Source organism: Gigantopelta aegis, chromosome 7 (assembly GCF_016097555.1).
Source record: "Gigantopelta aegis isolate Gae_Host chromosome 7, Gae_host_genome, whole genome shotgun sequence".
Lineage (NCBI taxonomy): Eukaryota > Metazoa > Mollusca > Gastropoda > Neomphalida > Peltospiridae > Gigantopelta > Gigantopelta aegis.
Window position 1 is genome coordinate 46,467,643 of NC_054705.1, and position 60,948 is coordinate 46,528,590.

The following is a 60,948-nucleotide window of genomic DNA, read 5'->3' on the forward strand; positions in this document are numbered from 1 at the left end:
ATTGTATCTGTGTGGTTGCTACAAATAACCCTAACCCTAGTATACAATGTTTGGTTCATTTATTGTCTACCAGAATACATTCAATTATACAAAATCAGTGAAATATATATAGTATTCTTTTTACAACTAGCGTACAGATGTGACTAATGCGTTTTCAATGAAAGTCAGTGTATACATTGTCATGAAACAAACTAAATGACGTCGACGGCCGAAAGCGGGTCGCGATAATACTAACACAGTGTTGTTTTTCTTGTCTTGTGTAAATGAAGTTACAAGTTGGTGATATAGTTTCTTATCTTCCTTTCCAACATGAAACATTGTTTATGTGTGTACGTATGTATGTATGTACGTATGTACGTATGTATGTATGTACGTATGTACGTATGTACGTATGTACGTATGTATGTACGTACGTACGTACGTACGTACGTACGTACGTACGTACGTATGTATACAAAAAGAAAAGAAAGAAATGTTTTATTTAACGACGCACTCAACACATTTTATTTACGGTTATATGGCGTCAGACATATGGTTTTGAGAGGAAACCCGCTGTCACCATTACATGGGCTACTCTTTCCGATTAGCAGCAAGGGATCTTTTATTTGCGCTTCCCACAGGCAGGATAGCATAAACCATGGCCTTTGTTGAACCAGTTATGGATCACTGGTTGGTGCAAGTGGTTTACACCTACCCATTGAACCTTGTGGAGCACTCATTCAGGGTTTGGAGTCGGTATCTGGATTAAAATTCTCATGCCTCGACTGGGATCCGAACCCAGTACCTACCAGCCTGTAGATCGATGGCCTAACCACGACGCCACCGAGGCCGGTACACGTATGTATACATGCATGCATGTATGTATGTATGTATGTATGTGTATGTATGTATGTATGTATGTATGTATTGATGTATGAATATCTATATATTGTATGTATGTCGAGGTTGACTATTACATACATAGATATTAACGCACTGGCGCAGGGGATAATTAAATCCTTTCTGGCCTCAAAAATTGTCCCATGCCGTTGCTGGGACTCGAACCTGTGGCACCGATTCGCCCGCAAATTGCAAGACTAACCACGATACGCTCTGAGCTATCGAAGCTTCCATAAAAAGGAAGCTCTTTAACTCAACCATATGCATGGGGCCTACAATCTACGCGGTCGATCCCGCTTACGTGCATGAAACAGTGGGCAGACCTGGCACTGGCTAGTATGTATTGATGTATGAATATCTATATATCTATATATTGTATGTACGTCGAGGTTGACTGTTACATACATAAATATTAACGTATTAATGTATGTATGTATGTATGTATTATGTAATGTATGTAATGTAAGTAATGTATGTAATGCATGTATGCATGCAATGTATGTATGTATGTATGTATGTATGTATGTATGTGACGTATGTATGAATGTATCTAATGTATGTGTGTAATGTGTGTGTGTAATGTGTGTAATGTATGTATGTATGTGTGTATGTATGTATGTATGTAATGTATGTATGTATGTTCATAGCCTCGACCAATACAGACTAGCATAGACTCGGTTGATATTTTCCATATAAAAAACCACTCGTGACGAAACCTCTACTTCTACGAGGACGTCCATGTGTGTATGTGTGTGCAGTGATTCAGAGCTCCCATTGCTGACGTTGGTATGTTTGTGATCTTCGACAATTAAAAAACAGTCTGTAGACAAATCACTAATATATATTTCTAAAAGGTTACTATTGTGGACCACAGAAGAAGGCACAAGAGGCTCCACTGTACCCTGCTAATACGGGCATATATTGTTTTTTACATATTGATGCTACTAAGAATACATTCTCTTCACCATATTGCTTTAGTCTTATTTCTTTCTATTTCACTCTACCTCTGCCTCTGCTCTGCCTCTGCCTCTCTCTCTCTCTCTCTCTCTCTCTCTCTCTCTCTCTCTCTCTCTCTCTCTCTCTCTCTCTCTCTCTCTCTCTCTCTCTCTCTCTCTCTCTCTCTCTCTCTCTCTCTCTCTCTCTCTCTCTCTCTCTCTCACACACACACACATACAAACACACACATAATTTCTTTGTTTTCTATTTTACAGCTGGACTTGGCGGGATTCTTTTGGTAGGAATTATTCTGATTCTCATTTACACGAATTCTGAACCTCAGTGCTGTGTGGGGATGCCGACACGAAACGAAGAACAAAGTACCCGGATTACTAAGCCACAAACCTCACGAACGGCAAAAGCTCGCAAGCCACCGAAATCACCGACAGTAAACGTTACCAAGGAGCTAACAAGACGAATAGCAGACGTTACTATGCAAGCAACAACCCGAAAAGTAGAAGTTACTAAGGCACCAACAACACGAATCGCAGACGTTACTAAGGCACCAAAGTGTAAACATCTACTTTTGCCCAGATTTATTTGTGAAGAAAGGTCAGGAAGGTTTGGAAATCAGATGTTCTCCTTTGCCTCAGCTTATGGAATAGCCGCCCATCTTAATCGGACTGTGCTGGTGGATCGTTCAACACGTCTTAATAAGGTCTTCACCCTCGATGCCATGATGGTGGACAAGTGTGTCTGCGGTGAAGCTAAGCCGAAACATTCCAAGAAGTGTTGCTCGTTTGACAAGGATCTTTTAAATCTTAAATCAAGTGAAAATTACAGAGTTGGACGTTTTCTTCAGTCTTGGAAATATTTCGAGTCCGTTGTGCCACAGATCAAGAAACAGTTCACATTCAAGCGAGAAGTGTTCGATAAAGCGAGAAAAATAATTATGAAAATCAAAACTGATTTCTTAAAGAAGCATTCTGGAATCAACGTTAAACCTCTTGATGGAAATTTCACATTCGTTGGAGTTCACGTTAGGCGGGGTGATATTATAAAGAAGAAAAAAGCTAATTCCAGTTACTTAGTCGCTCCCAAAGAGTACATAGAAGAGGCTATGATGTATTTTAATAAAAACTTTACAGATGTTCTGTTTTTGGTCTGTTCTGACAATATGACCTGGACAACGGCCAACGTTAACCACTCAAATGTTGTATACGTGCGAGGTAATTCGCCGGAAGTGGACATGAGCGTGCTTAGCCAATGTAATCACACGATCATTACCGTCGGCACGTTTGGTTGGTGGGCGGGATTTCTGGCAGGGGGAATAACTCTGTATTACAAACGCCCTATCAAAGAAGGTTCCCGATTAAGAAAACAATTCTCGGACGACTATTCTGATTATTTTTATTCAGGCTGGATTGGAATCGAATAGCATTACATGCCCATTCAGCATGTTTCACCAGTGGTAGCAAAGAAAGAAATGTTTTAATCAACAACGCACTCAACACGTTTTATTTACGGTTATATGGCGTCAGACATATGGTTAAGGACCACACAGATTTTGAGAGGAAACCCGCTGTCGCCACTACATGGGCTACTCTTTCCGATTAGCAGCAAGGGATCTTTTATTTGCGCTTCCCACAGGCAGGATAGCACAAACCATGGCCTTTGTTGAACCAGTTATGGATCACTGGTCGGTGCAAGTGGTTTACACCTACCCATTGAGCCTTGCGGAGCACTCACTCAGGGTTTGGAGTCGGTATCTGGATTAAAAATCCCATGCCTCGACTGGGATCCGAACCCAGTACCCACCAGCCTGGAGACCGATGACCTAACCACGATGCCACCGAGGCCGGTCAATGAGTTATAATGCTTATAATAAAAAGTATCAGATAGATTAGTAACAGAACTACACCAATTGTGTTGAAGCTTATCAAACAATCGTTGTCTAAACATAACTATACACAATTTTACATCTGCAACATCCTGTGTTATCCAAACAGCCAAATTCTGATCTAAAAAATAATATTTTTAATATGAGTAATATGAGTGTCCGTAACATTTTATAACATTGACAGGTAAGCCGGTTTTCATTCAGTTGTTGTGATACTTCATACTTAACAGCTCTAGTAGTGTAAATAGGCTGTAAAGGAGCTCTATCACATTCACCTAAAGCCATAACACTACTGGTGTTTTTCCCTAATTTTAAAAACCATTACACATTTTAATCTGAACATGTTCAGTAATTTTACAGTAACAAGTACACCATCCTTCTAGACCATAACATAAAATTGGGGTTACTATAGCATCACATATCTTAAATAGATATTTACAAGAAATTATTTTTTATATCTATATATAACCATCGGGGCTTTTTTAACCTTGTGCTGCAAGACAAGTTTGGGTTTTAGTCCATATTAGTTTTGGTGTAAACATAATACCTAAATATTTATAATATGAGACAACCTCAATACTATTTCCATTAAACACATTTTCCATGCTTCTTTAGAGGACCTCCATTTATAAAAACAATGACCTTGATTTTTCTTAAATTCACGGCCATACCTGTAGTATTACAGAACATTTCTAATACACTAGTTTTCTTTTGTAGCTGTAAGGGAGTGTTCGAAACAGATGATACATCATAAGCAACTATAAGAACATATAATGATTTAAAATCATTTGAAACAAAAACACCTTGTCCACCACACTCTTCCATACTTTTTACAAGCCTATTCAGCAAGACTTTTCTCCGGTGATATGAAAAACATATGATCAAAAGTAGAATAATCTCGTCTGAAGCCAGCTTGAGATTCGTCAATAATATTATTATTGTTATCACACCATTGCTGAAGTCGCGTATTTCCTTTTTCTTTCCCGCCACAACGAGTATCTCCGCGACTCGCAATAATCACGGACTCGACAATGCGATAAGATTTGTTAGGTACCGATAACTCTTGCTATCCTAATTCGTAAGGTTTGCAGGGTTGTTTTTCTTGTAAAAATTATCAGTTGTTATTGAGATCACCGGCCTCGCTGGTGTCGTGGTTAAGCCATCGGACATAAGGCTGGTAGGTACTGGGTTCGCAGCCCGGTACCGGCTCTCACCCAGAGGGAACTTTAACGACTCAATGGATAGGTGTAAGACCACTACAGCCTCTTCTCTCTCACTAACCACTAACAACTAACAATTAACCCACTGTCCTGGACAGACAGCCCAGAGAGCTGATGTGTGTACCCAGGATAGCGTGCTTGAACCTAAATTGGATATAAGCACGAAAATAAGAAATCAGTTGAAATGAAACGAAACTGTTATTAACATCATTGGATTATATTTCATTTTGTATTTATTTTTTTAATTATATTTTTTAATTTATTCGAAATGCATGTTACTTGAAAAAAAAGAAATGTTTTATTTAACGACGCACTCAACACATTTTATTTACGGTTATATGGTGTCAGTCATATGGTTAAGGACCACACAGATTTTGAGAGCAAACCCGCTGTCGCCACTACATGGGCTACTCTTTCCGATTAGCAGCAAGGGATCTTTTATTTGCGCTTCTTACAGGCAGGATAGCACAAACCATGGCCTTTGTTGAACCAGTTATGGATCACTAGTCGGTGCAAGTGGTTTACACCTACCCATTGAGCCTTGCGGAGCGCATGTTACTTGAATGCAAAAAACCCAAAAACATTATGTGAACGTAACTTAAAACATTTCGCTTTCCACTGGGGCACCACCGGTGCGTCAATTGATTTTAGATCATTGTTCTTATTTATGTAGTGTTCTTTAAATGTTTTAGGGGCGGGGCATAACTCAGTGTTACAGCGATCGCTTGATGCGCGGTCGGTCTGGGATCGATCCCCGTTGGTGGGCTCATTGGGATATTTCTCGTCCCAGCCAGTGCACCACGAATGGTATATCAAATACCGTGGTATGTGATCTCGTGCTGCTAATCAAAACGAGTAACCCATGAAGTTGTGACAGCGGGTTTCCTTTCCCAATAACTATGTGGTCCTTAACCATATGTCCGATGCCATGTGTCGAGTGCGTCGTTAAATAAAACATTTCCTTCCTTACGTGTTTTGGTACTGATACTTGTGGTTATATGGGATATACAGTATCAGTAAAGTTCGCATCGGCCTTGGTGGTGTCGTGTTTAAGCAATCGGACATACGGCTGATAGGCACTGGGTTCACAGCCCAGTACCGGCTCCCACCCATAGAGAGTTTAACGATTCAATGGGTACACCGACTTCTCTATCACTAAGTACTAACAGGTAACAACTAAGCCTCTGTCCTTGACAGACAGCCCAGATAGCTGATGTGTGTGCCCAGGACAGCGTGCTTGAACCTTAATTGGATATAAGAACACCATCAAAAGGTTTTACGGTATTCCCCCCTCCCCCCCCCCCATCCAACAAATTACGATAATCATGTGCGTTATAAAATCTAAAATTATAAAAGTGTGTGGCCTAATATATATTAGAAACTGTGACGTAATATGTATGACGATCACGAATCTTTTCATCAGCATGTTCAAAACCGCATATCTGCAAGACTGATTCCAAAAGAAGTTATGATACAGTCATGAGATGCAACTCTGTATATCTCTGTCCTATGCTTTGTCCCCAGAGCTGAGCCGGTCTTGGCGCGATATATCGTACAACTTCGCCTGTCTCATTTTATTTAATCTTATTTACGTGCCTCTATCCAATTAAGGGTTCAAACACGCTGTCCTGGGCACACACATCAGCTGTCATGGTTGTCTGTCTAGGACAGTGGGTTAGTTGTTATTGAGAGAGAAGCCGTATGTCAGATTTTATCCAATTAAGGTTCAAGCACGCTGTCCTGGGCACACACACACACACACACACACACACGCACACACACCTCAGCTATCTAGGTTGTCTGTCTAGGGTGTGGGTTAGTGGTTAGTGAGAGAGAAGTCGGTGTAGTTCACCTACCCACTGAGTCGTTAAAACTCGCTATGGGTAGGGGCTAGTACCGGGCTGCGATCCCTATGCCTACCAGCCTTAAGTCCGATTGCTTAACCACGACATCACCGAAGCCGGTACTCCGTCTGTGATAGGTAGGGTTTAAAGTGCACATTCAGAATAAGCTGTTGTAGCACACGCCGCCCCCTGTGTGAGGACTGCCACGTTTATAACGCGCAAATAGTCTACAACCCCACTTTAACTGACATAGGTTGTTTAGTTAGCTGTATGTCGAACAAAACGGAAGTGAAAAAAAATAAGAATTAGGTTGTGACGTCATAAAGTAAGAAAATGTTATTGTGCAGGTGCTTTTATTTTTTGCGTGAATAACAGAAGATTTTCAAGTGCAGAATTGGCGAAGAATAGGTATTGAAAGGATTATATGTTCACATTTTTATTTTGTTTTACGCGATTTTGACTTAAATGTGTTATTTAAAGGGTACACTGATGTGTTGTTGTTTTTTTGTCCCGACGAAAATCAGCTGTTTTTGACAATCGTCACAATGCCATGGGTATAATATCCGCCCGGTCCCCTCCATTATTATTTTTAGTTAGGGTTGAGGGTTAGGGTTAGGGTTAAGGTTGGGATTAGGGTTGGGGTTATGGCTGTGGTTAGGGCTAGGGTTGGGGTTAGGGTTGGAGTTAAGGTTAGGGTTAGGGTTAGGGTCAGGTGAAGGGGGGACCGGGCGGATATTTTTTCCACCACTGCACCAGTGCATTAAATTATTAATTTTTTGACGTTTAATATTATATAGTAGTTGTTATATTTTACACTGACAATGTTGTGCATGTTGCCATTGTTGGGTAAAGCAGGCATGTGTGCAGAAAGTTGTGGCCCCTGGCAAAGGAGGGCGTTTTTAGTGGGGTCGGGTCATTCTCCCCCTGGAAAATGTAAAAAAAAAAAAAAATCTGGCAAAAGTACCGTATTTTCCCTACCTCTATTTTAAAGAAATATTTCTTGGAATTAGTTTAAGGTTAGGGTTAGCGATAGTTATATACAATATATTTTAAAACAATTTGTTCTGTAAAACCAACATGAAGTTTATATTTCGTAATCCAGTATCGCTATGTTTTGCCTTTGAAAAATTAGACATTTTGACTATTCTGTATAAAATTTCTTCCACACGGGTGCTTTTGATGGTGCTTTTGGAACAAATATAGCACAGAAGACAGAATGAGGCATCATGGGACTAAATCTTCGTTTCATTCCGTACACGTTCGGTTCATTCCGTCAAAATACACCCTATGAGATTTATAAGTATTAAAATGCAGTTTCACTTGTTGATCCACTGCATGGTCGAGTGGATACAGTGGTCGGCTACAGTCCCGATGGTCTGGAGTTCGAATTCTGGCCTAGCACTACATCGTTTGTAGTGTTTAATGCAATACTCAGTTCATATGTTAATTCAATACCCCAATAGTGGGAAAAATACGGTACTCTTTTCGTAGATGCATTCTGAGCCTTTTCTGAGGCATTTTTTTCTTCTTTTTTTCAAGTTAATTTTAAGAGGATATTTTATAGCACAATTACAGACAGCCTCGACCTATTCCTGTATTTGTTTGCATTATGAATCGGTGGCAGCGTGGTAGGCCATCGGTCTACAGACTGGTAGGTAATGGGTTCGGATCCCAGTTGAGGTATGGGATTTTTAATACGCCATATAACCGTAAATAAAATGTGTTGAGTGCATTGTTAAATAAAACATTTCTTCTTCTTTTTTTTCATTCCTTTGTTAGGTTTTTCTTCACAAAGTTCAAACGAGTAAATACAAATCATTACAAACCCATAAAACATTAATTTTACTAAGTCATTTTTATTTATGAATTCCTTAAAATTCACGATATCGAGTCTGCTTGAATTGTTAAAATGGTGGAGGATGAATTAACAATCGGTGCATGTGACACAATCTCATGCCAGATCAATGAGGCCAAATCATTAAATTTTTACGATTTCCACACACACCCCTCCGATTGTTAGGTTTATTTTTTGAATTACATATTTGTTTACAGAGTGTATCAGGGTATGACAATTCTTTTTAAAAAATTACTAGCCACAGGGCTAGTGATTTTGTAAATCCCACTAAACCACCAAAATAAAGCACTAGCCCAAATTTCTGATCAATAGACCTCTTTCACATTCCACTGTGCATGTGCCCGTTGCGGTGTAACTCGAGGACGCAAACTGCGAGATCTCGCAAAAATAGACATGTGGACAAGTTGGGGGGCATAGACAATGGGAGGCCACACAGTAGGAATGTGAATATCTCCATGATTAATTATTCTATCAGTAGGGAACCTGAAAATTCTGTCAACATCCAACAAGACTCATTGGAGACATTGTGAATTATTGCTTATCACGAAATAAAAAATTATTTTGTTGTTAATCCCCGACAAACCATCGGTTCGGATTCGTACGCAGTAAATATCGGATATGGGCTGAAATAATATTAATGTGTGCGCGTGTGTATGTATGCAGATATTTATTGTATTTAACATAATTTAAATATTTATAAAACATTATACAGATTCATTCAGGATTCTTGTCGGGATTTCTTGTCACCAAGTTATTTAAAATTTTGTTCGGTATTTGGAATAAAATTAAATGATACATATGAAAGTTGAGCTATGGTATATAAAACATTAGAATCAGGCCCGTAGGAATGATATCTGGATTTTGGGGAGGGGAGGGGGCACAATCTGTAGTGGAGGGACACAGTCTAGTTGGTGGGGGGGAGGGTGCAAAAGCCATATTTAAAAGCGGGTTTATAAAAGTGGGTCTATAGTCCCCCCCTCCCACCCCCCTCCGACTTCTTGGTTGCTACCGACCTGAGAATGGTCAGAAATGTAACTGTATTGCATATACAGCTATTTAACTTCGAAGCAAGATTATTTAAAGTAAGAAAGATGTAAGTTTTATTTACAACAGATTAGACTAGCCGACAGCTTGATAATACAGCTACAAACTCAGAATGGTCTCTTTATTATAAACTCATGAGGGTTTATTATGTGCAGTCGTTCATTTGAATGTTTGAAGCAAAATATTAAGTACCATGTCAGGCCCATAGCCAGGGGGGTCGGATGAATAACATTTATCAAATGTATGTCAGTGGAGAAAAAACATCGTGAGCTAGCAGGTTTTTATTTTATTTAGTTTTTTTAAAGCCACTGGCCCATCTGGCTACGTGTTTTGCATTTGTCATTAGCCACCAGCCTCGGTGGCATCGTGGTTAGGCCATCGGTCTACAGGCTGGTAGGTACTGGGTTCAGATCCCAGTCGAGGCATGGGTTTTTTAATCCAGATACCAACTCCAAACCCTGAGTGAGTGCTCCGCAAGGCTCAATGGGTAGGTGTAAACCACTTACACCAAACAGTGATCCATAACTGTTTCAACAAAGGCCATGGTTTGTGCTATTCTGCCTGTGGGAAGTGCAAATAAAAGACCCTTGCTGCCTGTCGTAAAAGAGTAGCCTATATGGCAACAGTGGGTTTCCTCTAAAAAAACAGTGTCAGAATGACCATATGTTTGACGTCCAATAGCCGATGATAAGATAAAAAGTCAATGTGCTCTAGTGGCGTCGTTAAATAAAACAAACTTAACTTTACTTTTTGTCATTAGCAAGCACTAGCCCTGGGCGTTGGGCTAGCGGATTTGTCGAACTCTGAGTGTATGATGTATTTTTCTGAGACTACTGTACATAGTGAATTGTATATTCAAAGGCTCGAAATTCATTTTTTTGATTGGGAGACAATCTTTGCTTTTCAAATTTTAATTGGGAGGCAAATGTTTGAATTTGAGAAGCAGTTCTAGAGCACAGGTATTGCTGTTATTTTACACTTATTTTATTAAATCTATACAAAATAAAGAGTCCAAACAAATTATGTACCTGGTTTATATGTTTATTACCCTGAGACAGTGACAGATTTTTTGTCGCATTCAAATTCTAACCAATTTGCGTATGTACTTGCCCATTTCTCGACAGTAGCTTTTTTGGACACCGCGGCCATGATTGTAATAAGTTCTAAAGTAGCTTGGTCGATGGTAGTCTCTAAAATTGTAGTCGTTTTTGAAAGTCGCGACACTCGGGAACTTCTCGGCTGATTCCATCGATAAATAAGCGTACGTTCAACCAGTAGTTGTTTCCTAACATTGGCTAGACTAGTTTTTACGCTACATGTTAAACCGAATGACCAGTCCGAGAACCAATCCAAATAGCTCAGGACGTTTGCATTACTCGCTGTCGCTGAACTCGGATTTGAAAAACCGTAATCGGCCGATGTGATCCGAATGAGTTTCGAGAATGTTGTTGGTAGATAATTCTGCCATTATTGGTGTGTGCACCAATGTGGCCACGTCTATGATGTCGATACAAATATAGCACTGTTTTAAATATTTTAAGTTCTTCATTTGAAATGCGGAAAACGTGCAACAAATGCGAATTCTGGGATATACCGGAAACAAATTTTAGAAACCAGATGGAAAGCAAAACCTGCTTGTTAAACGGTTTTTTGGAAAGCATTTTGTGTGCTTTGAACGGCAATTGCCGCCTGCCGCCTGCCAAATTCGAGCCTTGTATTCAGAACGATTATAGGTGAAATCTGAGTATCATTTGTGTTAATTAAGACTAAGATGATTAAAAACTTGATATAAATGTACAAACTAAATGCATTTACTGGTTTGAACATGTTGCCTATTTGTATTAACATCAAGGAAGGAAGGAAGGAAGGAAATGGTTTATTTAACGGTGCACTCAGCACATTTTATTTACGGTTATATGTAGTCGGACATATGGTTAAGGACCACACAGATATTGAGGGGGAAACCCGCTGTCGCCACTTCATGGGCTACGCTTTTCAGTTAGCAGCAAGGGATCTTTTATGTGAACAATCCCAGACAGGATAGCACATACCACGGCCTTTGATGTACCAGTCGTGGTGCACTGGCTGAAGCGAGAAATAGCCCACTGACGGGGATCGATCCCAAACCGAATGCGCATCAAGCGACTGCTTTACCTCTAGGCTACGTCTCGCCCGTATTAACATCAAATGTTGCCAGTGAGCATGGGTAAGGGAGGACAACTGACTGTAGTGTAAGTTCAGATTAAAAAAAAAATATAAATCAGACTGTTCATCTACAAAGATTTCTGCCAGAAGGTAGGAAAGAATAAAATTACCTAACGTAAAATGTTAAAAATGAACATTTCTATAACTGTTAAAAAGTATATCTATATCGGAAGAGAACTGCTGCTTCAGATCTGTCATTTGGAGTACGTCAAATACAGTGACCAGTTTCACCTACAGAGGCAGATCTAGGGGGAGGGCCTGCACCCCCCTAAATTTTGCGATAGTTATAATTTTATCATATATTAATTTTAATTTTTTTTACAATCCCCCTCCAAACCTCCCCCAAAGTTTCCTTGGCATTCCAACTCATGTCACTGGGGCCTCCCCTAAATGGATTTCTGGATCCGCCACTGACCTATAAGTTATAACCATATAGAAGAGGCACCGATGATCTGTTTTGTTAAATTATCATGTATTCTGGGCTCAAATTAGTTTCTGGCAGAAAGATCGTAGTAAACTACTGTAAATGTTTCAGAAACATTTAGTTTTTCGTGTAGTGACAGTAAAAAGCTGAAATATAGAACCATGCATGCCAAAACAATTTTGTTCTTCCCTGAAGCATGATACTGTAGCTAGTATAACCTAATTTGAAACCTGAGATGTCTTCCTGTTGACTGAACAGCACTTGTTTACCACAATGAATTTGTTTCACTTCAGATTTGTTATTTTTCATCTGAATTAATTGGAATATATTCAGTCTTTCGTAGCTTAATGGCACAATGTAAATAATTTCTTTTGCATGCACAGTACTCAGTGATTTGGGACAGTGATGGTACGTACATTAAGCTGTAAATTGTGTTGGTTGATAGAAAAGTACAATTAGTTAGACCTTTAAGACTATGGTCTTCATCATGCTTGTTTTTAAATACGTGTAGGAGGTTACAAATGTAGTTTTAAATACATGTATGAGGAGGTTACAAATGTAGTTTTAAATACATGTATGAGGAGGTTACAAATGTAGTTTTAAATACATGTATGAGGAGGTTACAAATGTAGTTTTAAATACATGTATGAGGTTACAAATGTAGTTTTTAAATACATGTATGTGGAGGTTACAAATGTAGTTTTAAATACATGTATGAGGAGGTTACAAATGTAGTTTTAAATACATTTATGAGGAGGTTACAAATGTAGTTTTAAATACATGTATGAGGAGGTTACAAATGTAGTTTTTAAATACATGTATGAGGAGGTTACAAATGTTTTTAAATACATGTATGAGGAGGTTACAAATGTTTTTAAATACATGTATGAGGAGGTTACAAATGTAGTTTTAAATACATGTATGAGGTTACAAATGTAGTTTTAAATACATGTATGAGGTTACAAATGTAGTTTTAAATACATGTATGAGGAGGTTATAAATGTAGTTTTAAATACATGTATGAGGAGGTTACAAATGTAGTTTTAAATACATGTATGAGGAGGTTATAAATGTAGCTTTAAATACATGTATGAGGAGGTTACAAATGTAGTTTAAATTTGTTTTTTAATAGTACAGTGAAACCTCTCAAAACCGGACCCTGTGTAAACCAGAATTCCCTCAAAACTGGACCCTGTGTAAACAGGAATTCACTCAAAACTGGAATTCACTCAAAACTGGACCCTGTGTAAACTGGAATTCCCTCAAAACTGGACCCTGTGTAAACCGGAATTCCCTCAAAACCGGACCCTCTGTAAACTGGAATTCCCTCAAAACTGGACCCTGTGTAAACAGGAATTCACTCAAAACTGGAATTCACTCAAAACTGGACCCTGTGTAAACTGGAATTCCCTCAAAACTGGACCCTGTGTAAACCGGAATTCCCTCAAAACCGGACCCTCTGTAAACTGGAATTCCCTCAAAACTGGACCCTGTGTAAACAGGAATTTCCTCAAAACTGGACCCTGTGTAAACAGGAATTCCCTCAAAACCGGACCCTCTGCAAACTGGAATTCCCTCAAAAATGGACCCTGTGTAAACAGGAATTCCCTCAAAACCGGACATTTTTCTTGGTCTCTTTTTAAATTTATTGCAGAAGAGAACCTCTCTAAACCAGATACCTCTAAAAACCAGACTTTTTACTTGGTCTTGAGGGTGTCCGTTTTAGGGGAGTTTCACTGTATGTTATATATTCGAACAAACATATACACTACATATATAGCTAACATACACACTACATCTATAGCTAACATACACACTACATCTATAGCTAAGTTCATGTGCTGCAAATTTTAACAACTGTCAATTTTTGTATTTTTATCTTAAGTGATTTAGCAAAATTTTCTACTCGCCCAAAGCTAGCCATGAAAAATAAAAATAAAGTGCATGGTTGTATTTAGTTTTTTGGGTTTTAATGTACATTTAGCTTTATTTAAGGCAGAGATTTTAAATTTCAGATTTTAGCAGTGTTGCTCTTCATGACTTCATGTATTATCGGTTCTGCATACATTCGTTGTGGAATTTTAATTTGTTGACAGCACGAAAGAGATCGTAAACAATATTCGCCTGATTTTAAAAGTATACTGAGGTAGCTGGTGCTGCTGTTACCAGGGAGGAAATCACCCAACAACAAGCTGTATAGCGTGAGCGGTTGCTATAACTACTGGACTGGCCGGTGGGCCAGGAATGGACAAAGTCCACAATGCTGTCGCCTGGTATCAGAAAAAAGTAAGTACATGCATTGTGTTTAGTAGTCAGGACTTCTGGATGATGGTAGTCAGGGCTTCTAGATGATGGTAGTCAGGGCTTCTAGATGATGGTAGTCTCTCATCTAATTCCATCTTTAGTGATATTCAGTGTTGAGCTAGTACATGACTACTATCACCGTGCCCAGGGCTTCTAGATGATGGTAGTCTCTCATCTAATTCCATCTTTAGTGATATTCAGTGTTGAGCTAGTACATGACTACTATCACCGTGCCCAGGGCTTCTAGATGATGGTAGTCTCTCATCTAATTCCATCTTTAGTGATATTCAGTGTTGAGCTAGTACATGACTACTATCGCCGTGCCCAGGACTTCTAGATGATGGTAGTCTCTCATCTAATTCCATCTTTAGTGATATTCAGTGTTGAGCTAGTACATGATTACTATCGCCGTGCCCAGGACTTCTAGATGATGGTAGTCTCTCATCTAATTCCATCTTTAGTGATATTTAGTGTTGAGCTAGTACATGACTACTATCACCGTGCCCAGGGCTTCTAGATGATGGTAGTCTCTCATCTAATTCCATCTTTAGTGATATTCAGTGTTGAGCTAGTACATGACTACTATCACCGTGCCCAGGACTTCTAGATGATGGTAGTCTCTCATCTAATTCCATCTTTAGTGATATTCAGTGTTGAGCTAGTACATGACTACTATCACCGTGCCCAGGGCTTCTAGATGATGGTAGTCTCTCATCTAATTCCATCTTTAGTGATATTCAGTGTTGAGCTAGTACATGACTACTATCGCCGTGCCCAGGACTTCTAGATGATGGTAGCCTCATCTAATTCCATCTCCAGTGATATTCAGTGTTGAGCTAGTACATGACTACTATCACCATGCCCAGGACTTCTAGATGATGGTAGCCTCATCTAATTCCATCTCCAGTGATATTCAGTGTTGAGCTAGTACATGACTACTATCACCATGCCCAGGACTTCTAGATGATGGTAGTCTCTCATCTAATACCATCTCTAGTGATATTCAGTGTTGAGCTAGTACATGACTACTATCACCGTGCCCAGGACTTCTAGATGATGGTAGCCTCATCTAATTCCATCTTTAGTGATATTCAGTGTTGAGCTAGTACATGACTACTATCGCCGTGCCCAGGACTTCTAGATGATGGTAGTCTCTCATCTAATTCCATCTCTAGTGATATTCAATGTTGAGCTAGTACATGACTACTATCGCCGTGCCCAGGACTTCTAGATGATGGTAGTCTCATCTAATTCCATCTCTAGTGATATTCAGTGTTGAGCTAGTACATGATTACTATCGCCGTGCCCAGGACTTCTAGATGATGGTAGTCTCATCTAATTCCATCTCTAGTGATATTCAGTGTTGAGCTAGTACATGACTACTATCACCGTGCCCAGGACTTCTAGATGATGGTAGTCTCATCTAATTCCATCTCTAGTGATATTCAGTGTTGAGCTAGTACATGACTACTATCACCGTGCCCAGGACTTCTAGATGATGGTAGTCTCATCTAATTCCATCTCTAGTGATATTCAGTGTTGAGCTAGTACATGACTACTATCACCGTGCCCAGGACTTCTAGATGATGGTAGTCTCATCTAATTCCATCTCTAGTGATATTCAGTGTTGAGCTAGTACATGACTACTATCGCCGTACCCAGGACTTCTAGATGATGGTAGCCTCATCTAATTCCATCTCCAGTGATATTCAGTGTTGAGCTAGTACATGACTACTATCACCGTGCCCAGGACTTCTAGATGATGGTAGTCTCTTATCTAATTCCATCTCTAGTGATATTCAGTGTTGAGCTAGTACATGACTACTATCGCCGTGCCCAGGGCTTCTAGATGATGGTAGTCTCATCTAATTCCATCTCTAGTGATATTCAGTGTTGAGCTAGTACATGATTACTATCGCCGTGCCCAGGACTTCTAGATGATGGTAGTCTCATCTAATTCCATCTCCAGTGATATTCAGTGTTGAGCTAGTACATGATTACTATCGCCGTGCCCAGGACTTCTAGATGATGGTAGTCTCATCTAATTCCATCTCTAGTGATATTCAGTGTTGAGCTAGTACATGACTACTATCACCGTGCCCAGGACTTCTAGATGATGGTAGTCTCATCTAATTCCATCTCTAGTGATATTCAGTGTTGAGCTAGTACATGACTACTATCGCCGTACCCAGGACTTCTAGACGATGGTAGTCTCTCATCTAATTCCATCTCTAGTGATATTCAGTGTTGAGCTAGTACATGACTACTATCGCCATGCCCATGTTTAACGACACCACTGGAGCATATTAATTAATCATGAATCGGCTATTGGATGTCAAACATTTGGTAATTCTGACTCATATTCATTAGAGGAAACCCACTACATTTTTTCTAATGCAGTAAGGTTTTTTTTAATATCACTTTCCTACAGACAGGAAAGCACATACCACAGCCTTTGTCCACTTGTGTTGTGCTGGTTGGAACGAGAAAAAACCCAATCATCTGAATGGATCCACTGAGATGGTTCGATCCTGCGACACAAGCACCTCAAGTGAGCACTCGACCGACTGAGCTAAATCGCACCCCTAGAAGTTGTTAAATGCTGTATTGAAGTCTATTTTGTAAACATAAATATCCTGCCTCCAATCTACGGCTTTTTAAGCTCCATCTCCCTCTTTAGATGACATATATCCGATTATTCCTAAATTAGTAAAATTGTATTTACATGTACTTCAAGTAAGGCTAGTGAATTTTTAATCGTGGCTAGTAAGCATTTAAAATCACTAATCCCATGGCTAGGGTTTTTTTATTAAAAAATTCTAGAAGTGCTGGTAGTACTATGCAGCATTTGTTTTTAATGGCTATTGGGGGGGGGGGGTATTTAGCTCGGTCGGTAGAGTGCTTGCCTGAAGATCAAACTACAGTGGGGAACCCATTGTTTTTTATTTTCTCATCACCAAGACTTCTATATCAAAGTCTGTGGTATGTCTAGCCTTTCTGTAGGAAAATGCATAAAAAAATATCCCTTGCTGCTAATGGAGAAATGTAGCAGGTTTCTTTCAACGGTACCACTAGAGCAGATTGATTAATTAATCATCAGCTATTGGATGTCTAAAATTGGGTAATTCTGACTCGGTCTTAAGAGGTTCCAGCCAGTGCTCCACAACTGGTGTAACAAAGACCGTGGTATGTACTATCCTGCTTGTGAGATAGTGCATATAAAAGATCCCTTTCTACTAAACTAAAAGAGTAGCCCATGAAGTGGCGACAGCAGGTTTCCTCTCTCAGTATCTGTGTGGTCCTTAACCATATGTCCGACGCCATATGACCGTAAATAAAATGTGTTGAGTGCGTCTTTTCCTTCCTTCTACCGGCGGTGTAGGAGGGATGGATCTCCTAAGGGAATGGCGGTACCTGGATATAATGGAAGCAATGTGTCGTTAAACAAAACAAACTTTTTAAACATGTAAATGTACTTAAAAATAGCACCTCTGATTTAATGGTTTTGTAAATTATATTAACTACATACACAGTGTATATGGTAATACAGTATTTACTACATGGTCATGTAATACATGTGTATTAAAAGTATTATTTACTGTATACTGGTGTAATATGATTTAGTTCATGATGGTGTAATATTTTTTAGATTGGAGCTTATGACAAACAGTTTTGGGAGCAGTCAGTTGAGAAGAAACTACGGAAAGTAAGTTTAAAATAGATTATTTAAAAATGTATACTGTTGAAAAACTAAATACATGTTGTTTAGCAGGGATCTACAGTGAAGCCCCCCTGAACTGGACACCCTTGGAACCAAGACAATTGTCCGGTTTTAAGAGGGATCTGGTTTAGGGAAGTTACATTCTGTACTGGTTTTTAAAAACGTCCAGTATTTGAGGGAATTCTGGTTTACGAAGGGTCCGGTTTTGAGGGAATTCTGGTTTACAGAGGGTCTGGTTTTGAGGGAATTCCAGTTTACAGAGGGTCTGGTCTTGAGAGGTTTCCCTGCACATGTAAGTTGCAGTGTTCTTGTCTGACTTGAAAATTCACCTTACAGCTGGCCTTAGGCCAGGTCTTTTAGTTTGCATCGAATTCTGGGTGCGAGAAACATGTCCAAAATATGTATAGCCCCCCAAAACATGCCAAAATTACATGTAGGTACTTACACATGTACAAACATGTCAAAACATTTCACCTCGGACCCACTGAAATATTATGTTTTAATATTAAAATGAGTTGAAATGCATTTCACCTCAAACCCACTGAAATATGTTTTAATATTAAAATGAGTTGAAAGAAATGCATTTTGTCTCAAACCCACTGAAGACATTTAATATTCCGTGCAATTCTTGTTTTACTTTGGACTGAAAATGTTGTTTCTTATTTAGTTTTTAATCCATTGATCTCCTTTGTGTTTTAGGGTCAAACCAATGTTCACCACGCATCAAAGAAAATTGTTCGTCTCAAGACAGAATTCATTGACGTCGATTTAATAAGAGGTATGTAACTGAACCCCTTAAAAACTGGAAAAAACTCTGACCCCCCCCCCCCCCCCCCCCCCCCCCCCCATATTTTAGTCCTAGTAATGGGGATCAAACTTAAGAATATTTCCCACAGCAATTTTGAAATATTATTGCCAAAAATAAAATGCTCATCTGTATGTACAGTAATTATTTAGCCTTCCTGCAACAGTTTTAAAACCACAACTCTTCCAACAAATAAACACAGCTGCATGATTAGTTTTCTAGTATATTTTATGGTAAGACAGAGTTTACCTTGATCAGAAACTTTAGAAAAATGGTAAAACCATGATTTACCAAAGTCAGAAATGAAATTTGGAAACGTAAGAACAAAAGTTATCTTCTCAAGTGATTAAAAAATAATTTGTATCCACTGGCAAAACACTAGAAAACACCACTACCGGTTAAACCTCTAAACTACAGCAATTTGTGGGTGAGACGTACAGGTTATCTTCTCAACTGATTAAAAATAATGTTTATCCACTGGCAAAACACTAGAAAACACCACTACCGGTTAAACCTCTAACACTAGAAAACACCACTACGGGTTAAACCTCTAACACTAGAAAACACCACTACCGGTTAAACCTCTAGAAAACACCACTACCGGTTAAACCTCTAACACTAGAAAACACCACTACCGGTTAAACCTCTAGAAAACACCACTACCGGTTAAACCTCTAACACTAGAAAACACCACTACGGGTTAAACCTCTAACACTAGAAAACACCACTACCGGTTAAACCTCTAGAAAACACCACTACCGGTTAAACCTCTAACACTAGAAAACACCACTACGGGTTAAACCTCTAACACTAGAAAACACCACTACCGGTTAAACCTCTAGAAAACACCACTACCGGTTAAACCTCTAACACTAGAAAAGAGCACTACCGGTTAAACCTCTAACACTAGAAAACACCACTACCGGTTAAACCTCTAGAAAACACCACTACCGGTTAAACCTCTAACACTAGAAAAGAGCACTACCGGTTAAACCTCTAACACTAGAAAACACCACTACCGGTTAAACCTCTAGAAAACACCACTACCGGTTAAACCTCTAACACTAGAAAAGAGCACTACCGGTTAAACCTCTAACACTAGAAAACACCACTACCGGTTAAACCTCTAGAAAACACCACTACCGGTTAAACCTCTAACACTAGAAAAGAGCACTACCGGTTAAACCTCTAACACTAGAAAACACCACTACCGGTTAAACCTCTAGAAAACACCACTACCGGTTAAACCTCTAACACTAGAAAAGAGCACTACCGGTTAAACCTCTAACACTAGAAAACACCACTACCGGTTAAACCTCTAGAAAACACCACTACAAGTTAAACCTCTAACACTAGAAAAGAGCACTACCGGTTAAACCTCTAACACTAGAAAACACCACTACCGGTTAAACCTCTAGAAAACACCACTACCGGTTAAACCTCTAACACTAGAAAAGAGCACTACCGGTTAAACCTCTAGAAAACACCACTACCGGTTAAACCTCTAACACTAGAAAACACCACTACAAGTTAAACCTGTAACACTAGAAAAGAGCACTACCGGTTAAACCTCTAACCTACAGCAATTTGTGGGTGAGACGTACAGGTTATCTTCTCAACTGCTTAAAAATAATTTGTATCCACTGGCAAAACACTAGAAAACACCACTACCGGTTAAACCTCTAACCTACAGCAATTTGTGGGTGAGACGTACAGGTTATCTTCTCAATTGATTAAAAAATAATTTGTATCCACTGGCAAAACACTAGAAAACACCACTACCGGTTAAACCTCTTAACACTAGAAAACACCACTACCGGTTAAACCTCTAACCTACAGCAATTTGTGGGTGAGACGTATAGGTAGTCCAGTGGTAAAAATAGAATGTTCGCCTATGTACAATTGGTTTGGGATCAATCCCAGTCGGTGGGCTATTACTCGAGCCAATGCACCATAACTGGTACATCAAAGGCCGTGTTAGGTACTATCCTGTCTGTATCACGGGATGGAAATTCTGTGGCTTGTGCTACAGTTTTTCCATCAGACACAATACTTTCCATGAGACTGCCTGACTCGGCATCAATCTTTAGTGCTGAAGTTTGTGCAGTTATTAAAGCCTTAGAAGAAATAAAGGATTCTAATGCATCCAAGTTTATTATTTTTACTGACTCACTTTCGTGTCTCCAAGCTTTACATAATATGAAGCTGGAACATCCCTTAATTGGGATGGTGATACGAAAGTATGTCTTTTTATCTATTGCCAATAAAGGCATTGTATTTTGTTGGGTGCCCAGCCATGTTGGCATCAGGGGTAATGAAAAGGCAGGTTCAGCTTTGGATTTGCCTCATGCCAGGGTTGGTGTACCTTATACTGATTTTAAATATTGTATCAGCCAATTTATCTTTTCCGCTTGGCAACGTCATTGGGACGGTGAGGTTGCGAACAAGCTTCATGCTATCAAGCCAGTCTTGGGAGAGTGGCAGTCCTCCTATAGACAGTGCAGGAAGGATGAAATCGTCTTGTGTCGTGCCCGCATCGGTCACACTTACGTGACTCATTCATTTATCTTGAAGAAGGATCCTCCGCCTCAGTGTGAGCATTGTCAGTGTCTTCTGACTAAGCACCACATTTTGGTGGAGTGTCAGTTTCTGAAAGAAATGCGAAAAGATTTATTTGGACAAAGAAATGTAATGGAATCATTTCGATTCCATCCAGAAATTATTTTACAATTTTTACGTGACACTGAATTTTATTCTAAATTTTAATTATATCTATCTGTGATATTTGTATTTTTACACAGTCCTTTACACTGTGTTTTTATTGACCTGTTGAATTTTTATATTGATATTGATCATCACATTGGGTTGTATTAACCATAGTTTGACACCCAATAGCCGATGTATTTTTAGTGCTGGGGTGTCGTTAAACATTCATTCATTTATTCATTCATTCTATCCTGTCTGTAAGATGATACACATAAAAGATTCCTTACTACTACTAATGGAAAAATGTAGCATGTTTCTTCTCTGAGACTATTAATATATAAGTAATATGTAATATTACAGAATTACCAGATATTTGACATCCAGTAGCCAATGATTAATAAATTAATGTGCTCTAGTGGTGTCGTTAAACAAAACAAACTTTAACTTTTACAGCTATTCATATCACATATCACAGCTATGGTAGGTGACATCTGTGCTGCTGTTAAGTTCAAGGCCTGGAAATATTACGTTGAAGCATTATTCACCTCTCTGTATGGGATGTTAGGGTCTTTATTCATTTCTCACCTCTTGTTTCTTCTTCAATTCGTTGTCTCATTCCTTGCTCAGCGATAGAAGTAAGCAGAATTGTTCACCAGTCCTCTGTACAGATATTGCCCACCAGTATTTTCACTTGTAAAAATCAGATGTTAGCTTTATTCAAGTACAAGGACAGCGTTTTTGACAGCTCAAAATGAAACAGCATTATAAAGTTTTACTTGTCCGCAGGACAGCTATTGAGGTACATTTTGCTTGTTCTAGTAGATTTTTACTTGTCATGACAAATGGTCAAGTGCTTATTTTGAACGCTGCTGTTTGTATTTTAGGGTCAACCTTCTCCAAGGCTAAGCCTCAAGTACCATGGATCTACATCACCAGGAAGACGACCGTCAGACTGGTCTTTCTGCCACTGTGCTTCAAGTGGTAAGTTATTATACAGTTCTGTCTGTATGAAGGGCGTATAGAAACACACAGGGAGTGATGTAGTTTAGTAGTGAAGTACTTGGCAGATATTAAATGGGTCATAAACAGACCTCAGGCTTTTCAATGTTTATGGCAAACACTTTTTTGGTTCTGTGCTCTCTATATCTCTCTCTCTCTACCTCTCACCCTGTATCTCTCTTTGTGTCTCTTTCCTCCTCCATCTGTCTTCCTCCCTCAGGGCTTCTGGATTATGGTAGCCCCACTCCCATGGCTAGTGATATTCAGTGTTGGGCTAGTAAATTACTACTATAACTAGCCCGATGGCTAGTGGAAAAAACCTTTTCAAATGCTGCATTTAAGTCTTATTTTGTAAATATGAATATCTTGCCCCCTCTTCCCACCCCCAATCTAAGAGATTTTAAGCTCTATCTCCATCTTTAGGTGACATATCTGATTATTACTACTAGTAAAATTGTATTTATTTAAATTGGGGCTAGTGAATTTTTAATCATGGCAAGTAAATGTTTAAAATCACTGATCCCATGGCTAGTGGCTATTTATAAAAATTCTAGAAGCTCTGTCCCTCCTTCCCTTCCTCCCTCCATCTATCTCTCTCCGTTCCCATATTTCTTACTCGACCATCCCCTATCTCTCACTCACTCACCCTCTCTCCTCCCCGATGTCTTCCCCCTCAGTCGTCTATGGTTCTTGTATCATACTAAACTTGTGTCACAGTCACCATAATCATCCATGTCGCACAGGTCTAAATAACTGGCGAGTGAACAATGTCCTGGGGTGTGGTTAACCAGACATTCCTCTCTTTGTGCAGGTGGGTACAGCAGACGTCATGGAAGTTCTACTTCCTGCTGCTGGTGTTGTACTTCATGCAGGTCACCAGCCTGTGCATCTACGTGCAGAATGTCGGCATTGTGAGTGGTATAGAAGACGTAAGTATTGTCCAGTTCATCTTTGTCGGCCATTCCTGTGCAAGGGAAAAAGAAAGAGTGTTTTATTTAATGATGCACTCAACACATTTTATTTAAGGACCACACAGATATTGAGAGAGGAAACCCACTGTCGCCACTTCATGAGCTGCTCTTTTTGATTAGCAGCAAGGGATCTTTTATATGCACTATCCCACAGACAGGGTAGTACATACCACGGCCTTTAATATACCAGTCGTGGTGCACTGGCTGGAACGAGAAATAGCCCAATGGGCCCACCGACTGCAAAGGCTAGCTCTGGGTTTGCAGAATATTTCACCAAATTATCTATTCAACTTATAAACTCAAAACAATTGCAGAAACAGTTTAAACAATTCTTTTCTAACAAAATATCACGGTTCACCAAATACACTAGCACTTGGTACTGGCTGGTATATTTTATCTACTATTTGCAGTGTTATTTCAGGATATATTTTATCTACTATTTGCAGTGTTATTTCAGGATATATTTTATCTACTAATTGCAGTGTTATTTCAGGATATATTTTATCTACTTTTTGCATTGTTATTTCAGGATATATTTTATCTACTAATTGCAGTGTTATTTCAGGATATATTTCATCTACTAATTGCAGTGTTATTTCAGGATATATTTTATCTACTATTTGCAGTGTTCTTTCAGGATATATTTTGACTAACTATAAGTCTGGTATTCAGAATATGATTTGTGTCTTAAGCGGCTGTTTGATTGGCTAATTCAGGATATGTTTTGTGCCTACTGGTTACTTGGTTAACTATAAGACTGTTAATTCAGGATATCTTTTGTGCCTACTGGTTACTTGGTTAACTATAAGACTTATTTCAGGATATTTTTTGTGCCTACTGGTTACTTGGTTAGCTATAATACTTATTTCAGGATATGTTTTGTGCCTATTGGTTACTTGGTTAACTATAAGACTTATTTCAGGATATCTTTTGTGCCTACTGGTTACTTGGTTAACTATAAGACTGTTAATTCAGGATATGTTTTGTGCCTACTGGTTACTTGGTTAACTATAAGACTGTTAATTCAGGATGTGTTTTGTGTCTACTGTAAAACTGTTAAATTCTGAATATGTTGTGTCTACTGTTAATGACTGTCTAACTGTAGTAGCGTGGTGGTATTTCAGGATATGTATGTGTGTACTGTTAGATTGTCTAACTGTAGTAGCGTGGTGGTATTTCAGGATATGTATGTGTGTACTGTTAGATTTTCTAACTGTAGTAGCGTGGTGATATTTCAGGATATGTATGTGTATACTGTTAGATTGTCTAACTGTAGTAGCGTGGTGGTATTTCAGGATATGTATCTGTGTACTGTTAGATTGTCTAACTGTAGTGGTGTGGTGATATGTATGCGTGTACTGTTAGATTGTCTAACTGTAGTAGCGTGGTGATATTTCAGGATATGTATGTGTGTACTGTTAGATTGTCTAACTGTAGTAGCGTGGTGGTATTTCAGGATATGTATCTGTGTACTGTTAGATTGTCTAACTGTAGTAGCGTGGTGATATTTCAGGAGGTATCTCTGACGGAGGTGATGGTAGATATGTATGTATAACATGTACTGTTACATTGTCTAACTGTAGTAGCGTGGTAATATTTCAGGATATGTCTCTGACGGAGGTGATGGTAGATATGTATGTGTGTACTGTTAGATTGTCTAACTGCAGTAGTGTGGTGATATTTCAGGATATGTATGTGTGTACTGTTAGATTGTCTAACTGTAGTAGCGTGGTGGTATTTCAGGATATGTATGTGTGTACTGTTAGATTGTCTAACTGTAGTAGCGTGGTGATATTTCAGGATATGTATGTGTGTACTGTTAGATTGTCTAACTGTAGTAGCGTGGTGGTATTTCAGGATATGTATGTGTGTACTGTTAGATTGTCTAACTGTAGTAGCGTGGTGATATTTCAGGAGGTATCTCTGACGGAGGTGATGGTAGATATGTATGTATAACATGTACTGTTACATTGTCTAACTGTAGTAGCGTGGTAATATTTCAGGATATGTCTCTGACGGAGGTGATGGTAGATATGTATGTGTGTACTGTTAGATTGTCTAACTGCAGTAGTGTGGTGATATTTCAGGATATGTATGTGTGTACTGTTAGATTGTCTAACTGTAGTAGCGTGGTGGTATTTCAGGATATGTATGTGTGTACTGTTAGATTGTCTAACTGTAGTAGCGTGGTGATATTTCAGGATATGTATGTGTGTACTGTTAGATTGTCTAACTGTAGTAGCTTGGTGACGTTTCAGGATATGTATGTGTGTACTGTTAGATTGTCTAACTGTAGTAGCGTGGTGATATTTCAGGATATGTATGTGTGTACTGTTAGATTGTCTGACTGTAGTAGCTTGGTGACATTTCAGGATATGTATGTGTGTACTGTTAGATTGTGTAACTGTAGTAGCGTGGTGGTATTTCAGGATATGTATGTGTGTACTGTTAGATTGTCTAACTGTAGTAGCGTGGTGATATTTCAGGATATGTATGTGTGTACTGTTAGATTATCTAACTGTAGTAGTGTGGTGATATTTCAGGATATGTATGTGTATACTGTTAAGATTGTCTAACTATAGTAGCGTGGTGATATTTCAGGATATGTATGTGTATACTGTTAGATTGTCTAACTATAGTAGCGTGGTGCTATTTCAGGATATGTATGTGTATACTGTTAAGATTGTCTAACTATAGTAGCGTGGTGATATTTCAGGATATGTATGCGTGTACTGTTAGATTGTCTAACTGTAGTGGCGTGGTGATATGTATGCGTGTACTGTTAGATTGTCTAACTGTAGTAGCGTGGTGATATGTATGTGTGTACTGTTAGATTGTCTAACTGTAGTAGCGTGGTGATATTTCAGGATATGTATGTGTGTACTGTTAGATTGTCTAACTGTAGTAGCGTGGTGGTATTTCAGGATATGTATGTGTGTACTGTTAGATTGTCTAACTGTAGTAGCGTGGTGATATTTCAGGAGGTATCTCTGACGGAGGTGATGGTAGATATGTATGTATAACATGTACTGTTACATTGTCTAACTGTAGTAGCGTGGTAATATTTCAGGATATGTCTCTGACGGAGGTGATGGTAGATATGTATGTGTGTACTGTTAGATTGTCTAACTGCAGTAGTGTGGTGATATTTCAGGATATGTATGTGTGTACTGTTAGATTGTCTAACTGTAGTAGCGTGGTGGTATTTCAGGATATGTATGTGTGTACTGTTAGATTATCTAACTGTAGTAGTGTGGTGATATTTCAGGATATGTATGTGTATACTGTTAAGATTGTCTAACTATAGTAGCGTGGTGATATTTCAGGATATGTATGCGTGTACTGTTAGATTGTCTAACTGTAGTGGCGTGGTGATATGTATGCGTGTACTGTTAGATTGTCTAACTGTAGTAGCGTGGTGATATGTATGTGTGTACTGTTAGATTGTCTAACTGTAGTAGCGTGGTGATATTTCAGGATATGTATGTGTGTACTGTTAGATTGTCTAACTGTAGTAGCGTGGTGGTATTTCAGGATATGTATGTGTGTACTGTTAGATTATCTAACTGTAGTAGCGTGGTGATATTTCAGGAGGTGTCTCTGACGGAGGTGATGATAGATATGTATGTGTGTACTGTTAGATTGTCTAACTGTAGTAGCGTGGTGATATTTCAGGATATGTATGCGTGTACTGTTAGATTGTCTGACTGTAGTAGCGTGGTGATATGTATGTGTGTACTGTTAGATTGTCTAACTGTAGTAGCGTGGTGATATTTCAGGATATGTATGTGTGTACTGTTAGATTGTCTGACTGTAGTAGCGTGGTGATATGTATGTGTGTACTGTTAGATTGTCTAACTGTAGTAGCGTGGTGGTATTTCAGGATATGTATGTGTGTACTGTTAGATTGTCTGACTGTAGTAGCGTGGTGATATGTATGTGTGTACTGTTAGATTGTCTGACTGTAGTAGCGTGGTGATATGTATGTGTGTACTGTTAGATTGTCTAACTGTAGTAGCGTGGTGGTATTTCAGGATATGTATGTGTGTACTGTTAGATTGTCTGACTGTAGTAGCGTGGTGATATGTATGCGTGTACTGTTAGATTGTCTGACTGTAGTAGCGTGGTGATATGTATGTGTGTACTGTTAGATTGTCTGACTGTAGTAGCGTGGTGATATGTATGTGTGTACTGTTAGATTGTCTAACTGTAGTAGCGTGGTGGTATTTCAGGATATGTATGTGTGTACTGTTAGATTGTCTGACTGTAGTAGCGTGGTGATATGTATGTGTGTACTGTTAGATTGTCTAACTGTAGTAGCGTGGTGATATGTATGTGTGTACTGTTAGATTGTCTGACTGTAGTGGCGTGGTGATATGTATGCGTGTACTGTTAGATTGTCTAACTGTAGTAGTGTGGTGATATTTCAGGATATGTATGTGTATACTGTTAGATTGTCTAACTGTAGTAGTGTGGTGATATTTCAGGATATGTATGTGTGTACTGTTAGATTGTCTAACTGTAGTAGCTTGGTGACGTTTCAGGATATGTATGCGTGTACTGTTAGATTGTCTAACTGTAGTAGCGTGGTGATCTTTCAGGATATGTATGCGTGTACTGTTAGATTGTCTAACTGTAGTAGCGTGGTGATATTTCAGGATATGTATGTGTGTACTGTTAGATTGTCTAACTGTAGTAGCGTGGTGATATTTCAGGATATGTATGTGTATACTGTTAGATTGTCTAACTGTAGTAGTGTGGTGATATTTCAGGATATGTATGTGTATACTGTTAGATTGTCTAACTGTAGTAGCGTGGTGATATTTCAGGATATGTATGTGTGTACTGTTAGATTGTCTAACTGTAGTAGCTTGGTGACGTTTCAGGATATGTATGTGTATACTGTTAGATTGTCTAACTGTAGTAGTGTGGTGATATTTCAGGATATGTATGTGTGTACTGTTAGATTGTCTAACTGTAGTAGCTTGGTGACGTTTCAGGATATGTATGCGTGTACTGTTAGATTGTCTAACTGTAGTAGCGTGGTGATATGTATGTGTGTACTGTTAGATTGTCTAACTGTAGTAGCATGGTGATATTTCAGGATATGTATGTGTGTACTGTTAGATTGTCTAACTGTAGTAGCGTGGTGATATTTCAGGATATGTATGTGTATACTGTTAGATTGTCTAACTGTAGTAGTGTGGTGATATTTCAGGATATGTATGTGTATACTGTTAGATTGTCTAACTGTAGTAGCGTGGTGATATTTCAGGATATGTATGTGTGTACTGTTAGATTGTCTAACTGTAGTAGCTTGGTGACGTTTCAGGATATGTATGTGTATACTGTTAGATTGTCTAACTGTAGTAGTGTGGTGATATTTCAGGATATGTATGTGTGTACTGTTAGATTGTCTAACTGTAGTAGCTTGGTGACGTTTCAGGATATGTATGCGTGTACTGTTAGATTGTCTAACTGTAGTAGCGTGGTGATATGTATGTGTGTACTGTTAGATTGTCTAACTGTAGTAGCGTGGTGATATTTCAGGATATGTATGTGTGTACTGTTAGATTGTCTAACTGTAGTAGCGTGGTGGTATTTCAGGATATGTATGTGTGTACTGTTAGATTGTCTAACTGTAGTAGCGTGGTGATATTTCAGGAGGTATCTCTGACGGAGGTGATGGTAGATATGTATGTATAACATGTACTGTTACATTGTCTAACTGTAGTAGCGTGGTAATATTTCAGGATATGTCTCTGACGGAGGTGATGGTAGATATGTATGTGTGTACTGTTAGATTGTCTAACTGCAGTAGTGTGGTGATATTTCAGGATATGTATGTGTGTACTGTTAGATTGTCTAACTGTAGTAGCGTGGTGGTATTTCAGGATATGTATGTGTGTACTGTTAGATTGTCTAACTGTAGTAGCGTGGTGATATTTCAGGATATGTATGTGTGTACTGTTAGATTGTCTAACTGTAGTAGCGTGGTGATATTTCAGGATATGTATGTGTGTACTGTTAGATTGTCTAACTGTAGTAGCTTGGTGACGTTTCAGGATATGTATGTGTGTACTGTTAGATTATCTAACTGTAGTAGTGTGGTGATATTTCAGGATATGTATGCGTGTACTGTTAGATTGTCTAACTGTAGTGGCGTGGTGATATGTATGCGTGTACTGTTAGATTGTCTAACTGTAGTAGCGTGGTGATATGTATGTGTGTACTGTTAGATTGTCTAACTGTAGTAGCGTGGTGGTATTTCAGGATATGTATGTGTGTACTGTTAGATTATCTAACTGTAGTAGCGTGGTGATATTTCAGGAGGTGTCTCTGACGGAGGTGATGATAGATACGTATGTGTGTACTGTTAGATTGTCTAACTGTAGTAGCTTGGTGATATTTCAGGATATGTATGTGTGTACTGTTAGATTGTCTAACTGTAGTAGCGTGGTGATATTTCAGGATATGTATGTGTGTACTGTTAGATTGTCTAACTGTAGTAGCGTGGTGGTATTTCAGGATATGTATGCGTGTACTGTTAGATTGTCTAACTGTAGTAGCGTGGTGATATGTATGTGTGTACTGTTAGATTGTCTAACTGTAGTAGCGTGGTGGTATTTCAGGATATGTATGTGTGTACTGTTAGATTGTCTAACTGTAGTGGCGTGGTGATATGTATGTGTGTACTGTTAGATTGTCTAACTGTAGTAGCGTGGTGATATGTATGTGTGTACTGTTAGATTGTCTAACTGTAGTGGCGTGGTGATATGTATGCGTGTACTGTTAGATTGTCTAACTGTAGTAGCGTGGTGATATTTCAGGATATGTATGTGTGTACTGTTAGATTGTCTAACTGTAGTAGCGTGGTAATATTTCAGGATATGTATGTGTGTACTGTTAGATTGTCTAACTGTAGTAGCGTGGTGATATTTCAGGATATGTATGTGTTTACTGTTACATTGTCTAACTGTAGTAGCTTGGTGATATTTCAGGAGGTGTCTCTGACGGAGGTGATGACGCCGATGGTGCTGATGATGGTGCTGGGCTTCATCCACACACAGACGATGCTGTCGCACTACTCGCACAAGGCCCTCTACCGTGACTGCAAACTCAGCAGGTGGGTGACATTAGTTATCCTATAACTTACACATAATATCCATGTCATAAACCCATTTGATATTTACCGTTATTAGTCCCCTATCGGTCCAACCAGAGGGGACTATAGATTTTAGCTCTGTCCTGTATGTCTGTCTATCCATCCATCTGTCCCACATATGGTTTCCGGATGTTTTTTGCAGAACGCTTTGAGATTTTGTGTATAGCTTTATCATGTACTGTTAAAGATCAAGTTTGACTTTCATGACAATTTACCCATTTTTGACGGAGTTATGGCTCTTGAACTAAGGCAATGTGAAAATTGGTTTTCCTGACTTCTTTATTTAGAAGGCCTTGAGATATTGAACTAAAATTTTGCGTATAGTTCTATCATGTACTGTTACAGATGAAGTTTAACTTTCATGGTAATTTATCCATTTTTGACAGTTATGAATTTCCAGACTTTTTTTTTGCAATACCTGAAAATATTGAGGTGAAATTTTGTATATAGCTTTATGATGTACTGTTACTGATCAAGTTTAACTTTTCACAAATGTTTGGCCTTGAATTTAGGAAATACAAAAAATTGTTGGGTCAGGTAGGGGACGTGTATTGCTTTAGCAGTACTCTCAAAATGCTTGTTTTAAACTTGGTTAATACTGTTTTGCTGTCAATTGGGTCATTTGTTTACAGCCAACAAAGCTTGTATATCTGAGTGTAATGTTTTGATGAGATTTACAGTGTAGTTGAAGTGTGTGATGACTGACTACATTTGTGTTAATCGCCATGACGTCATATTACTGGTGATGCGACTTCAGAACTTTGATTTACTAAATATCGAATTAAAATGTTTTTTAGAAGTGCTATAGGATAAAAAAAGAACTTGCTACTCGTGTGTATGTATATATATATATATATAGAGAGAGAGAGAGAGAGAGAGAGAGAGAGAGAGAGAGAGAGAGAGAGAGAGAGAGAGAGAGAGAGAGAGAGAGAGAGAGAGAGAGAGAGAGAGAGAGAGAGAGAGAGAGAGAGAGAGAGAGAGAGAGAGAGTTAGGGTGAGAGAGAGAGAGAGTTAGGGGGAGAGAGAGTGGGAGAGAGAGAGAGTTAGGGGGAGAGAGAGAGAGAGAGTTAGGGAGAGAGAGAGAGTTAGGGAGAGAGAGAGTTAGGGGGAGAGAGAGAGAGAGAGAGTTAGGGGGAGTGAGAGAGAGAGAGACAGAGAGAGAGAGAGACAGAGAGAGAGAGAGAGAGTTAGGGGGAGGGGGAGAGAGAGAGAGAGCAGAGACAGAGAGAGAGAGAGTGTAAATAGTCAATGACGTAGAATAGGTTAAAGAGGATAGGGTTTATCCTGTGACGGTAACAATGGGAAAGCTGGCCTTGACCTTAACTTTTTTCAGCGGCAGCCAACCTGGCTACCAGGTTAAAATATCTGGTAGTCCGCAGTAAAAATGGGTAGCCCCATAATTTTAATATTTGGAAAAAATGAGAGAAAATATTAAAATCATTTATTTCTTATTTAAACATGTTTTAGGGTTTTTAAGATCATGAGAAATATACCGTGAAATACACATTTGTACCTGTTGGTTGCAGAGTAACTGGATGTGTAAAACAAATATATCGTGAAATACACACTTGTACCTGTTGGTTGCAGAGTAACTGGATGTGTAAAACAAATATACCGTGAAATACACACTTGTACCTGTTGGTTGCAGAGTAACTGGATGTGTAAAACAAATATACCGTGAAATACACACTTGTACCTGTTGGCTGCAGAGTAAACTGGATGTGTAAAACAAAATATACCGTGAAATACACACTTGTACCTGTTGGCTGCAGAGTAACTGGATGTGTAAAACAAATATACCGTGAATACACACTTGTACCTGTTGGCTGCAGAGTAACTGGATGTGTAAAACAAATATACCGTGAAATACACACTTGTACCTGTTGGCTGCAGAGTAACTGGATGTGTAAAACAAATATACCGTGAAATACACACTTGTACCTGTTGCTTGCAGAGTAACTGGATGTGTAAAACAAATATACCGTGAAATACACACTTGTACCTGTTGGTTGCAGAGTAACTGGATGTGTAAAACAAATATACCGTGAAATACACACTTGTACCTGTTGGTTGCAGAGTAACTGGATGTGTAAAACAAATATACCGTGAAATACACACTTGTACCTGTTGGTTGCAGAGTAACTGGATGTGTAAAACAAATATACCGTGAAATACACACTTGTACCTGTTGGTTGCAGAGTAACTGGATGTGTAAAACAATATACCGTGAAATACACACTTGTACCTGTTGTTGCAGAGTAACTGGATGTGTAAAACAAATATACCGTGAAATACACACTTGTACCTGTTGGTTGCAGAGTAACTGGATGTGTAAAACAAATATACCGTGAAATACACACTTGTACCTGTTGGTTGCAGAGTAACTGGATGTGTAAAACAAATATACCGTGAAATACACACTTGTACCTGTTGGCTGCAGAGTAACTGGATGTGTAAAACAAATATACCGTGAAATACACACTTGTACCTGTTGGCTGCAGAGTAACTGGATGTGTAAAACAAATATACCGTGAAATACACACTTGTACCTGTTGGTTGCAGAGTACCTGGATGTGTAAAACAATATACCGTGAAATACACACTTGTACCTGTTGGTTGCAGAGTAACTGGATGTGTAAAACAAATATACCGTGAAATACACACTTGTACCTGTTGGTTGCAGAGTAACTGGATGTGTAAAACAAATATACCGTGAAATACACACTTGTACCTGTTGGTTGCAGAGTAACTGGATGTGTAAAACAAATATACCGTGAAATACACACTTGTACCTGTTGGTTGCAGAGTAACTGGATGTGTAAAACAAATATACCGTGAAATACACACTTGTACCTGTTGGTTGCAGAGTAACTGGATGTGTAAAACAAATATACCGTGAAATACACACTTGTACCTGTTGGTTGCAGAGTAACTGGATGTGTAAAACAAATATACCGTGAAATACACACTTGTACCTGTTGGCTGCAGAGTAACTGGATGTGTAAAACAAATATACCGTGAAATACAACACTTGTACCTGTTGGCTGCAGAGTAACTGGATGTGTAAAACAATATACCGTGAAATACACACTTGTACCTGTTGGCTGCAGAGTAACTGGATGTGTAAAACAAATATACCGTGAAATACACACTTGTACCTGTTGGCTGCAGAGTAACTGGATGTGTAAAACAAATATACCGTGAAATACACACTTGTACCTGTTGGCTGCAGAGTAACTGGATGTGTAAAACAAATATACCGTGAAATACACACTTGTACCTGTTGGTTGCAGAGTAACTGGATGTGTAAAACAAATATATAGTAGCCCGTTGGACTACCAGCTTTAGACATCTGGTAGCCCGAGAAAACATTTGGTAGCCAAAACATCTTGTGCTACCGCTAATGTCGAGCCCTGGAAAGGCTGAGCAGAATTTCCCATTTAGTGTGAACATGATAATGCCGATATTTTACATCATTAATTCATTATTTTTATCATGTTATCCCTGGAAAGGCTGAGCGGAATTTCCCATTTAGTGTGAACAGGATAATGCCGATATTTTACATCATTAATTCATTATTTTTATCATGTTATCCCTGGAAAGGCTGAGCGGAATTTCCCATTTAGTGTGAACAGGATAATGCCGATATTTTACATCATTAATTCATTATTTTTATCATGTTATCCCTGGAAAGGCTGAGCGGAATTTCCCATTTCGTGTGAACAGGATAATGCCGATATTTTACATCATTAATTCAGTATTTTTATCATGTTATCCCTGGAAAGGCTGAGCGGAATTTCCCATTTAGTGTGAACAGGATAATGCCGATATTTTACATCATTAATTCATTATTTTTATCATGTTATCCCTGGGAAAAAACAATTATTTCTGTTGTACGATGGTCTGAGACAAATGAACAATTTTGTGACGTATATACATGTATGCATGTGATGTCACGTACACATGACATCAAAAGTCATAATCTGCTAGTATACGTTTATGACTTTGCTTTCATCAGTCATCATAATTGGCCAATAAAAACAGGGATTGCACGATAAAAGGTTTTTATGTGAACCCCAAAATTATGCTTGTGAAATCACCTCTCCCACTTCATATATTGTTCCTATGGCCATACAGTTGAAAAGTATATATTTATTACACATACTGTTCTCAACACGCTTCCATTTCACTGATTTCATTGAATTCAAATTAAGGGGTTCTAATTTTGTGGGGTTTTTGTTTGTTTTTTGCAGACGTTATCAAAAGTCAAAGAAGCGAAATGACGCTGGCACGGTGACAGGAAGTGGCCAGCATAATAAAGATCAGTCGAGGTCACGTGACTTGCATTCAAAGACCAAAGCTAATCGTCAACGAAATATTAACGGTACAGATTTTGCATTAAAGTAATCATACAAATGTATAATGATTCTTTCCAATAATTGGATATTAGTGGGGATTTTATGACATCTCTTTAACATTTATTTAATCGGTGGCAGCAGTAGTATTAGTACATGGTTAAAACAATGTTTACTAAATATGTTTCACGAATCTCCCACAAATACACATGTAAGCAATTCTTTGATAATCTTGGGAAAATCCATTTTACAAAAGGGCATGCAAAGATGCCTTCAAAAAGTCATTTAAAGTCACATGTTGGTTGATAACATGTTAAATCGTAGTCGCTAATCAATTTTCTATCGATTCAGTAACTGAGCACTGCTAACAAACCTTTTGAAGACAGACAGTGCTTTAGATCTCACTAATTTGGAAACAACAGGAGGTTTTTTGTCTGCTCCAAGCTCAATGAGGTCTCTCTGGTGAAGTAATTTTATTAAAGGGACATTCCCGAGTTTGCTGCATTGTAAGATGTTTCTGACTAATAAAATATTTCTACGATTAAACTTATTTAGAATATCAGTGTCTGTATATTCAATGTGTTTCTGGTTGTTATAATATTTGTAAGAAGCCCAAACTGAATTTTGTCTTCAAATAATTTCATACGTACGAAAAATAATATTTTAGGAAATCAAAGGAAATTTAACCTAGTACAAATATTAAAATGATCAGAAACACGCTTAATATACAGCCACTAATATTTTATGCAGAAAAATATATTTGATATGTAATTACAATCGTTAAAAAGTCTCTGTTAGTCGATAACATCTTAAAAATTGCAGCAAACTCAGGAATGTCTCTTTAATAGCAGCTGAAGATATGTGTTTGTTCAGAAATGCATGTCACGTTATCTGAATACAATTAAAGTTTAATATTCACTTTACTTACTAATTTTGGACATTTGTATTTTGGACACAATGTTTATCGCTCAACTTTAGTGCAATCTAAAGTCTTGACAAAATATTTCCTGCATGTGTACCATTGTTGAATATTTTCCAGTCACCAGCACAGAAGACTTGGACCAAGAACTTGCCTCTTCGTCCGTCAAGGCTAGAAGCAGCTCATCCCGTGAAAAAATCAAACCCAACAGTTCTACGTTTGTGTTAAATAAAAACAAAGTCCAGTGTCATCAAGACGATACCTCGTTAAAAACTGACGACAAGTGCTCAAGTAGTGGCCTTAGTTCTAACAAGGTCAAAGAAGCTTTAAGCCAGAGAGAGACTGGTGTGTACAGTAAGGATGTTTTAGACAAAGAAGCGAGTCAGAGAGAGACTGGTGTGTACAGTAAGGATGTTTTAGACAAAGAAGCTTTAAGCCAGAGAGAGACTGGTGTGTACAGTAAGGATGTTTTAGACAAAGAAGCGAGCCAGAGAGAGACTGGTGTGTACAGTAAGGATGTTTTAGACAAAGAAGCGAGCCAGAGAGAGACTGGTGTGTACAGTAAGGATGTTTTAGACAAAGAAGCGAGCCAGAGAGAGACTGGTGTGTACAGTAAGGATGTTTTAGACAAAGAAACAAGCCAGAGAGAGACTGGTGTGTACAGTAAGGATGTTTTAGACAAAGAAACGATTCAAAGTGCCAACCAACCAGAAGGTGTGCCTATGTCTTCAGAGAATCATTTGGAATCTCGTGTCCTAGTCGACGGTGTACAATTCTCCGACGACGATGCGTGCAATGGTAGATTCGAGGTGTTGTCGGTCGATCAACTGGACATAAATGTTGTTTCCGGGGAGACTGCATCTCATTTAGTCCTTCCCCAGAATACAACAGGAGAAATACTCACTTCCGTTGATGCGACAGTGATGTTGAATGACAATCTGACAACTGAACTGAACATTCCTCGGACTAGCACGGGAGAGAGTTTAACTCCTGTGGGTCAGACAATGGGGGTGTTAAAGGAAGAGCTAATGACTGAGGTGAACTCATCGTGGAAGACGTTAGAGTGTTATAAAAAACGACTTCTGGAAGAAGACAATTTTGCCGACACGGAGCACGCTTCTGACGAATGTCCCTCGGACACTGAACCTGAATCGGGAAGTTTTAACGGGTCAAGTGCCAATGAACCGGAAATAATTGCGTGCAATGAGAGTTGTGTCAAAGAACAAGATGACTCGACTCAAAAATGTGTCGAGCGTCCTCGAGAGTCGTGCAATAGTGAGAAACACGTGGAGTTGAATGTTGTCGATCAGGAACGGTCAGTTACATTGTCGGGGACGATACTACGTCGGCGACGTCGCATCAGTGCTAGTCGCAGTGCGGATATCGGCGAGGTCATGAGGTCGCGGAATCTGCCGATATCGCTCGGGTTACAGAAGACATTCAGAGAGTCGACGAAACAGAGCTCGTCGGAGAACGAAACAACACCCACGTCCGAGAAAGAGAATAGGGTAAGCTTTTTTACAAGTTAAAGTGAGAATTTGACTGTTGTTTTAAATGATATTGTTGTTCTTTTTCCAGCCAGTGTTGTGGATTAAATATTAGTCAGTTTATTAGCTGCACATATCCCCCCCACATGTTTGTTTTTTAAAGACTATATTCCTGAAAACTATTTGTACTTACAGACATCTTTGAAGAGTAAAAGAATTGCATACATTTAGAACAACCTTTTGATTCCATGTTTTAATATTTAAAAAAAGTAATAATAAACAATAAATAAATACATTTTAAATATTATATTCCAGAAAACCGTTTCTACAAAGAGTTACGGAATCACATGTATTCATACTACTAACTTCTGATTCAATATTTTTAATATAACAATAATAATGATAATAAAAATGTATATTCATGAATGTTCACGACTTCTTAGGTCAACTCTTAAGAGTGAAAGATTCACAGATTCATAGATTCATATTCATTCTGACTTGCTACTTCTGAATTTTGGTTTTTAAAGGAAAAAAGGACAGTTATATTGAGTTAATTTTAAATAATATACTATATTCCAGAAACCAAAAAGGACAATTAGTTTTAAATAATATACTATATTCCAAAAACCTACCTGTGTATTTCTACTTACAGGTGAGCTCTGAAGAGTGGGAGAATCGCATGCACTCTGACGTGACGACATCTTCATCGTATTCGTCGAGTTGTGGATCTGAGGCCGAGGGTTCGGAGTCGGGGGAGATGAACTCGTTCGGCGAACACAAGTCAGGCTGGACCGCAAGCAGCTTCCACGTCATCAACCTGCTCCAACCTGTACGTATCCGTGGCTTCGTGCCTCGTCGTTCATGGCTTAATCAACTAGGAGGGTTATTACAGGGTCTGTAGAGGTCTTTAAATTCATTAAAAGTCTTGGCATTTGAAAAAAATGATTTTTAGGTCTTTGAAAGTCTTTGAATTGTAATAAAAGTTTTTAAAAGACTTTACATTCTCACAAATCATAATCAAAGCAAGGATGATATCTTCTACAGCTGCATGCATTTGATATTTTCCAAACTGGCCTCGGTGGCATCGTGGTTAGGCCATCGGTCAACAGGCTGGTAGGTACAGGGTTCGGATCTCAGTCGAGGCATGGGATTTTTAATCCAGATACTGACTCCGAACCCTGAGTGAGTGCTCTGCAAGGCTCAATGGGTAGGTGCGAACCACTTGCACTGACCAGTCATCCATAACTGGTTCAACAAAGGCCATGGTTTGTGCTATCCTGCCTGTGGAAAGCGCAAATAAAAGATCCCTTGCTGCTAATCGGAAAGAGTAGCCCATGAAGTGGTGACAGCGGGTTTCCTCTCAAAATCTGTGTGGTCCTTAACCATATGTCTGATGCCATATAACCGTAAATAAAATGTGTTGAGTGCGTCGTTAAATAAAACATTTTTTTTTTTTTTTTAATATTTTATATTAGGTTTAATCTCTCATGATGCATGTGAAAAAGCTATTTTTTTTGCCATAGACAGCAGCGTAAACAAACTGGTTTGGTATTTTTATTGCATTCTATTGTCTTTGACTGCTGTGTAAAAGTTTTTGAAAGTCTTTGAAGTTGTTTGGTCTTTAAGGCTATGAACCCTGTCTGAATTGTTTAAGTTACTAATTAATATCATTTGTGGACGATGCTGGTATGAGGTATGAACGTTTGAAGCTTATAGTTTTAATAACATTAACACCGCATGTTTGCTTAGGCTACTTCTAAAGTTTGTTTTGTTTAATATCATCACTAGAGCGCATCAATTTATTAATCATCAGCTATTGGATGTCAAACATTTGGTAATTTAGACATATAGTCTTAGACAGGAAACCTGCTAAATTTTTCCGTTAGTAGCAAGGGGTCTTTTATCATCACCATCCCACGGACAGGATAGCACATACCACGACCTTTGATATAACACAGTCGTGGTGCAAAGGCTGGAGCGAGAAATAGACCAATCGGCCCACCGGCGAGGATCGATCCCTAACCGACTGCGCATCAAGTGAGCACTTAACACTGGGTTACGTTCACCCTCTAGGCTACTCCTAATGATAAAACAGCAGGCCTCCTAAAATAGAAAATAACTGCAGCTAACCCATTTCCTTTTTGCTTAACCCGTTATATTTAATGTAAATAAAAGAAAGAAATGTTTTATTTAACGATGCACTCGACACATTTTATTTACTGTTATATTGTTTCAAATATATGGTGAAGGACCACACAGATAATGAGATAGGAAACCCGCTGTCGCCACTTCATGGGCTACTCTTTTCAATTAGCAGCAAGGGATCTTTTATATGCACCATCCCACAGACAGGGTAGTACATACCACATCCTTTGATATACCAGTGCACTGGCTGGAATGAGAAATAGCCCAGTGGGCCCACCGACAGAGATTGATCTAATGTAAATGATGTCCTAAAGTTGGGGCGCGAACGAAAAGTAAGTTACGTAAACTTAAGGGTAGCGTGACCGACGCACAAATGAAATTATTGTTTTCGCAATTTTCAGAGGCCTATAACAGAAAGGACAGGACAGCACATATCAGATCTTTTGATGTACATGTGTACATACCAGTGATGGGGCTCTGGTTAGGATGGGGAAAATACTGAGTCAACTGATGGAAGTTGATCAGAATCGCAAAAGAAAACCCTTACATCCTACATGTTTGGGTGGTGGGGGAGGGGGTTGATTGTAACACAGTTGTAGTGTTCAGTACACTGTGGGATCAATCAACCTAGACTAGATTTTTATATGCCCATCTATGATGAGTCCTATTATGGTATGGTATTGTCTGTCTGTCCGTCTAGTAACTTTTTCTTGTCCGGACCATATCTTGCATAACTGCATCATGTACGTCACTGGTACTCTTGTTTTCGCTCGTATTACATGTGTATATGGGTGCAGTGGGTCTGTAAGGTTGTTTTTTTTTTAAATACTTTTACATCATGTATGTAGATTTGCTATACATGCCATGGTCCACTAATTGCTGGTACCTGTTGTACTCAAAATATCTATTGAAAAGTTTATTAATTATTTAAATTAATATTGATAATTTTTATGTTATGATTTACTGGGAATTTCATGAATATATTGTGTTAACTTTCAGCCCACAGCTTCAAACTCAGGTGTAGGAACCATGAACCCTCCAGATGAAGGTAAAACAATAATTTTACTTTCTAAGAACATTAATATCTCACTTTCCAAGAACATTGATGTCTCACTTTTTAAGAATATTCATGTCACTTTCTGAAAACATCAACATCTCAGTTTTTAAGAACATTGATATTTCATCAAACAACCAACCAACATCTAACTTTCTTAAAGTATTGATACATTGTATTTCACTTTATGAGAACACTGATATCGCACTTTCTAAAAACATCAACGTTTCACTTTCTAAGAACATTCATATTTCACTTTCAAAAACCAACATCTTACTTTCTAAGAATATTAATATTTCACTCTCTAAAAACAACATCTGACATTATAAAATCATGGTTATCTAACCTTTTTAAAAACATCATTTTAATTCCTAAGAACATTGATATCTCACTTTCGAAAAGTATCTTACATCTGTACCAGTCAAAATTTACTGAAATAATAAAACACTAACAAAGAATTACCAAAAGTCCAATTGTTGAGTATAATCATTATATAGTGCACTTTAAGGAAGTTACATGTACAAATGTCTAGGAGATAACTTGAAGAATACTCTATTAAACATGTTTTATTATTGGCGACTGTGCTAATCAATTTTTAAATCTTAGAAACGTGTGTAGTGAATCCCATCAAAATGTTTTTATTATCATCTTGTCCAGTGAACTGTGTGATCTGGGAGGGTAACGAGTGTAAGAAGGTCGACCTGACAGTTAATATGCTTGTTTTACCAGTGAGCTGTGTGATCTGGGAGGGTAACGAGTGTAAGAAGGTCGACCTGACAGTTAATATGCTTGTTTTACCAGTGAGCTGTGTGATCTGGGAGGGTAACGAGTGTAAGAAGGTCGACCTGACAGTTAATATGCTTGTTTTACCAGTGAGCTGTGTGATCTGGGAGGGTAACGAGTGTAAGAAGGTCGACCTGACAGTTAATATGCTTGTTTTACCAGTGAGCTGTGTGATCTGGGAGGGTAACGAGTGTAAGAAGGTCGACCTGACAGTTAATATGCTTGTTTTACCAGTGAGCTGTGTGATCTGGGAGGGTAACGAGTGTAAGAAGGTCGACCTGACAGTTAATATGCTTGTTTTACCAGTGAGCTGTGTGATATGGGAGGGTAACGAGTGTAAGAAGGTCGACCTGACAGTTAATATGCTTGTTTTACCAGTGAGCTGTGTGATCTGGGAGGGTAACGAGTGTAAGAAGGTTGACCTGACAGTTAATATGCTCCTTTTACCAGTGAACTGTGTGATCTGGGAGGGTAACGAGTGTAAGAAGGTTGACCTGACAGTTAATATGCTCCTTTTACCAGTGAGCTGTGTGATCTGGGAGGGTAACGAGTGTAGGAAGGTTGACCTGACGGCGTTTGACATCGGCTGGGCCATCATCGACAAGGTGGACAACATCCCCGAGAGTTCGGACTACGTTCTGATTGGCATCGTCTTCACCCTCATCATGGGCTGCTTCCCGCTCGTGTTCCGCGCCTACAACATCAAAGATCTTCCAGTCATCTGGTCCGTTGATGGAATCCTCTCCGTCTGGCAGATGATCCAGCTCAACTCATGGAGGTCAGATAGTAACACAATCGGTCACCCTGTCCAGTGGCAAAGTAGACATTTGCTAATTTTTATACATAGTCCAAAAAAAGAAACAAATTTTATTTACGGTTATATGGCATCGGACATATGGTTAAGGACCACACAGATAATGAGAGAGGACACCTGCTGTTGCCACTTCATGGGCTACTCTTTTCGATGGGCAGCAAGGGATCTTTTATATGCACCATCCTACAGACAGGGTAGTACATACCACAGCCTTTGATATGCCAGTTGTGGTACACTGGCTGGAACAAGAAATAGCCCAATGGGCCCACTGACGGGGATCGATCCAAGACCGAACGCACATAGAGCGAGGGCTGTACCACTTGGCTACGTCCCGCCCCATACATAATCCATGAGCGGAGACCCCAAATTTGCCAATTGGTATATCCGAGGGCACCAAACTTAACTATGCTTTTTTCATATATGTATTTATCTAGATTTCAAAACAGCGTGATGGACTTTTCTGCGGTGTACAGAGGTGGGAATTCTCCTCGGATAGCTGTTTTCCTCTCGTGGAATATTGTGTTTCCTCGCATTTTACTCGTCCTTTCCTCCAAAATGTGTCGGATGGCACAGATTTTAACCTAGGATTTCAAGAATTTCTGGAACCCCTCTACATTTCCTCTTTTTTTACAGTTCACCAATTCCCACCCCTGGCATAACTTGAGGTCAGAAAATTAGTTTCAGTAGAAAGGGAGTCTTTTTCAAAAAATTAACAAATTTAACGTTTCTCTGTATTAATCTGCATGTCAATATACAGCTATGATTAAAACTGAAATGTACTTGTCAACATTCACCAGGAATTCATTTCAAATAATTCCCAGCCAATTCTCAACATCATTGCAATCCAAGATGGCTATCAATCGATACAACATTTAGTATTTGGTTAATAAGATGTTCTTTTGAACAATTTTCAAGGATATACTCTTTACATGTGCCAACTTTGTCTAGAACAATATTCTTTCCAGTGTGAGCACAGTCAGAGATTAATAGAATTTATCTTACAACTTACCCGTAATATCCATGTTATAAAGTCATTTGATATTTTACTTTTAAATTATTAATCTGGTTAATATTTTGGGTCATTTGTTTACAATCCAACAAGACATGTATACCTGAGCGTAACATTTTGATAAAATTTAGTTAAAGTGCATGACATAAAACTGCATTTAGAAATTTGTGTAAATTGTCATGTCATATCACCCATTGGAGGTGGCTTTAGAAGTGTTATTCACTAAATATTGAATTAAAAAGAGTAGCTCATGAAGTGGCAACAGTGGGTTTCCTCCCTCAGTATCTGTGTGGTCCTTAGCCATGTCTGACGCCATATAACCGTAAATAAAATGTGTTGAGTGCATTGTTAAACAAACCGTGCTCCGCAAGGCTCAATGGGTAGGTGTAAACCACTTGCACCGACCAGTGATCCATAACTGGTTCAACAAAGGCCATGGTTTGTGCTATCCTGCCTGTGGGAAACGCAAATAAAAGATCCCTTGCTGCTAATCGGAAGAGTAGCCCATATAGTGGCGACAGCGGGTTTCCTCTCAAAATCTGTGTGGTCCTTAAAGGAGACCGGACACCAAAAGACATGTAGTGTGTAATGGAATAAGTTAGCGTCAAAGACCGCATTACTCTAACGCCCGGCTCGCTGCGAGGCACCGGTCAGCTGCGCGTCTTAGGTTTGGGGTAAAAACAGAAGTGGACGGGATTATGCATAGATCTGAACGAAAGCGAGGCAATACGTCATCGGTGAGAGTTACCAAGCAATACTGGTACACGTGTTGATTCTTTGTTTGGGCTTTTTAGTCGTCTTTTTTTTTTTTGTCTCCAGGTTTATCGGAAATTTAATTTACAAGATAATTAGTGTTATTATATACTGTCGACGTAATTATATGATGGTTAACTGCACAGTGTTTAACTGCAACAGTAACAGCAATTCATCCCAAGAAACGGCCAACATCATGGTTTCGATTTAAAAAAAAAAACGAAAGTTGTTTTAAAACATGGAAGCATTATTGTCGTCGAATGGGCTTTACACCAACTAAATACAGCAGGTTATGGTACATTTACAATGTGAAAATTAAAACAAGTATGTACTTAAGATATACATTAAATAAAGGTATTGCAATTTGTTCACATATTAAAATATTTAAACTTCACATTTATTTACCTATAATTACCAAATTAATTTTCACCGACAGCCCATAACAACTCCATACTAACGTCTCTTGATCTAGTTGGTTTGTTAACCTCATAACAAAACACCTTCAAAACGTGAATTATTACGTTAGTTAACAATGTTTATCGTCAGTTCAGTATATTGTCATTAAAATTAAAATGCTAACACTTTGGCAGGAACAACATATGTACTCTGGCCAGAAGGAATAATTTTAAAGCTAATGTCGATTATTAAAGCATAATAAAATTGTACTTTTCAATGCTTTCTGTATGTCATATTAAAAATACTCTACGCCAAATAATTATTTTAATACCTACCCTGGGTTTCTGCCAGAGGGTGCGGAGGGTAAACTTACAGACCGGTATAAACTCTACATCAGATTTTGGTTAAAATGGCAAAAATTAATGTGATAAAGGAAAGCTCACAAGTGGGGTGCACCAATCCACCCACCCAGTTCCTACGGGCCTGTTTTATTACGTACCCTCAAATTATTTTCTGGCAGAAAACCTGGTACCTTTGGCAGAGGTTGAAAAAATTGGTCGTCTAATTTTCGACTGTTACCATAAAATAATATAATTAATCACTTTTGGCATCTAGCAATTTAAAGCAAAATTAACAATAGTTACCACATGGAATAAGCATCATATATTATTTTGTTTTACCTGTAATATATTTTCATCAGGACTTCCTTCTTCCTCCATGAATGATTAAAGAAAATAACACTGGATATATTGTAATTATTTTTATTTTATTCCAATATATAACAAATGTGTTTTATGTCAGTATGTGGAGTAAACTACCTGAAACAACAGTTGGTTTGAAATCATGATTACAAAATCCTAAAGATAAAAGGAACTGGTTCCTAACTTCACCCTCTACATATCATCTACATTTGTATAGGCCTGTAGGAACGATATTTGAAGTGGGGGAGGGGGGGGGGGGGGGAATACAGTCTCTAGTGAGGGATACAAACTAGATTTTTATCTTTATATCATCTTTATTTATGCAAAGTAGTGAAAATTTAAAACATACATTTTCATCCTAGAGTGCCCCTAGGCCCGCCCCTCCCCAGTTCCTACGGGTCTGTTGTATTTTATATTAATAAATGCAAAGACTACATAATAATATTGTCGATAAGACATATTAGTTGTACAGTGATTGTCAGTATGTGGCAATAGTATAATATTTTCCAACATTTCTGTGTTTCTGTACCCGGCTGTGGACAGTTTCGGCAGACTGGTAACACATTTTCTTAATAATTAAAAATACACGGTTTAACCAAACACATTAAAACTTGGAGGGTAACTAGTTAAGAGAACAAAGAAAATTGTGCTAATTTTAGTTTTTTGTTAAATTATTATATCTTGCTTTGGTGAGGAGGGGACGCTTTTTGCAAATTTGCGAAATCGGCCTCTGGAATATCCACTGACGTGTCATATTTACATCTATGCTGAACAAGATTTATGATGAAATATTATTACATTTTGTGTGCTTTTCTCCTATTTGCTTCAGTTTACATTAAAAATGTCACAAAAAATTATGTTTTAAAAAATGCTTGTATGCTAGTCTATGACCGTGTGGCTTCCTCGTCTTCGTCGGCAGTTGATTCATCCGAATTTTTTTCTAAGACAACATTTCCAGGATTAGGGACAAAGTCTCTGATAAGTGGTTCAAACTGATACGGTTTGATTCCATTAGCACAAGCTGGACACAATTCTTCGTCACTCGAATCGCTAAGTTCGTCCATGCTGCTTGGTAGTTTCTTCAGTTTTCCTCTCATTGATGACGTCATGGGTCTAGCTCATCAATTGTCGACAGTTTCCGGAAAACATCGGAGATCGGCGAAAAAAAAAACCCCAACCAAGACTGGCACGCTTAACTTAGTCAATAAGTCGAGCGTGGTAGTTGCATGTTGTGGTGTATGATGGCAAACAATTCATTACGCCGTATATATGGTTTGGTGTCCGGTCTCCTTTAACCATATGTCTGACGCCATATAACCGTAAATAAAATGTGTTGAGTGTGTCGTTAAATAAAACACTTCCTTCCTAAACCATATGTCTGACGCCATATAACCGTAAATAAAATGTGTTGAGTGCGTCGTTAAATAAAACACTTCCTTCCTTAACCATATGTCTGACACCATATAACCGTAAATAAAATGTGTTGAGTGCATCGTTAAATAAAACACTTCCTTCCTTAACCGTATGTCTGACGCCATATAACCGTAAATAAAATGTGTTGAGTGCATCGTTAAATAAACCATTTCCTTCCTAAACCATATGTCCGACGCCATATAACCGTAAATAAAATGTGTTGAGTGTGTCGTTAAATAAACCATTTCCTTCCTAAACCATATGTCTGACGCCATATAACCGTAAATAAAATGTGTTGAGTGCATCGTTAAATAAACCATTTCCTTCCCTCTTTGTACGTATATCTTAGAAAATGATCTGTGATTTGTTTTTGTAATTTTAGCATATGAATTTTTATTTCACCTGCTAGGTCTAACAAAATAAACCACTTTTAGTTTTTTCGCAGGCCGCTATTTTGAGCCTTGTGATTGATTAGTTTTTTGATGTTACTAAGGTTTGTTTATCTTGACCCATTTGGAAACACTTCTACAAAACTTATTAAATCATTGGCGCAAAAATATTCTCCCATTCTGCAGCAACATCATAATGTAACAACATTGCCATGAAATTAATATAATATAAAGTGAAGTTAATGTTCAGTTAATAAAATATTGCCTAAAAACATATTTTATTAGTTTGCACTTCACTTTTCTTTTCTCTCGCCCTCAGAAAAGTATGAGCACGACAGTTTCATTTATGTGACACTCGCGCAAGTTTTATGAAATCCAGTTTTCGTTGCACATTTATTTTTTCTCACAATAAATGTAATTTCCGTTATATTCTGTTTTCATTATTATTATTATTGATTGTATTGTTCTGTTTGTAGGCGTAATTTTCTCACAATCAATGGTGTTCTACAGCGACTGTGCCTTAGTCTCATCTTCTTCTTCCTCTTGTCAGTGGCAGATCGAACCTTTAAACAGGTCAGTTGACTTTCTCATTTATTATTGACAAATATATTTACATTCCAGCAACTAATTAACTGTGCATCAATTAGTCCCAAACCGGTCCAACTTGAAGGAATGATAGGTTTTGTATACATCTGTCTGTCTCCCCATCCATCTGTCTGTCTCCCCATCCATCTGTCCTACAGTTAGTTTCCCAGACTTGTTTGACAGTGCCTTGAGATATTACACTGGCATTTTGTGCATATATCATTATCATGCAGAGTTATAGACCAAGTTTGACATTCAGGGCGATTTCCTCATTATTGACAGAGTTATGGCCCTTGAACTTAGTAGATTCGAAAAAAAATTGGCCATAGTAGGAGACATGTCTTACAGTTAGTATGTTAGCAAATATTTTTAAATAATATTTTTATATAATATTTGATTTTTTAACAACTTATATATATATTTATATATATTAACATTTAATATTTTAGCAATAGCTTTGTTGTATAGTAACTTCTTCATTTATTCTTTATTTCCATTTTAATAATTCAGCAACTACATGTACTTCATTGTGTGTGTACATTTTGATATATTAAATAATTTTACATTTTAGTATTTATATGTCTATTCTATATTTACATTTTACAACATTATATATTTTAATTACTTTTTTACTGTATATCAACATATTTCAGCAACTAGTTTGTTCTGTTTTACATTTTTAATATATCAGCAATGATTCTATATTAACATTTTAATATTTCAGTGATAATTCTAATATTTCTATATTAACATTTTAATATTTCAGCAATGATTCTATATTAATTTAACATTTTAATATTTCAGCAATGATTCTATATTAATTTAACATTTTAATATTTCAGTGATGATTCTATATTAACATTTTAATATTTCAGCAATGATTCTATATTAATATAACATTTTAATGTTTCAGCGACTGCTTTACGCTAAACACTTCTGCTACCTGACATCATCGCGGCGAGCGCGAAAGTTCGACATGCCGCACTTCCGGCTCAACAAAGTGCGCAACATAAAAATCTGGCTTTCACTCCGGTCCTACCTGAAGGTAACCATTAACAACACATGTTACGGTTATCACCATGGTAACCTAGTACAGTTATCACCATGGCAACATAGTACGGTTATCACCATGGCAACCTAGTACGGTTATCACCATGGCAACCTAGTACGGTTATCACCATGGCAACCTAGTACGGTTATCACCATGGCAACCTAGTATGGTTATCACCATGGCAACCTAGTACAGTATTGGGTGGGATGTAGCCCAGTGGTGAAGTGCTCACCTGATGTATGGTCAGTTTGAGATCGATCCCCGTCACCATCCCATTGGTCTCATTCTCGTTCCAGCTAGTGCACCACGGCTGGTATATCACAGGCCATGGTATGTGTTGTCTTGTCTGTAGGATGGTGCTTTTTATAGATCTCTTGCTATTAATGGAAAAATGTAGTGGGTTTTCTGTCTAGACTATATGTCATCATGACCAAATGTTTGACATCCAGTAGCCAATGATTAATAAATCAATGTGCTTTAGTAAACTCTGAAGTCGATCCCTGTCAGCAGCTCATTTGGGCTATTTTTCATTCCAACCAGTGCACCGTGGTATGTATTGTCCTGTTTGTGGGTTGGTGCATAATAAAAGATCCCTTCCTATTAATGGAAAAATGTAGTGGGTTTCCTCTAAGGCTATATGTCAAAATGACAAAATCTTTGAAATCCAATAGCCGATGATTAATAAATCAATGTGCTCTAGTGGTGTCATTAAACAAAACAAACTAACTTCAAAAATCCTATTTAATATTGTCAGTTAAAATCTAACGTTATTAACTCTACTCGAAGAATTCAAACTATAAACATCAATTATTCCATTGCCCCCATACCCGATACTACACATTTTCTGTTATCCTAATCTGTTTTACATAATCACGTCCGTTTTACTTTGATTTCATTTGTCTTAATATTGTTTTGCAGAGACGTGGACCCCAGCGATCTGTTGACATCATTGTCTCTGCATCCTTTCTGGTTGCCGTCAGTCTGGTAACGCTGATGTGTCTTAAGGTAAATAGTATGGACATGTTTGTTTTGTTGTTGTGTTTGTAAGATGAGATTTATGTCTCATCTGAAGTCATATCACACAATCATATTTCACACAAACCTCCACAAAAAATCTAGAAAAAAAGTTTTCATTTAGACTCCCGACAACATTTTGGTAAGTGACATCTTTTTGTAATGATGTGACAGTTCTGTTGTCACATTGGAATAAAAACTTCTGTGTTATTTTCAAAAAGCCTTGTTAGCCTTTTGTCTTCTAGTGGTGATTTGTTTTCTTGTTAGAGGGTTATATGTTTGTAAAATGAGTTATCTATTGACAGATGCTGAAGGTGTTTTCTTGTTCCCATGTTTATGTGTTTCTAAAATGACGTGTGTTCCAGATGTTGAAGGTGGTGTTACCATGGTAATGTGTTTGTAAAATGTGTTTGATTATTGCCAGATGTTGAAGGTGGTGTTACCATGGTAATGTGTTTGTAAAATGTGTTTGACTATTGCCAGATGTTGAAGGTGGTGTTACCATGGTAATACGTTTGTAAAATGTGTTTGACTATTGCCAGATGTTGAAGGTGGTGTTTCCATGGTAATGTGTTTGTAAAATGTGTTTGACTATTGCCAGATGTTGAAGGTGGTGTTACCATGGTAATGTGTTTGTAAAATGTGTTTGACTATTGCCAGATGTTGAAGGTGGTGTTACCATGGTAATGTGTTTGTAAAGTGTGTTAGACTATTGCCAGATGTTGAAGGTGGTGTTACCATGGTAATGTGTTTGTAAACAGAGTGTTACTATTGCTAGATGTTGACAGTGTTGTTACCATGGTAATGTGTTTGTAAACTGAGTTATCTATTGCTAGATGTTGACAGTGTTGTTACCATGGTAATGTGTTTGTAAACTGAGTTATCTATTGCCAGATGTTGACGGTGTTGTTACCATGGTAATGTGTTTGTAAACTGAGTTATCTATTGCCAGATGTTGACAGTGTTGTTACCATGGTAATGTGTTTGTAAACTGAGTTATCTATTGCCAGATGTTGACAGTGGTGTTACCATGGTAATGTGTTTGTAAACTGAGTTATCTATTGCCAGATGTTGAAGGTGTTGTTACCACGGTAATGTGTTTGTAAACTGAGTTATCTATTGCCAGATGTTGACAGTGGTGTTACCACGGTAATGTGTTTGTAAACTGAGTTATCTATTGCCTGATGTTGACAGTGTTGTTACCATGGTAATGAGTTTGTAAACTGAGTTATCTATTGCCAGATGTTGACAGTGGTGTTACCATGGTAATGTGTTTGTAAACTGTGTTATCTATTGCCAGATGTTGAAGGTGTTGTTACCATGGTAATGTGTTTGTAAACTGAGTTATCTATTGCCAGATGTTGACAGTGTTGTTACCATGGTAATGTGTTTGTAAACTGAGTTATCTATTGCCAGATGTTGAAGGACACTGACACCTACCTGGATTACTGGGAGAGTGTTACCACGGTAATGTGTTTGTAAACTGAGTTATCTATTGCCAGATGTTGAAGGTGTTGTTACCATGGTAATGTGTTTGTAAACTGAGTTATCTATTGCCAGATGTTGACAGTGTTGTTACCATGGTAATGTGTTTGTAAACTGAGTTATCTATTGCCAGATGTTGAAGGTGTTGTTACCACGGTAATATGTTTGTAAACTGAGTTATCTATTGCCAGATGTTGACAGTGTTGTTACCATGGTAATGTGTTTGTAAACTGAGTTATCTATTGCCAGATGTTGAAGGTGTTGTTACCACGGTAATGTGTTTGTAAACCGAGTTATCTATTGCCAGATGTTGAAGGACACTGACACCTACCTGGACTACTGGGAGAGTGTTACCACGGTAATGTGTTTGTAAACTGAGTTATCTATTGCCAGATGTTGAAGGACACTGACACCTACCTGGACTACTGGGAGAGTGTTACCACGGTAATGTGTTTGTAAACTGAGTTATCTATTGCCAGATGTTGAAGGACACTGACACCTACCTGGACTACTGGGAGAGTGTTACCACGGTAATGTGTTTGTAAACTGAGTTATCTATTGCCAGATGTTGAAGGACACTGACACCTACCTGGACTACATGTGTAACTGGGAGATTGTCATCTGGTGTCTGGCGCTCGGAACCTACCTCCTTCGCTTCATGACGCTCGGACTCAAGATCAACAAGAAGTACCGCAGTCTGTCCGTTCTCATCACAGAACAGGTCCGATATACTTTATAGTGAATACTCAATAGTTATTTCTCTGTCTCAACTGTTGCCCTGTTCATTCACTCACTCACTCACTCACTCACTCACTCACTCACTCACTCACTCACTCACTCACTCACTCACTCACTCACTCACTCACTCACTCACTCCATCCATCCATCTATCCATAAACCAACTAACCCATCCACCCACCCACCCACCCATCATCCATCCATCCATCCATTCATCCATCCATCCTTTTTAAAATCTAAATCTTCCAAGAAAGATCATTTTGATGTTAAAAGTCTTACTTTGTTTTCTCTCCAGATCAACCTCAAGTTTATGATTAATATTCTCACCTTGTTTTCTCTCCAGATCAACCTCAAGTTTATGATTAATATTCTCACCTTGTTTTCTCTCCAGATCAACCTCAAGTTTATGATTAATATTCTCACCTTGTTTTCTCTCCAGATCAACCTCAAGTTTATGATTAATATTCTCACCTTGTTTTCTGTCCAGATCAACCTCAAGTTTATGATTAATATTCTCACTTTGTTTTCTGTCCAGATCAACCTCAAGTTTATGATTAATATTCTCACTTTGTTTTCTGTCCAGATCAACCAAGTTTATGATTAATATTCTCACCTTGTTTTCTCTCCAGATCAACCTCAAGTTTATGATTAATATTCTCACCTTGTTTTCTCTCCAGATCAACCTCAAGTTTATGATTAATATTCTCACCTTGTTTTCTCTTCAGATCAACCTCAAGTTTATGATTAATATTCTCACCTTGTTTTCTGTCCAGATCAACCTCAAGTTTATGATTAATATTCTCACCTTGTTTTCTGTCCAGATCAACCTCAAGTTGATGATTAATATTCTCACCTTGTTTTCTCTCCAGATCAACCTCAAGTTTATGATTAATATTCTCACCTTGTTTTCTGTCCAGATCAACCAAGTTTATGATTAATATTCTCACCTTGTTTTCTCTCCAGATCAACCTCAAGTTTATGATTAATATTCTCACTTTGTTTTCTGTCCAGATCAACCTCAAGTTTATGATTAATATTCTCACCTTGTTTTCTGTCCAGATCAACCTCAAGTTTATGATTAATATTCTCACTTTGTTTTCTGTCCAGATCAACCTCAAGTTTATGATTAATATTCTCACTTTGTTTTCTGTCCAGATCAACCAAGTTTATGATTAATATTCTCACCTTGTTTTCTCTCCAGATCAACCTCAAGTTTATGATTAATATTCTCACCTTGTTTTCTCTCCAGATCAACCTCAAGTTTATGATTAATATTCTCACCTTGTTTTCTCTCCAGATCAACCTCAAGTTTATGATTAATATTCTCACCTTGTTTTCTCTCCAGATCAACCTCAAGTTTATGATTAATATTCTCACCTTGTTTTCTCTCCAGATCAACCTCAAGTTTATGATTAATATTCTCACCTTGTTTTCTGTCCAGATCAACCTCAAGTTTATGATTAATATTCTCACCTTGTTTTCTGTCCAGATCAACCTCAAGTTTATGATTAATATTCTCACCTTGTTTTCTGTCCAGATCAACCTCAAGTTGATGATTAATATTCTCACCTTGTTTTCTCTCCAGATCAACCTCAAGTTTATGATTAATATTCTCACCTTGTTTTCTGTCCAGATCAACCAAGTTTATGATTAATATTCTCACCTTGTTTTCTGTCCAGATCAACCTCAAGTTTATGATTAATATTCTCACCTTGTTTTCTGTCCAGATCAACCTCAAGTTTATGATTAATATTCTCACCTTGTTTTCTGTCCAGATCAACCTCAAGTTTATGATTAATATTCTCACCTTGTTTTCTGTCCAGATCAACCTCAAGTTTATGATTAATATTCTCACCTTGTTTTCTGTCCAGATCAACCTCAAGTTGATGATTAATATTCTCACCTTGTTTTCTCTCCAGATCAACCTCAAGTTGATGATTAATATTCTCACCTTGTTTTCTCTCCAGATCAACCTCAAGTTTATGATTAATATTCTCACCTTGTTTTCTGTCCAGATCAACCTCAAGTTTATGATTAATATTCTCACCTTGTTTTCTGTCCAGATCAACCTCAAGTTTATGATTAATATTCTCACCTTGTTTTCTCTCCAGATCAACCTCAAGTTTATGATTAATATTCTCACCTTGTTTTCTCTCCAGATCAACCTCAAGTTTATGATTAATATTCTCACCTTGTTTTCTGTCCAGATCAACCTCAAGTTTATGATTAATATTCTCCCCTTGTTTTCTGTCCAGATCAACCAAGTTTATGATTAATATTCTCACTTTGTTTTCTCTCCAGATCAACCTCAAGTTTATGATTAATATTCTCACCTTGTTTTCTGTCCAGATCAACCTCAAGTTTATGATTAATATTCTCACCTTGTTTTCTCTCCAGATCAACCTCAAGTTTATGATTAATATTCTCACCTTGTTTTCTCTCCAGATCAACCTCAAGTTTATGATTAATATTCTCACCTTGTTTTCTGTCCAGATCAACCTCAAGTTTATGATTAATATTCTCACCTTGTTTTCTCTCCAGATCAACCTCAAGTTTATGATTAATATTCTCACTTTGTTTTCTGTCCAGATCAACCTCAAGTTTATGATTAATATTCTCACTTTGTTTTCTGTCCAGATCAACCAAGTTTATGATTAATATTCTCACCTTGTTTTCTCTCCAGATCAACCTCAAGTTTATGATTAATATTCTCACCTTGTTTTCTCTCCAGATCAACCTCAAGTTTATGATTAATATTCTCACCTTGTTTTCTCTCCAGATCAACCTCAAGTTTATGATTAATATTCTCACCTTGTTTTCTGTCCAGATCAACCTCAAGTTTATGATTAATATTCTCACTTTGTTTTCTCTCCAGATCAACCTCTATCTACAGATGGAGCAGAAGCCCCACAAGAAAGAGGAACTGATGTTGGCCAACAATGTGCTTAAACTCGCGGAAGAACTACTGAAAGTAACCACCTTTCTCTCAGCTTATCGTGGCCCTATAAATCAATTGTCATTTTTGAGGGGTTCTGGTCCTTTCTCTCAGCTTATCATGGCCCTATAAATCAGATTGTCATTTTTGAGGGGTTCCGGCCCTTTCTCTCAGCTTATTATCGTGGCCCTATAAATCAGATTGTAATTTTTGAGGGGTTCTGGCCCTTTCAGCTTATTATCGTGGCCCTATAAATCAGATTGTAATTTTTGAGGGGTTCTGGCCCTTTCAGCTTATTATCGTGGCCCTATAAATCAGATCGTAATTTTTTAGGGGTTCGGGCCCCTAAATTCAAAGAACAATGTGATATTTTACACCTGTAGTTTGAACTAACTGAGCTTCCCCAGTTTTACTTCAATTATTTTGATGAGTGCATCTTCCTTTCTGCATAGCCCAGTGGTAAAGTGTTTACTTGATGCGCAGTCAGTCTAGGATCGATCTCCATCGGTTGGCCCATTGGGCTATTTCTTGCTCCAGCCAGTGCACCATGACTGGTATATCAAAGGCCGTGGTAAGTGTTATCCTGTCTGTTGGATGGTGCATATAAAAGATCCCTTGCTGCTAATCGAAAAGAGTAGCCCATGAAGTGGTGACAGTGGGTTTCCTCCTTTAATATCTGTGTTGTCCTTAACCATATATCAGACACCATATAACCTTAAATAAAATGTGTTGAGTGCGTCGTTAAATAAAACATTCCCTTCCTTCCTTTCTTCTTCTTCTTCTTACTTTCTGTCAGCTTATCATTTAACCCCATCAACCAGAATTTGATTTTTGAGGGGCACAGGACCGCGACTTTGTGCAACCGTAAATTCAACATTTAGCGTTGTATTTTGCACCTTTTTTTCAAATAATCTGCACTTTTCATTGAACACCAGTTGTTTCAAGGAGTGTAACTACTTTCCAGTCAGCTTATCTTTACCCCATGGATTTTAACCGTCCAATGAGAACAGTGCTAGAAATGAATAACCAATATCAGTTTGTCTATGAGGGGATTTTATAGTAACAAGAAATAATTATAAAATGGAAACTTGTTTTATCCGGCAACCACCGTTTCTATTGACATAATATGATGACGCATAAAGCAAAGTCATATCCTGCTACTAGCACGATTTGACTTTTGATGTCACTCATGTGACGTCACACGCATAGCTATATTATAAAATCGCTCATTTCACCTCTAGGTCATCGTACAATGTGGCTGAAATAACATAAATGATAACTTTTCCCCATAAATTTTATAGTCTGCAGGATAAAGATAATAACTAGTCAATGACGTAGGATATCTGCTTTATCGTGTTCAGGCCGAATGAGAAATTTTCCATTCTTACCTTCAGAGGATAAAGCAGATATCCGACATCATTAACTGGTTATTCTCTATGTAACATATAGGTTACAATATGTGTATAATCTATTCATGGGTTACCACATATTATTCATAGGAATGTCATAAATCCAGTTCACAGTTTCGGCTACAGTTACTTCCCCTTTTCATTGACATTGCTTTTCTTTGTTTCAGGAGTTGGAGAGTCCCTTCAAGATCTCAGGGTTTTCAGCCAACCCATTCATCTACAACGTCACAAAGGTTGTGGTGCTGTCAGCATTTTCGGCCGTCCTCACCGAGCTGCTAGGATTCAAGCTGAAACTGTACAAGATCAAGTTCAAGGCCTAGTGGCATGTGACAAGTTTGGATGCAAGTGACATGCTTGGATGTTAATGATATGTTTGGATATTAGTGATATGCTTGGATGTTAATGATATGTTTAGATGTTAGTGATAAGATTGGATGTTCGTTATATACTGGGATGTTAGTCCCTTTTTTGTGGTGGTCCTGTCAACATGTTCATCAGTCCTCCTGTCAACATGTTCATCAGTCCTCCTGTCAACATGTTCATCAGTCCTCATGGAGCTTCTAGGATTCAAGCTGAAATTGTACAAGATCAAATTCAAGGCCAAGTGACATGCTTGGATTCTTGTGATAAGTTTGGATGCTAGTGATAAGCTTGGATGCTAGTGATAAGTTCGGTACTATTGATAAGCTTGGATGCTAGTGATATGATTGGATTTTAATGATATACTTGGATATGTTATATTTCAGCTTTTTATCTGTTTTCAACCTTTTTTGGTATAAAATTATAAGACAGAAAAGTAGACCGAATATTTGATCTGAAATGCCAAAAAGGACGTTTATTTAACTAAATTAGTCTTCATTATCATATTTTGCTTTAAAGAACATCGGTTCATGTAAAACGTTGTGCCCTGCATTCATTGTTTTTATAACATCATACAGACCTCATCATGTTCACTGCCAAATTAGCCAATTGCTAATTTTTATACAAAGTCGTTACAACATTTAGTTTTTGGCTAATAAAATATTCCTTAACCACATTTTAATAATTTTCAAGGATTTACTCCATATATTTGAAAATTGGCTAAACCAAATTCATTCCAGTGTGAGCCGAGATCTTAGTGTGAGATTTCAAGTCTGACAGGGTGAAGACAGTCATTTGTACATTTTCATTGTGATATTTTTATAATCTGTCTGATGCGGCGGTTCATTTCAAACATCTCATCATCATCAGATTTGTAACTCCGTATATGAAAATGTCAACAGTTCAACTGTGTAGCAGTTCATTAAAATGTATTCAGTGCACAAATAGTTATTAATCAATCATATTTAAAGGTCTGCTTGTGAAGATATCATCCAAAAATTACTTACAATTCATCTTTCAAGAAGCAGACATTTTAACACCACATCAAAGCAATTCAGTTCAATACTCAAACTTTCCGAAAACCACCTAAAGTGAAATATTTCACTGTGCAATAAGTCCTGTATCTGGTTGTCTGTTAATTAGAGTAATAGCCATCATAGGTTTTTCTTTCTTTTGTTTGTTATGTTTAATGACACCACTAGAGCAAATTGATTAATTAATCATCTGCTATTGGATGTCAACCATTTGGAAACCCGTTAAATATTTCTCATATCTTACAGTCGGGGTTCAATGTTGGTTGTATTCGTCTGTTAACGTAGAGAATAGTGTGTTGATAATAAGCAGTTATGGCACCGATATGAGACCGATACGATGTTTCATGTAGCTGTGGTCGATATTTACTTTTTGCACTCCATTGTTCTCATCACAGAGCTATAACTGTGTTATTACTTCAGAAATTTTATTTGAAAAATAAAGACACAAACTAGCAATTGAGCATTTTGGAAAATATTATGCACAAGTATAATTGCACTATGGCGTCATACATGAAACACAAGGTCATCTGTAAGACGCTACAATTTCCAATAGCAGTTGTCGGTCTGTGATAAGGGGATTCCCCTTTCATAGTGCAGTATCTTGATTTATGGGTTCACAGCACAACAGAGCCGTGCAATACGGTCTCAAACGGAATCGCACATGAACATGAACCAATGGGAAGTCATGTAGTGTATACATTAGGTAATAATATACATGTAGGTTATCAGCTTTATCATGTGAAGGAGAGTGTTCATTCTGTGAGTCCACCTGTTACTATTAATATTTTGTCTATCCTACACCTCATCAAAAAAATGGAGGGAGGAGGGGTGGGCTATCTTTATTCCTAAATTTTAATACTAAAATATTATGCAATAAAGCAAAACAAGAAAGCTTTTTACAATACCCTAATTGTTCATACTCCAATAAACCTAAGAAATAAAAGTCTTTACTTGTTTACACTGGCAGAAAGAAACATAAAAATGGTTTGTTTAATGACACACTCAACATTTTATTTACGGTTATATGGCATCAGACATATGGTTAAGGACCACAAAGATATTGAGAGAGGAAACCCGCTGTCACCATTTCATGGGCTACTCTTCAATTAGCAGCAAGGGATCTTTTATATGCACCATCCCACAGACAGGATAGGACATACCACAGGCCTTTGATATACCAGTCTGGTGCACTGGCTGGAATAAGAAATAGCCCAATGGGCCCACTGACGGGGATCGATCCTAGACTGACTGCGCATTGAATAGTCACTTTACCACTGGGCTACAAATGTATGTCCTACCCACTTCACTGACAGATGTTAATCACAGAGCACAATATCTAGTACTAGTCTTGAAGACTAAGCACAAATCATATCAGACCGATACTACTGGTTACATTACCATATCATACAAGTACATCTGATATCAGTTTTATTGACACGTTACATCTCATATCACTATAATATACTGTTCAACATTTTTAGTTTTTAAAAATGTACAGACATCAAATTTTTTCATTCACTAAAAACAAAATGCACTAAAAATTATATGAACTATATTATCTACATTTCTGTGTGATTACAGAATTCAATTATAATCTATACTTTGTTTTTTGTTTTTATCTCAAGGATTGTTTTATTATTTTTGTGAACATTTGTATGTGTTTATTTCCATACCAACAAGAATGAGTGTTGCAGTGAGATATTGTTGAAGTACTAACAGCATATTGCTGCTTAACATAAGTTCTAGCCTAGTGCTGGAGTTCACAGTGATACAGAAGTAGGCAGCCACCAAATCCAACATTGCTTTACATCGTCTAACTTTGCCGTGAACAACAACTGGCCGTTAAACATGATATAACTATAGCTTTTGCAGAATGCTGGTTATTTTGCAGTGGCCTACGAATTAACTAATAACAATTCTATACCTAAGGTCAACAACAGTCATTCTTCGCACCCTTGTTTTGGCTTCATACATTATAAATATAACATATCTTACCCTAATTTCACTTGAAATCCATATTTTGTAAAAGGTACAATTTTATAATCACAAGATTTTCTTCAAACAACTTCAGGTGAATTAGTAATGTACAAACAGAAATATTTCAATAGCAATTTTGCATTGGAATTTTTCCTGTGTTATTAAAATGGAAATGTCATGTATTCAGTTTATAGTTATTGTAAGGAGATACAAAGTGACGTCATTCAAATTCAAAATTAGCTACATGTATATTATTATAATACTTCGCCACATTAATGCAAAAACTGGTCTACTAGCCTTGCCCTCTGTGAAAATCCTACATGTATAACAGGCTGATAACGCTGTTTACAGATAGATATTTTAGTTTTAGTTTCCATAATTCTGAACAAAATATTACTTTTAAGTTTTAAAAGATGAAAGAAATAAAAAGTACCTTTTGTCAAATATAGCATATTAAACTCTTACCATTGGATATGTTTTTTGTATTGTGTACGAAGCCAAAACAAGGGTGTGAAAAGTGACTGTCGTCAACCTTAGATGAAGGACATATTTTTATCACGTCAAATAGAGCAAACATCAAACAGCTGAGACGGTGCCGAGATACTGAATCCAATCACTTTCCTAGTCATTTCCATTGAACAGTGTTATTTTTATAGGACTGGCTGCATTGACAGTTGTAGTGCTTTGTTCAACAACATTGTAACATGTTAACATTGTGTCATATTTCATTGACAATTGTAGTGCTTTGTTTAACAACATTGTAACATGTTAACATTGTGTCATATTTCATTGACAATTGTAGTGCTTTGTTCAACAACATTGTAACATGTTAACATTGTGTCATATTTCATTGACAGTTGTAGTCCTTTCTTCATCAACATTGTAACATGTGTTAACATTGTATCTCATGTTTCATTGACAATTGTAGTCCTTTGTACATCAACATTACAACAGGTGTTAACATTGTATCTCATGTTTCATTGACAGTTGTAGTCCTTTGTACATCAACATTACAACAGGTGTTAACATTGTATCTCATGTTTCATTGACAGTTGTAGTCCTTTGTACATCAACATTACAACAGGTGTTAACATTGTATCTCATGTTTCATTGACAGTTGTAGTCCTTTGTACATCAACATTACAACAGGTGTTAACATTGTAT

The 60,948-nt window shown here is 37.8% G+C and overlaps 2 protein-coding genes across 2 annotated transcripts; both read left to right on the top strand.

Annotated features, from left to right (window-relative positions):
• The first annotated feature begins 2,170 nt into the window (after window positions 1-2,170).
• On the top strand, window positions 2,171-3,253 carry LOC121378115 (galactoside 2-alpha-L-fucosyltransferase SEC1-like). The gene has a single exon (XM_041506216.1). The coding sequence runs from the start codon at window positions 2,171-2,173 to the stop codon at window positions 3,251-3,253; it is 1,083 nt and encodes a 360-aa protein (XP_041362150.1).
• Window positions 3,254-13,969: 10,716 nt separating this feature from the next.
• Window positions 13,970-58,905, top strand: LOC121376795 (protein PHTF2-like). The gene is made up of 17 exons (XM_041504571.1): window positions 13,970-14,593; window positions 18,261-18,317; window positions 19,032-19,110; window positions 22,728-22,824; window positions 23,654-23,771; window positions 30,815-30,939; window positions 35,232-35,362; window positions 36,373-37,760; window positions 38,392-38,568; window positions 40,884-40,932; window positions 42,244-42,499; window positions 47,673-47,769; window positions 48,695-48,826; window positions 49,751-49,837; window positions 51,897-52,052; window positions 54,945-55,040; window positions 56,581-58,905. The coding sequence occupies exons 1-17, from the start codon at window positions 14,552-14,554 to the stop codon at window positions 56,731-56,733; spliced, it is 3,240 nt and encodes a 1,079-aa protein (XP_041360505.1). The 5' UTR covers window positions 13,970-14,551; the 3' UTR covers window positions 56,734-58,905.
• Window positions 58,906-60,948: the final 2,043 nt, after the last annotated feature.

What these genes read in the sequence shown, in the direction of transcription:
- LOC121378115 (XM_041506216.1), top strand. Translation starts at nt 2,171, where the DNA reads ATGCCGACACGAAACGAAGAACAAAGTACCCGGATTACTAAGCCACAA.
- LOC121376795 (XM_041504571.1), top strand. Translation starts at nt 14,552, where the DNA reads ATGGACAAAGTCCACAATGCTGTCGCCTGGTATCAGAAAAAA. An exon ending in TTGAGAAGAAACTACGGAAA is followed by an intron (nt 18,318 to 19,031) that starts GTAAGTTTAAAA and finishes TTTGTGTTTTAG; the next exon opens with GGTCAAACCAATGTTCACCA. An exon ending in ATCCAGCTCAACTCATGGAG is followed by an intron (nt 42,500 to 47,672) that starts GTCAGATAGTAA and finishes TTCTGTTTGTAG; the next exon opens with GCGTAATTTTCTCACAATCA.